The following is a 72,089-nucleotide window of genomic DNA, read 5'->3' on the forward strand; positions in this document are numbered from 1 at the left end:
AGCCGGGGTAAGTAAGAAAACGCATTGCGCCCAAAAGACTGCACCACAATGTGCTGCTGGTTCCAGGTGGGATATGCAGCAGTTTTAAGTATTTTCGGCATCATGTGCATTTAACGTAATGGGTAACAGCAAAAATAGTGTGTGGGCACTGGCACGGTCCACACCATATGATCAGCACGCGCTTTGAAGGTGGCGCGTGAATCTCATTCAATTATACATTTGCTGCTGCAAACGAAAATTGGGCCCATTGCCAGACTAATTATCCAACCTGTTCACACCCGGGTATCCTACTGGGTATTGTGGCATTATCACATGCAAGTTCATCAGGGACCAGCTTTTCCTGAAGCGCTACACGTAGTGTCCTAGAATGTCATTAGCTGTTACACAATCTAAATAGCATTCAAGTGGCATATGGGAGATCTTCCAGCCAAGTCTTTTCTTACCCGAACCATTCCTTCTTCTAGTGGTGTGAGGTGATGCATGTGCCCTAGAAGAGCTATAAGCAGAATACAGGCAAAGTGCCAACCTCAGCATTAAGATGCGGGAAAAACTGGCAGTAAGGGCGCAAGCACACGACCGTAAAAATCAGCCGTAATTGCGGTCCACCATTACAGACCAATTGACTTGTATTGAGTATGGACACCCTCCTGTATATTTACGGGAAGGTGCCCGGTCTGTAGAAGTGTACCGCAGAAGATAGGACACATCCATTCTTTTGCTTTTTACGGCCTGTGCTCCCACTTTGTATGGGTGCACGGGCCGAAGAGGCAGACGGCTGTCCGCCGTGATTACAGCCAGGGCCATGTACATGTGGTCTAAGTGTTCATTTTCCCTGCAGCACCACCACAGGGGAAATTAAGTATTACACAGTGCATGTTCATATCAATGCGTTGACTGTAATACAGAGCAGGTCCTCCAGAATAAGACACTTTGTAGCCGCTCTCCGCTCTGGCCAAAAGATGAGGATCCTGAACAAGACCCGAACTAACAGTATAGGGGTCTACCATGCTGTAAGTACAGGCCAAAGCTTGCGCCGTAATATGGACACCAGAATGCAACCTTAAGCCTCATTCAGTTTTCGGTGCAGATTTCCCCCACATCTGATTGAGTGAGCATCAAGAAGCCCTAAATGTGCCTCCCATTGATTTCAATATTTGGTTTTCTAGACACTTTTTCTGATCAAGGGGGGGGGGGGCCTGCTCAATTTCAGGGGCAGAATCCACGCTTGTACCTGCCATTGAAGACAATTAGTGCGGCTCAACTCTTAATACTAGATCTTACAAATGAATAAGGTCCTCAACCACCAATACACTTCAAAACCTGGCTGTATTTTAAAAACCTCCAAAATGAAATTGAGGCGGCTTTTATTGTTTGAGGGGGGGGGGGGGACACAGAAAAAAAACAAAACACTATGGTGATACATAGGAGTCCTTATGGGCTAGTAATAGACGTTTGGAGGCTGTGTGTGCTGCCCTATATCAATTTCCAGCAACAAAAAAGCTATGATAGTTGAGAATATCTATTATATATCTTCAGCATCAGACTGAACAGGCCGCAATTTTATTTTTCGTGTGTAAAATCTTCATACGAGACAGTACAGGCACATAGCATTAGATTGGCGCCCTATAAACACAATACAGGGATTGAATGCTGTCAGCAATACAATATCGATGGTTCACTAAGGTGGAGAAGTGGCATGTGCCCTTACAATGGGTTGTTTTTTTTAATTATTTCTTGTTCACAACTTTTTGTGGTTCCCTAGCATCATATACAGCACATCTATCAGCCTACACCATTATGGTTGATGACAGAACATATACTCCATGGCAGTATACAGTATTATATACGGTCACTGTATTAATGTATTAGAACCGTATTTATTGAACCTGACTGGGGCTCATGTTTTGTGGGCAACAGGGCGTAACTAGGAAAGACTGGGCCCCATAGCAAACTTTTGACTGGGGCCCCCCCTCTGCTGGGTATCACACAACCGCCCCCCCCCTTGTAGATAGTGCCTCCCTATAGATTCCACCACACAGCGCCCCCCTATAGATAGCACCATACACAGCCCCTGCAGATAACGCCATACAGCCCCCCTGTAGATAACGCCATACAGACTCCCTCTGTAGATAACGCCATACAGCCCCCCTGTAGATAACGCCATACAGCCCCCCTGTAGATAACGCCATACAGCCCCCCCTGTAGATAACGCTATATAGCCCCCCCCCCCAAAAAAAAAACGTCCTATAGTTTGTCCTACAAAAGACATGCATCCCCTATCCACAGGATAGGGGATACATGTGTGATCACTGGCAGCGATAAGGAGAACGGGGGACCGAAAGTCCCCCGAAGTTCTCCATGACTAACCTCGGACTTCCGGCGTCTGCGCAGTTCAATAAAAATGAAAGGAGCGCTGGTCACGCATGCGCACAAGCGCGACCGGCGCTCCATTCATTTCTACGGAGCTGCCGACACAGACCCCGGAAGTCCGAGGTTTGTCATGGAGAACTTAGGGGGGACTTTCGGTCCCCCGTTCTCCTCATCGCTGCCAGCGATCACACATGTATCCCCTATCCTGTGGATAGGGGATACATGTCTTATGTAGGAACAACCCCTTCAGTGGCGTCGCGCTGTAGCAGCCATAGCGGCTGCTAGCGGAGCCTGCGGCCATGGGAGGGGGCCGTGCCGGCGGGTGGCACGGGCCCCCTCATGCTGCAGGCCCTGTAGAAGTCGCTACGGCTGCTATAGCGGTAGTTACGCCACTGCGTATAAGTTTGTACGGCGTAAAACTACAGCTCCCAGCATGGCCGGAACAATGGTAAGGATATGCTGGGAGATGCGGTTTCACAAAAAAAATCCTATCACCATCATCTCGCTGCAGATCATACAGTGACTACAATACTGATTAGAGGCAGAATAAACATTTACATTAAGTGACTCACCGGTGACGTCTCAGATTCTAGTTCTTTTCTTCTCCCTCCGGTTCAGACATCTATGATGGATTTCTCCCGGCCATGACCCATTTCTGCAGTTTTCCGTTTAGATGTCTTCAGCTTCTCACTTTTAAAACATTTCTGCACCTATAAAACGAAGTTAAAATTCTCAACACATCTAAATATAACTGTCACAAACACACAACATGTCCCCTGTAGATAGTGACCTACATAGAAGCCCCTGTAGATAGTGCCCACATATGGACTCCAGAGCTGCAAGGCAATAGTGCTAACCACTGAGCCACCGTGCTGCCCTACATATAGCTTCCCCTATAGTTAGTGCTCCACGTATAGCCCACCTCTGTATATAGTGTCTCACATATAGCTCCCCCTGTATATAGTGTCCCACATATAGCCCACCCCTGTAGACTGTGCACTACATATAGCCACCCTGTTGCTAGTGCCCCACAGGTAACCCACCCCTGTATATAGTGTCCCACATATAGACCCCCCTGTATATAGTGGCCCACATATAGACCCCCCTGTATATAGTGGCCCACATATGGACCCCCCCTGTATATAGTGGCCCACATATAGAGCCCCCTGTATATAATGGCCCACATATAGAGCCCCCTGTATATAGTGGCCCACACCCCCACATATAGACCCCCCTGTATATAATGGCCCACATATAGAGCCCCCTGTATATAATGGCCCACACCCCCACATATAGACCCCCCTGTAGCTACTGCCCCACATATAGACCCCCTATATATAATAGCCCACATAAAGATGACCCCCCCCCCCCCCATAGATAATGCCATTCACATTTTTATGAGGGGAAAAAAACCAAAATCTTGACATACTCACATTCTCCGGTTCCCACGCTGTTCACTGGCGATGCAGACATGCTCTCTTCTGAGCATGTCTGCAGGAGTTGAACGAGCGTCCTCCAATGACGCTGATTGGCGGGGCAGAATGACTTGCCCCGCCAATCAGCACCTTCCAAGCATGGAAGCGGCGCGATGATGTCATCGCGCCGCTAGCCAATCAGTGTCATTGTAAGGCACTGGATGGTCAGGCACGGAACATGCCCGGCCATTCATGTATTTGGCTGCCGCTAGCACTGGGGCCCCCTCCGGTGCTAGCGACACCTACAGGCATGAGATGGCCTGTGTAAGGCTCGGCGTCGCGGGCCCCACAGTAGCGACGCTACCGCTGTAGTAGCCATAACGGCTGCTAGCGGCGCCACCGGGCCCCCTCAAGCCCCGGGCCCCGTAGCAGCCGCTACTGCTGCTACCGCGGTAGTTACGCCACTGGTGGGCAACCCATAGGTAATTTATTCCTCTATGATAAAGCTCATCTACGAGCCCATCATCTTGTGCAAAACAGAGACACCCACCTTAAAGGGAATGTGTTGCTAGCAAAAAAAATTTTTTTTTTTTATTGAAACAAGTAAAACATTGTTTAAATTTTTTTTTTTTTTTCACGAGTCAGGAAATATTCTAAATTGGATTCAATTGGATTCTAATTTATAATATTTACCATATCTGGTCACTAGATGGAGCCATTCCCAAAATTGCAGCATTGCATGTGGTAAAGCAACCACATAGCTTTTCTGCTGCAAATTTTGTGAAAAGTGACTCGCTCTAGTGAGCTCACAGAATCCCCCCTCCCTTATCCTGGCAAGTGCCAGGAGAGGGAGGGGTTTCAATGTCTTCAAACCTCCTTACACTGTGTGCCGCCAATTTCAAAGCGACTACACAGTGGAAGGAGGATGTACTGCGAGCATACCTGCGAGGAGACGCTTTGAGGAGGACCAGCGAGGCGGACCAGGACCAGCGAGGCGGACCAGGACCAGCGAGGCGGACCAGGACCAGCGAGGCGGACCAGGACCAGCGAGGAGGACCAGGACCAGCGAGGAGACACTTCGAGGACGAGGAGGACCAGCGAGGCGGACAAGGAAGGACGAGGTGTACCAGTGAGTCGGACGTGGAAGGACGAGCGAGGCGACGGAGGAGGACCAGCGAGTCGGGCGAGGAGGACCAGCGAGTAGGACAAGGAAGGACAAGGTGTACCAGTGAGTCGGACGTGGAAGGACGAGCGAGGCGACGGAGGAGGACCAGCGAGGCGACGGAGGAGGACCAGCGAGGCGGTAAGTAACGCTGACATAGGCATCATGTGTGGCATCATATACGGGAGGCCTGTGTCGGCATATACGGGAGGCCTGTGTCGGCATATACGGGAGGCCTGTGGCATCATATACGGGAGGCCTGTGTCGGCATATACGGGAGGCCTGTGGCATCATATACGGGAGGCCTGTGGCATCATATACGGGAGGCCTGTGGCATCATATACGGGAGGCCTGGGGCATCATATACGGGAGGCCTGGGGCATCATATCATGGAGGCATATCAGGGAGGCCTGTGGCATCATATACGGGAGGCCTGTGGCATCATATACGGGAGGCCTGTGGCATCATATACGGGAGGCCTGTGGCATCATATACGGGAGGCCTGTGGCATCATATCAGGGAGGCCTGTGGCAGCATATCATGGAGGCCTGTGGCAGCAAATGCAGTGTGGCAGCATTTACAGTGTGGCAGCATTTACAGTGTGGCAGCATTTCCAGTGTGGCAGCATTTACAGTGTGGCAGCATTTACAGTGTGGCAGCATTTACAGTGTGGCAGCATTTCTAGTGTGGCAGCGTATCCGTTGTGGCAGCGTATCCGTTGTGGCTGCGTATCCGTTGTGGCTGCGTATCCGTTGTGGCAGCGTATCCGTTGTGGCAGCGTATCCGTTGTGGCAGCGTATCCGTTGTGGCAGCGTATACGGTGTGGCAGCGTATACGGTGTGGAATCATACCATTGGAGGCCGGTGTCATCATACCAGCGGAGGCCTGTGTCATCATACCAGCGTAGGCCTGTGGCATCATACCAAGGGAGGCCTGTGGCAGCATTTACAGTGTGGCTGCATTTACAGTGTGGCAGCATTTACAGTGTGGCAGCATTGACAGTGTGGCAGCATTGACAGTGTGGCAGCATTGACAGTGTGGCAGCATTTACGCTGTGGCAGCATTTACAGTGTGGCAGCATTTACAGTGTGGCAGCATTTACGTTGTGGCAGCATTTACAGTGTGGCAGCATTGACAGTGTGGCAGCATTGACAGTGTGGCAGCATTTACAGTGTAGCAGCATTTACAGTGTGGCAGCATTTACAGTGTGGCAGCATTTACGTTGTGGCAGCATATACGTTGTGGCAGCATATACGTTGTGGCAGCTTATACGTTGTGGCAGCATATACGTTGTGGCAGCATATACGTTGTGGCAGCTTATACGTTGTGGCAGCGTATACGTTGTGGCAGCGTATCCGTTGTGGCAGCGTATCCGGTGTGGCAGCGTATACGGGGTGGCATCATACCATTGGAGGCCTGTGGCATCATACCAACGGAGGCCTGTGACAGCATTTACAGTGTGGCAGCATTTACAGTGTGGCAGCATTTACAGTGTGGCAGCATTTACGGTGTGGCAGCATTTACAGTGTGGCAGCATTTACAGTGTGGCAGCATTTACAGTGTGGCAGCATTGACAGTGTGGCAGCATTTACAGTGTGGCAGCATTTACAGTGTGGCAGCATTTACGTTGTGGCAGCATTTACGTTGTGGCAGCATATACGTTGTGGCAGCTTATACGTTGTGGCAGCTTATACGTTGTGGCAGCTTATACGTTGTGGCAGCGTATCCGTTGTGGCAGCGTATCCGTTGTGGCAGCGTATCCGTTGTGGCAGCGTATACGGGGTGGCATCATACCAACGGAGGCCTGTGACAGCATTGACAGTGTGGCAGCATTGACAGTGTGGCAGCATTGACAGTGTGGCAGCATTGACAGTGTGGCAGCATTTACAGTGTGGCAGCATTTACAGTGTGGCAGCATATACGGTGTGGCATCATACCATTGGAGGCCTGTGTCATCATACCAGTGGAGGCCTGTGTCATCATACCAGCGTAGGCCTGTGGCATCATACCAAGGGAGGCCTGTGGCAGCATTTACAGTGTGGCAGCATTTACAGTGTGGCAGCATTTACAGTGTGGCAGCATTGACAGTGTGGCAGCATTTACAGTGTGGCAGCATTTACAGTGTGGCAGCATTTACGTTGTGGCAGCATTTACGTTGTGGCAGCATATACGTTGTGGCAGCTTATACGTTGTGGTAGCTTATACGTTGTGGCAGCGTATACGTTGTGGCAGCGTATACGTTGTGGCAGCGTATCCGTTGTGGCAGCGTATCCGTTGTGGCAGCGTATCCGTTGTGGCAGCGTATCCGCATTGACAGTGTGGCAGCATTTACAGTGTGGCAGCATTTACAGTGTGGCAGCATTTACAGTGTGGCAGCATTTACGTTGTGGCAGCATTTACGTTGTGGCAGCATTTACGTTGTGGCAGCATTTACGTTGTGGCAGCATATACGTTGTGGCAGCATATACGTTGTGGCAGCTTATACGTTGTGGCAGCGTATACGTTGTGGCAGCGTATACGTTGTGGCAGCTTATACGTTGTGGCAGCGTATACGTTGTGGCAGCGTATACGTTGTGGCAGCGTATCCGTTGTGGCAGCGTATACGTTGTGGCAGCGTATACGTTGTGGCAGCGTATCCGGTGTGGCAGCGTATCCGGTGTGGCAGCGTATACGGGGTGGCATCATACCATTGGAGGCCTGTGTCATCATACCAGCGGAGGCCTGTGTCATCATACCATTGGAGGCCTGTGGCATCATACCAAGGGAGGCCTGTGGCAGCATTTACAGTGTGGCTGCATTTACAGTGTGGCTGCATTTACAGTGTGGCAGCATTGACAGTGTGGCAGCATTGACAGTGTGGCAGCATTTACAGTGTGGCAGCATTTACAGTGTGGCAGCATATACGGTGTGGCATCATACCATTGGAGGTCTGTGTCATCATACCAGCGGAGGCCTGTGTCATCATACCAGCGTAGGCCTGTGGCATCATACCAAGGGAGGCCTGTGCCAGCATTTACAGTGTGGCTGCATTTACAGTGTGGCAGCATTTACAGTGTGGCAGCATTTACAGTGTGGCAGCATTTACGTTGTGGCAGCATTTACGTTGTGGCAGCATATACGTTGTGGCAGCTTATACGTTGTGGCAGCATATACGTTGTGGCAGCTTATACGTTGTGGCAGCGTATACGTTGTGGCAGCGTATCCATTGTGGCAGCGTATCCGTTGTGGCAGCGTATCCGGTGTGGCAGCGTATACGGGGTGGCATCATACCATTGGAGGCCTGTGGCATCATACCAACGGAGGCCTGTGACAGCATTTACAGTGTGGCAGCATTTACAGTGTGGCAGCATTTACGTTGTGGCAGCATTTACGTTGTGGTTTTTTTTTATTTATTTTTTTATTTTGCATAGTGCACTTTGTTTTTGATATGGCCATCTTGGCCAGGCAACAAATAAAGAGATCTTTTGTCAGAATTTCCAATTGGGAGGGACTCCGCATTTTTGTCCACTCAATATGTGTTTATAAACTATAGAGTTGTTTTTTGAGGTAGTCCACTTGCGGTGGGTAACTGTCCCGCAAGACATACTTTCAAATAAATTATCATTTTGCTCTTACCTTCCTCTAACTTGGCAGTCCGGGCGATACGTCCTTGGCTTCTACTGCGCCTGCGCGGTCGGTTTGATGCGGTCGATGATGACCCCTGGCTGTCAGCTGACGGCGGGGGGTCACATGGGCAGGTGTCACGAATCGAGAGGGTGTTGTGATTGGTCAGTTCATGTAGCGCCGCCAAATACGAGGGGTGGAGTTTTGGTGCTTATAGTAACCCAGCGCCTGCAATGAAGTATGCTGTTGACATCGATACGAGCATCTTCCCGTGACGCACAGCAGAATATCTGCTGTTGAATATTATTATCGCTGGTGACGAGGCCAGAGTGACCAAGATACGGACCCCTGAGGATGAGTATCTGAAACGCGTAGGGTCTTTCATTGTACATGGAATGTTTGCATAGGGGACAGTAGCATTGTGTTACACCCAGCGCTAGGAGATCCGGTGATTGTTCACGGACACTGGTGCTTTTTGGGGATTGTACTATTGCTGTGCCCAGGACAAATGCTGGTTCCAGTAAAATATTGTTATAAACACTGAGATATATTTATCACAATGACTCAGTGTTTCTTGTTTAATTCATTTTTTAATTTACACGGTGGGGCTTATTTCACAGTGGTGTGTTACCCCTGGTTTTAAAACGAGTTACTAATAAAAGGTATATTTTACTCAGTTGTCACTTCAGTGAACCTTCTAATTTTCTCATATTGTGGGAGCAATATACGTTGTGGCAGCTTATACGTTGTGGCAGCGTATCCGTTGTGGCAGCGTATCCGTTGTGGCAGCGTATCCGTTGTGGCAGCGTATCCGTTGTGGCTGCGTATCCGCATTGACAGTGTGGCAGCATTTACAGTGTGGCAGCATTTACAGTGTGGCAGCATTTACGTTGTGGCAGCATTTACGTTGTGGCAGCATTTACGTTGTGGCAGCTTATACGTTGTGGCAGCTTATACGTTGTGGCAGCTTATACGTTGTGGCAGCTTATACGTTGTGGCAGCGTATACGTTGTGGCAGCGTATACGTTGTGGCAGCGTATACGTTGTGGCAGCTTATACGTTGTGGCAGCTTATACGTTGTGGCAGCTTATACGTTGTGGCAGCGTATACGTTGTGGCAGCGTATCCGTTGTGGCAGCGTATCCGGTGTGGCAGCGTATACGGGGTGGCATCATACCATTGGAGGCCTGTGGCATCATACCAACGGAGGCCTGTGCCAGCATTTACAGTGTGGCAGCATTTACAGTGTGGCATCATATACAGGGATAGTCTGTGGCATCATCTCAAATGAGCTTGTGTGGCATCATATACAGGGATAGTGGGTGGCATCATCTCAAATGAGCTTGTGTGGCATCATATACAGGGATAGTCTGTGGCATCATATCAAATGAGCTTGTGTGGCATCATATACAGGGATAGTGGGTGGCATCATATACAGGGATATTGTGTGGCATCATCTCAAATGAGCTTGTGTGGCATCATATACAGGGATAGTCTGTGGCATCATCTCAAATGAGCTTGTGTGGCATCATATACAGGGATAGTGTGTGGCATCATATCAAATGATCTAGTGTGGCATCATATACAGGGATAGTCTGTGGCATCATATCAAATGAGCTTGTGTGGCATCATATACAGGGATAGTGTGTGGCATCATATCAAATGATCTAGTGTGGCATCATATACAGGGATAGTCTGTGGCATCATATCAAATGAGCTTGTGTGGCATCATATACAAGGATAGTGTGTGGCATCATATCAAATGATCTAGTGTGGCATCATATACAGGGATAGTCTGTGGCATCATCTCAAATGAGCTTGTGTGGCATCATATACAGTGATATTGTGTGGCATCATCTCAAATGAGCTTGTGTGGCATCATATACAGGGATAGTGTGTGGCATCATATCAAATGAGCTTGTGTGGCATCATATACAGGGATAGTGTGTGGCATCATATACAGGGATAGTGTGTGGCATCATCTCAAATGAGCTTGTGTGGCATCATATACAGGGATAGTGTGTGGCATCATATACAGGGATAGTGTGTGGCATCATCTCAAATGAGCTTTGTGGCATCATATACAGGGATAGTGTGTGTCACTTTTTGTACATCACTTTATCTAATCCCACCATGTGTGTGACTTTTTGTACAGCAGTTTACCAGGAGGAGAGGGAGCGCGCCAGTCAAAACACGACCGTGAGGAGTGTATTCGAGGAGCATAGATACTTTGAACAGGTGCGGCAGCAAGGGGACTACCCTAATGTTACAATAATTGCTAATTATGGTCTTTTATATATATTATTGTAATTATTTTATTAGGAGGGAAAGCAACGCGATCAGATACAGACGACGACAGTGGCGGCAGCAGCAACCAGAGCGGATTACCACCGTGGAGACGAACAGGCCATTCTGAGCAGCATAAGTAACGAATTATAGAAAGTAAGTAAGCCCGAACAAAGGGAGTTCATATAAACATACATGACACACAAGTTCACAAGATGAGCCAAACTATGCAGAGTGACCAGACAGGGATGTCATTCTTCCAAAGCGACCATGTTGCGCATAGTTCAACGCTTGAAGTTGATCAAACCATTGATAAATTTTTTATTTTATTCTTCTTTAGGAAATATAACTTTGACATGCCGCATGATTGGCAGAAATGTTCTGTAATACAATTTGAAGGTACGGTGGGATGATGTGACAAAGCAAGGTGTTTTCACCTGCTGCTAAAGGTCCGGTCGGATGATGAGATGAGAAAAAAAAAGGTGTTTTCATCTGCTGATGAAGGTCCAGTTGGATGATGTGATGAAGCAAGGTGTTTTCATCTGCTGATGAAGGTCCAGTTGGATGATGTGATGAAGCAAGGTGTTTTCATCTGCTGATGAAGGTCCAGTTGGATGATGTGATGAAGCAAGGTGTTTTCATCTGCTGATGAAGGTCCAGTTGGATGATGTGATGAAGCAAGGTGTTTTCATCTGCTGATGAAGGTCCAGTTGGATGATGTGATGAAGCAAGGTGTTTTCACCTGCTGATAACTTATTTGTGATTGTCGTTGACGTCTGTGTGTTTTCAATGTAAATGTCTTTTACTGTTTCGTCTTCCATTTTGTACTTTTATGTGTTTGTCCCTATCCGTCAGTTGACTTTTTACCTGAACTATTTTTTTGTGACTATGGAACTAAAACTTTTTTTGTTCTGCATGTAAATTTTATATTTGTGTTTATGATGGAACACTTTTTCTGTGTTACTTTGGAAGCCACTTATGGCTTCATCAATAAAAAAAAATTGGTTGATAAATGTTATTCTCTTTCATTCCCTGTCTCTATTACATAAAAAAAAAAAATTTGGGTTGGTCACACAAAAATGCTCTCCTCAAACATTGACATGGTGAAACTGTCTGGCACTGAGATCATTGACGGTTTTACAATGATCGTGTAAAACTACACACTACTATTTTGTGCCTTGGTCAACAGTCAATTACCAGTGCCAAACAGTTACCTATAAACAATGTAACATGTTGAATACTCACTTCTCCACATGACAATCTGCCACCCACCATAGGCCACATTTGTGTGATAACCAAGGGTGAGTTCACACGCGGTGACCAAAGAACTTACACAAATCGGATGTTATGTCTTCGAAAACACGCTGTGGATTTTATTATTTTCTACAAACTCACGACTTTTAATCTTGCACTTAGAAAAGACAAACTCACAGATCTAAATTGGAATTGTAAGTATCGTAGTACACAAATATACCTCATTAGGGGTAGCAACTCTCTTTATGTAATCCCTCGTTATTACCGTAATGATGTTTTCTCATGCCATAATATTTACATTTAATTTTTTGATAGAAATGCCGTCGTGCATTGTCTCTGGTTGTGACAGTCGGTCTAATCGAGCTACTTACTCTCAAGGAGTGATCCTGCATGTTTTTCCAGGCAACATTGACAAGATTAAAGTTTGGCTCCAACAGGCCAGACAATCGTTGGACAATCTAGATGCACTCTCACAAAGAATTTTGGATGGAAAAAAACAAGATTTATTTAGACTATGTTCGAAACACTTCGAACAAGACTGTTATGTTTATAAGTCTGAAAAGAAGTTACCATGGCTGAAGGAAAGTACAATTCCCACTATATTCCCTTATCAGGACACAGAGTCTCCACCATCTAAACGGAAACGGACAGAACAGGAACACACTTATTCTTGTGCAACACAATGCATGCAATTACCTTTGGCTACTACATACACCAACAGCATTACATACGTTTCTACCGGTACCTCAATGCTAAACGATCCACCAACGTCAATGTCCCCAGTGATGGGAGTGAAAAATGTCAAAATTGGTGTCAACAGAAAATTTTTTGAAAGGAATGCAGCAACAAACACCCCACAGAGGACATTGGCAACGAGAGCCACCAACACACCTTTCAAAAGCACAAGAGATGCAACCACTCAATCACACATCTTCACACTGGATACAGGATGCCAGTTTCCAGAGGAAGAACTTTCTTTGGAAAACCAATCAACAATGAAGTTGGATCATTTTTACCCATCAACGTTTTCAACCCCCCGCTTACAAAGACAAACATCAAGCAAAGTCATATTGGAGGATCCAGAGGAAAGCTTTGTTTCTTCTACTGGCAGAAATGATGCAAGAGATCTGGACTACGAACCACCAGATTCTAGTCTGTCATTTGACAATGTGACAACCAATTTGTTTTCAGAACGAGCAGATGAAGACCTAGTAAAAGAGCGGAAATTTTTGGTTTTTGAATCGGCTTTAGATGTACTGGTTGCTCAGTGCGCGTGTTTCTGTGGCCACAAAATAGAAAACCCAGTCAAATTCCAGCAAGGTACCTATCTTTCACTACAAGGCAAATGTTCCAATGGACATGATTATTTTTGGGAAAGTCAACCCAAGTGTAATCGTATCCCGGTTGGGAATGTTCTGATTGCAGCTTCCATTTTATTTAATGGTGGTAACTATGGCAAGATGTCCGACATTTGTAAATCTATTGGGATGCAATTTATTTCACATTCAACTTACTTTCGTCACCAAAGAAAATTATTATTTCCAGTGGTGGACATTCACTGGAAACAAGAAAAAATGGAACTTCATAAAGAAATCAAACAAACACCATTGTGTCTCCTTGGTGACGGACAATGTGATAGCCCTGGGCATAATGCAAAATATTGTGTGTACACATTGATGGATTATAAGAGCGACAAGATTGTTGACTTTGAAATCGTTCAGGTTACACAAACCACATCTTCTGTGGCTATGGAAAGTTTGGCCTTTCAAACCTGTCTTAACCGTGTTATTCAAGATGGGCTCAATGTGTATGTTCTTGCAACAGACCGTCATGTCTCCATACGTAAAAAAATACGTGAACAATACCCAGAGATTGCACATCAATTTGATATATGGCATTATGCAAAGTCCATTCTGAAGAAACTGAAGGCTGCAAGTAAAAAAAGGAGCTGTTCCCAAATTGGTGATTGGATCACGTCAATAACCAATCATTTTTGGTACTGCTGTAGTACTGCTTGCGGTAATGTGGATGTGCTGCGGGAAAAATGGCTCTCTGTACTTCAACATATTCGTAATGTACATGAATTCCCGGGGGACATTGACACACAATGTGATCACAGATGTTTAGACATTGATGACGATCGCAAACACAATTGGATGTCAACAACATCAGCAGCCTATGAGGAGCTTGAAAAGATCGTAAAAGATAAACAATTTTTGAAAGACTTGCACCACTTGTCATCTTTCTGTCATACTGGAAAAATCGAGGTATTCCACAGCTTTATTCTAAAATACCGACCAAAAAGAATACATTTTTCTTTAGACGGAATGGAAGCACGGACAAAACTTGCTGTTTTGGCCCATAATCATAATACAAAACGGGAACAATCTAGAGTCCACCGACAGACCACAAAGTCGGATCTGCTTGGTAGCATGAGGTATAATGTTGTTTTCTCCAAACTAAGCAAAAAATGGAATGCAAAGAAAGAGTACGTACCAATGTCTTTCTCACACCTCTTTCCTATGTTTGTAAATGTGATCAAATTGTCAAAACAAGAAATTGAACATAGTTGGCAAACACGGACATTGACCCTACCACCAAACATAGCCACAGAACCACGGCCGGATAAAGCAGCAGCTGTTCTAGCTCACAAATCCAGTTTTTAATGTACTAAACTATGTTGTGTTTGCCCTTCTCCAAAAATGCTTACAACTATTTCCCACTATTTATATTGCCTGTCACAGGAAGAATTTGTAAGCTAACTATCTGTGGATATTGGATGTTGATTCTGGGATTTATTCTGATTGCCATATTTGGAGTCTGGAAGGAATTTCCCCCACACACAACAAATGAAGAACAAAACGAAAATAACCTGGGGTTTTTTGCCTTCCTCTGAATCAACACTAGCACTTTATGGCTATGTTCACACAGAGTATTTTGGGGGAGGAATATCTGCCTCAAAGTTCCAAACGGAATTTTGAGGCAGATATTCCTCCCCCCAAATACTCCGTGTGAATAGCAATTTTCGCGCCGTTTTTCGCCCGCGGCCATTGAGCGCCGCGGGCATAAAACACGCTTTCTCCTGCCTCCCATTGAAGTCAATGGGAGGTCGGAGGCGGAAGCGCCCGAAGATAGGGCATGTCGCTTCTTTTTCCCGCGAGGCAGTTTTACTGCTCGCGGGAAAAAGACGCCGACGCCTCCCATTGAAATCAATGGGAGGCGTTCTCGGGCCGTTTCTGCCGAGTTTTGCGACGCGGTTTCCACGTCAAAAAACTCGGCAAAAGACTCCGTGTGAACATAGCCTATATCCTGTATATTATTTTCTGTTATGTACAATACTTATCCTGTGTTAATATATTATAATAAATAAACATCTAAAGTTTTGATTTTCTTAATTTTTTATTGAAAAATATAACATAGTAAAGTAATCAAACACATTTCAAAAATCTGCCATTTCAGAAGCATTATTGTCAGTGGCTAGCTTGAAACCAACATATACTTGATTTTCATCTGGAAACATTGCTCTGACTTTCTGAACTGCACACGCTGGAATAGTACGCCTGTTTTTTCGTCCAAGGTAACCGTGAACCCACACGGTGAACATTCGGTATGCAACCATCCGTAAGGACCTATACAGGATAAAAAACTATTGTTAGGCAATCATATTTGCACACTATACAGACGACAATCTTATACTGTCACCCCTGACATGGTAATATTATTTACAATATAATCTTAAACCATAACAGCTCACAAACGCTGGAGCGACACACATTGGTTGATTGCTGCGTGGAACAAGATCAAAATTTACTTCTAGTGTTACAGGGACCACATAAGAATTTGGTCAGACACATATTAGACACATGCATGCTGCTGAAAGTAAACATAATAATATTTATTTGAGGAATAAGGTTAGGATCACAATAGCATCATTCAAACTTGACTGGAACACAAAATAATTTCCTTACCTGTTATTTAGCGGTGCTTGACGTGTTGGACCCAAACATCTATAGCTTTCACATAGGGTCAGTTGTTCCTTGTCCAGACATGTGCCAATAAAAGTATGATGCTCTGTAATGCACGTCATCGGCTCATCTTCCTCCATTAGGTTTAGCACATTACGTATATCTTTGCAACAGACGCATTCCTCTTCAGTCGGCAAATTCATGCAGTTCCCACACTGACACCACGATTCCACCGGTTTTACGGACGCTGAAGGACTTTGTCTCACACTTTGCTCTTCCCGTTTTCTCATTGGCTGTTGTACAAGAATTATATTTGGATCCTGATATTTTGGACACCTTGCTCGTAGTTCCTGCTCTAATATCGCTCTCTAAAAAAATTAAAAAAAAATTGGCACTATAAAATGGAATGTAAGTGAACATTATGCCGATTGTGACGACAGTGCATAAATCAACAGCTGTATATTGCATTATTTCTCATTGATTTTGGAGTGGACATGTACATCTAGTAATTACATTTTTCATTATAAAAATGTGACACCAAACATAGGTATATTCAACAGTGTGCGCTCCACTTACGTCAATGGTGAAGGTGAGGGAAAAGACAACTAAAATATAGGAACCAATATTATGAATGGAATGGAGGACCAAAAGAGGTCACAGAAAAATTACACTTTCGTACCGGTTTGGTTTATATTCAAACAAGTATATGGTGGTGTGCTTGGCCCCCCACAAATGCAAGAGTCAGCGTGCTATCCCACAGCACAGTGAAGCATTTCACAGGCATCAACTGCACAAAGTCTTACCTCCTGGGCTCTTTTTTCTTTCTCCTCTGGGGTAAATGTTGGTGGTATTCGTTTTGGTATTGGTTGATTGTCATCAATGGATTTCAGACTTCTCTTGGGCGCCATAACTGACAATTACAAACAACAGTTGATACATATTTCTCCCAAGACGTCAAATAAAAAACAGTATACGCTGCCACATGCCTCCCTGCATATGCTGCCACACAACCTCCTTTGATATGATGCCACACAGCCTTACTTGGTATGATGCCACCCACTATCCCTGTATATGATGCCACCCAACCTCATTTGATATGATGCCACAATATCCCTGTATATGCCACACAAGCTCATTTGATCTGATGCCACACAATATCCCTGTATATGATGCCACACAAGCTCATTTGATCTGATGCCACACAATATCCCTGTATATGCCACACAAGCTCATTTGATATGATGCCACACAATATCCCTGTATATGATGCCACACAAGCTCATTTGATATGCCTGCCACACAATATCCCTGTATATGATTCCACACAATATCCCTGTATATGATGCCACCCACTATCCCTGTATATGATGCCACCCACTATCCCTGTATATGATGCCACCCACTATCACTGATATGATGGCACGGGCCTCCCTGATATGCTGCCACGGGCCTCCCTGATATGCTGCCTGATATATGAACGTATAAGCTGCCACACCGTATAAGCTGGCACAGGCCTCCGCTGGTATGCTGCCACACCGTATAAGCTGCCTCCGCTGGTATGCTGCCACACCGTATAAGCGGCCTCCGCTGGTATGCTGCCACACCGTATAAGCGGCCTCCGCTGGTATGCTGCCACACCGTATAAGCGGCCTCCGCTGGTATGCTGCCACACCGTATAAGCGGCCTCCGCTGGTATGCTGCCACACCGTATGCTGCCGCAGGCCTCCGCTGGTATGCTGCCGCAGGCCTCCGCTGGTATGCTGCCGCAGGCCTCCGCTGGTATGCTGCCGCAGGCCTCCGCTGGTATGCTGCCGCAGGCCTCCGCTGGTATGCTGCCGCAGGCCTCCGCTGGTATGCTGCCGCAGGCCTCCGCTGGTATGCTGCCGCAGGCCTCCGCTGGTATGCTGCCGCAGGCCTCCGCTGGTATGCTGCCGCAGGCCTCCGCTGGTATGCTGCCGCAGGCCTCCGCTGGTATGCTGCCAAAGGCTGCTCACACGAACGCACATGAACAGAACTTACCTGCTCCTGACGCGACCTCCGCTGTCAAACTTCTTCCTGACTGTTCTTCTTGCGCCTTCGCCTCGCTGCACTGAACACATGACCGGAAGCCGCGGCCGGAAGTAGTCATCTCACAGTCCGGCCGCGGTTTCCGGTCGACATGAACATGGCGCCGGATTTCGCTCTAGCAAAGACCTGACTTTTGGTCTGTGTGTGTGAGCGGCGAATGCGCCGCTCACACATAGACCGCGTACGCTATAGTGGATGGGACGGCTCCCGTTCTCATTCTCTATGGGGATGTGTGTGCCGTATTCCATCACTGTATGTGTCGTTAATCGACACACACAGTAATGGAAAAAAAATGGCAGCCCCCATAGAGAAGTAAATGAAGTAAAAACTTAAAAAGTACAACACATATTAATAAAATGTATTGATCTATCACACTAAAACACATAACATATTAAAAAAAAGTTGGTCGTGACACTGTTCCTTTAAAAAGGGACAGGTGGCCGCTGGCTTGATCATTTTCCTGCGTCTGTAGTATAGATTGCGAGTCAGTTACCCCAGTATATGTCATGTAACCTAGACCTCCAGGTGGTATAAAACGTGACATCACCATACAAATCACACCAATTACTTTATTTGTAGTGTTGATTGACAGGCAAAAATCTGACAGCAATATGTAGATTTAGAACAGACTAGGAATCAGATTAAGTGCCAACACACACCTTCGCCAAGCAAATTACAAAAATGTTTTACCACAAAAACTCCATCCTAGACGGAGTATAGAGGTGCTGACTGTATACCGTTGACAACCAGCGCCATGTGCCTCTGGCTTTGCTTGGCTAGTTTGGAGGTTACTACAAAATGCCCAGTATCAAAAAACATAAATTATTAATCTGAGGGAAAAGGCAAAAAAAAAATTACAAAAAAATACATGAGGGTGTGTGAAGACATAGACAGGGAAAAAGGCAGCATCCAAGTGAAAACCAGTAGTCCCTTTGTGTACACATTTAGTTTTATTGTAACAAAGCAACTTGTACACTTTAATGTTTAAAACTGAGCATTTGTCTTTTTCCAGAAGAGAAAAAAAAAAAAGTTTGTTAATGTCCGTTTCTAATGTTTTCCTGCAGGGTCCTTTAAGGGCGTCAGAGCCGAGAGCCACCAGATTTATTTTTGTTTTAAAACGGTCTTAATCTGCATGGATGTCTTCAAAAACATCACAAACATGCCAGAGAAAAAAAGCCATGTTTCCAAAATGCCCAACCTAGCCCTCCCACCCCTCCCTGTTGTCTGAAAATCCCCCATTGTCTAACCCTCCCCCAGTTTTATTATTTTTTTTTTGTACTTTTCATTATTTTTTAAACAAGAAAAAAAAAAATTGACTGATACATGTTGGTAAATGCTATCTGTCCATATTCACATGGAGACAGTGTAACCTCTGAGCCCAATATACACAGGAATGGAGGGGGGGAAATAAAATAAAAAAAGCTAGTACTGCTATGCACTACCACAAGGTCCTGGACACTCCTCAGCTGCCACCAGCAGAGGTGGACGCAGAGGGGCATTTGGGGCCCCATACACCATATGATGGTACAACATATATCATTTATTAAATTGAGAAGAATGACTTGGGAACAGAAACAGGTTTAGAGATTTCCACTGTATTTTTACTCAGTTCTTACCTCTCCCCAAAAATAAAGTTATGAAACATGGTATAAAGAGGAGAGGGGGAAAAAGGACCAAGAACAAGGCGACCGAGCACACACAAAAATAAAAATTTAAAAAAAGGGGGTGGGGATAAAAAAAAAAATCAAGGAAAAGAAATAAACACAACAGCATCTTGCTCCCAGGGACTGGATGAAAAAAAAAAGGAAAAAAGGGTGGAATCCAAACATTGCAATCTTAATCATCTTCACCTTCATCCTCCTGTAAAGAGAACAAAAAAGTCTCAATATACCATAAAGAATCTATAGCCCGTGCATACAGGCATCACAAGTATTAAAGTGGAGCTAAACATTTAACAAACTTCTAACATGTCATAGTGACAGGTCAGACGTTTGGATTGGTGGGGGGGGGGGTCTGAGCACTGAGACCCCCACCAATCGCTAGAACAGAGCAGCTGAAGGTCTCGCTTCGTGTCTGTTCAGCTTTTTCTGGAAATAAATGTATCAGTGTATGAACTCAATAGAAAGTCTATGAGCCCACACTCATACATCGGCATTCTGGGAAAAGACTGACACAAAGCAGCTGAGCACTCACACGAGCGCTTCAGTTGCTTCGTTCTAGTGATTGGTGGGGGTCTCAGTGCTCGGACCCCCACCAATCCAAACTTCTGACATGTCACTATTACATGTCAGAAGTTTGTCAAATATTTTGCTACACTAAGCCTAAATAAGTAGGATGCCAAAATTACTTATCAAGTATGTGAATAATGTAAAGTAGATTATAATAGGTCCTTATTGCGGACACCAATTACTTTTTGGGATGTGGAAGATCAGGCAGACCTGAAACCCTTAAAGGGGCTCTCCCATAGTCTATATAATCAGAAGTGATAAATATCTAATCGGTGGGGGGTCATGCCACTGGGACCCCCATTGATCGAAAGCTGGCTTTACTTTGCTGTTCCTGGGATCCCCAAAATATTAATGGTGTGGTAGTGCACACGCTCAGCCACCGCTTTATTCATTTCTATGGTGCTGCAGAGCACCATCTTTGAGCATGTGCACTACTGCTCCATTCCTATGGGTGTCCAAGAAACAGCAAGGTAAGCCAGTTTGTGATATGGGTGTCCCAGCAGTTGGACCCCCACACTGATCAGATACTTATCACATATCCTGTGGTTAGGTTTTCAATAAAAATGATGGGAATACCTTTTTAAAGAGGCTCTGTCACCAGATTATAAGTGCCCGATCTCCTACATAATGTGATCGGCGCTGTAATGTAGATAAGTGGTTTTTATTTTGAAAAACCATCATTTTTGACAAAGTTATAAACAATTTTGGATTTATGCCAATTAGTTTCTTAATAGACAACTGGGCGTGTTAATACTTTTTACCAACTGGGCGTTGTACAGAGGGGTGTATGACGCTGACCAATCAGCATCATACACTTCTCATTGTTCCAGTGTGATTGTGCAGTGAAAGAAGCTTAGCTGCCATTGTAAGTTACTTAGGAGAATTGATCTTAAAGTCAAAGCGCAAAACTTTTCACTAGATTTATTTATGAGCCCACAGTAATAGGACCCATCAAAAAGGGAAGCTCAACCTTTGGAGATCATTCCCTTATATGAAGGAACAGCATATACAGCAATTCTTTAATATTACTCGATCATTGTGATAGCCTACAGAGAATCTCAAAAATTCAGAGTCTGCAGTCATTGGAGTCTCCTGCCGGCTGATTTTAAGGTTTCCGTCCTGCAGAAGTAGCTCTAATAGCAAAACTCTGCTTATACTCTGTACATTGTTCCATAAAATGCACTTACTATGCATGCAAACAAGTTATAGCAACGCACAATAAGTGACAAGATTTTACGTACATACCTCTGCTTCTTCTCCCTCTTCGTCTTCATCATCATCCTCTTCTCCTTCAACCTCATCCCCTTCCTCATCAATGTCTTCTAATCCTTCTTCCTCTTCATCGTCATCATCATCTTCCTCGCCTTCACCTTCCTCGTCCTCCATATCAGGAACCTTGGAAAGGCAAAGTAAACAGATCAGCATCACCAAGTCTTAACCCGCTTGGAAAAAGTGTGCATTAAATACGTGTAAGTACTCACAAGGTAGTACTGTAATGGGTTGGGCCAGATGTCATCCTTTATGACTTCTCCTAACTCATCTGCCCCAGCATCTGAATGATCTGTGAACCAGGTGAAGAAGCTTTCAGGCTCTTCGTGCTGCCTCTTTCGGCTAGCTTTGTTCTGCGTTTGGCTGGAACGTTTTGTCAAATCCTAAAATAAAAAGCGGAAAAATTATCAGGTGAGCTATACAGTCAGAAGCGGAGCAGTAGCAGTGACAAGCTATTCCGCTATCATACATGGCAAGGAAATACACAGGAAGTTTCTGGAATAAGTCAGCTAACGGTGGCATTAATGGGCAGTACCCAAACCTTACAAGACAGGATATCTATCATTTACAGGCAACCACAGTTAAATCAGATATCTAACGATACACTATTCAGGTAATGAATTGTACGAGAAAAACAAAACAAAAACATGGCTGCCTCCTTCCCGAAACCATGCCACAATTTCCCATATAGGACACTTATAATAGGGCTGACCTGTAATACCACAATACAGCCCGTGTTTCTGGGAGGCAGCAGCCATGTTATAGCACACAACCCTTTTGAGACTTAAATATGGCAACACGTCTCATGAGATAGGTTTTTTTTAATTAAAAGTAGCCAATGTAGGTCATCCTTGATGATGCATTTTCTAGACAACTGCTAGTAAGCATGTACCGAAATAGCTAAAGCAATACAGAGACAATAACTCCATGTACAATACAACTGCGATCACGTGGCATCTATAGCACCATAACATTTTTCTTGACTTGTCAGTCATCCTCTGCCCAGCCTGAAGTAACAGGTAACAGTAGACTACATACAATGGGAAGTGACCCTTTAAAGATGGATCATAATATTCAGCCCCATGCAAGGTCTGTTCTACTATGAATACAAAAACTCAGTCTATATTCTTTATTAGACATTTTATATTGGTGCCGTTTGGACTAAGCAAAGCGGTCCACATACTATATGCTTACATGGGACAGCATTGTAAGACAGGTTTGTTTCAAAGGGAATCCGTCACCCATTTATATGGCCCTCAGGGCAATATAAGGTAGTGACAGATGCTGATTTGAGCGGCGAGTCTTATGTTTAGCTGTGGTGTCGTAGTTGTAAAACTTAAAATTTAAATTACACGGCATAGAGAAAAACGATCATAAATAGGACTCCCTCACAGCACGATGCAAAGATAAAAATGTTTTACTAAAAAACCACAGCTAGACATAACGCTACGCTGAAAACAGAGTCCCTACATTATGATGCCCTCAGGAGGCAGCATAAAGATTGTGACAAATTCCCTTTACCACCACAAACCAACAACACTGTACACACCAGACATTACCACAGTAGATAGAAGGCATACCTTTCCAGCTTTCCATTTAATCTCTGTTGACTTTGAGGAGGGGTCCCCGCTTTCATTTAAGTGGAACTCTTTAGACAGAACTTTGTTTTCGAAGTAAGGATTTTCATCAAAATTCTGCAGAATAGACAAAATAGACTATTATACTCACTGGAGACCAACATTTTTATTAAATAAATAAAAAAGTCCACTAACTGACTTACAAAATCTATTCTGTATCCGGATTTTATGTCTTCGAACTCTGTCACTTCCACCCTGGTCAGATAGTGAAGGGCTTCTTCGTCTTCTTCACCCAAGAGTGCAGAGACTGCAAACGAACACAACATACACATTAGGTATCCAGGAACAAGAGCTGCCCCAGTAAGAACCCAACTAGAACATATTCTATTCAAGGGAAATTGCATTGGAGAAAATATATTAAAGTCTATTAGATATCGAGACGGCGTGTGCTGCCCATAGTTGCACTTACTATATACAGTGCAATACATTGGCCAAAATACTCTATTTTAATAAGTCCATGGCTACAAAACAATCAAATGATATCATTTGAACACTAAAGAGGGAGTATTATCAAAACGGATGCAAGAGGAAAAGTGGAGCAGTTGCCCATAGCAACTAGAATACGCAACTATTCTAAAGCCCATTTGAAAATACAATGTATGGGTTGCTGTTGGCAATACAAACTTTCTTTGCACCAGTGTTGAGAGATCTTTCATTTACACACTTAATTTTATAACTTTGGATTAAAGTTTAGGTGAGGGGCATTTACTTTTGAAAGCTCGTTCATACAATCTGCTCTGTATGGACACAGATAATTCCTCGCAGTACATTACGCCATATCCCAGGAGAATTGTAAACATGTCTGATATAAAAGCATATACTGTCTATACATTCTTACCTTGTGGGTGGTTGACGAATGTCGTGACCCAAAAATTGGGGATTTTGGCGATCAATTCTGACCTCTTCTGAAAGAAAGGCTGACGGAGTTTGTTGTATTTCTGTTCTACTTTCAAGATTTCCTCACTGGCTTGTTCGTTCAGTCTACAGAAGGAAGAACATTGAAATTAACAAAAATTAAAATTTCCTTCCCGTGTTCCAAAAGCCACAACTCTTCATTTTCCGTTGACATAGCTGTACGAGAGCCTGTTTTTTACAGGACAAGTTGTAGTTTTTCATGGCACCATTTATTGTACCACGCAATGTACTTTGAAACAGAGATATTCTATGGGTTGATAAGATTACGGCAATATCAAGTTTGTTTTACAACACAATTTATTTATTTTTAACTATTTGCTAATTAAATTTTGTGTCGCCATAAGCCGAGATCGATAACTTATTTTTCCGTCAAATGAGCGATGTAAGGGCTTATTTTTTGCAGGGCGAGGTGTAATTTTTACTAGTACTACTCCAGGCTGCATGCACCTGATCACTTTTTATTCTATTTTTTGGGGGAGCTGAGGTGCCCCAAAAACAGCAATTTGGGTGGGTCACTTTTTTTACGTCGTTCACCGAGCGGGTTAAACAACGTAATAGTTCTGACTTTACGGATGCAGCGATACAGTTGTTAAAGAAAAAAAATTACTTTAGCGGAAAAACCAAGAACTTTAACAGTTTACTTTATTTATTAGGGGACTTGAACCAGCAATCGCTGGATTGCTTACATGATATACTACAATACCAATTTTTTTTTTAATCCCTGTATGTGTCAATTAACAACACAACCAGAGATGGAATACGGCACATACAACCCCATAGAGAAAGCGAACGGGACCCGTTCCATACTCAGAAACGTACGGCGTCTGTGTGGGAACGGCGCATGACCAAAACGAAGCACGTTCGCAGAGCGAAATCGGACAACATTTTCATGTGGACCGGAAGCCGCTGCCGGACAGTCAGGTAACGACTTCCGGCCATATGTTCAGGCGCAAGGAATAGGAGCGTAGACCAGCGGAGGCGGCAGGCACTGTCTGCTGAGCCCTGTATCTAATCCTCCTACACTGTGCAGTTGCTCAGAAAATGGCAGCAGTGTAGAATGTTTTAAGAATCAACCCCCTCCTTCTAGCCAGAAGACGGGAGGGGGGATTGTGTGAGGACACTAGAAAGCATGTGTCTACCCCAAATTTGCAGCATAAATCAATGAGGTTGCTTTACCACATTGACCATGCTGCAATTTTGGGAACTGCTCCCTCTAGAGCCCAGCACATGGAAATTTTATAAATTAAAATCTAAATTTATAATATTTCCTGACTTGTGAAAGGAAGAAAAAAAAAAAAAAAAAAAAAAAAAAAAAAAAAAATCACAAATAATAATTGTTTAACTTAAAAAAAAAATAATAATAATTCTAGCGACACATTCCCTTTAAGGACAAAAAACAAACAAACACAAGTACTAGAACCGTGACTAAACCCAGAACAACCAATGAGATTAACCCCTTAGTGACCAGCCCATTTTAGGCCTTAATGACCAAGCAATTTTATTCGTTTTTCTATAGTCGCATTCAAAGAGCTATAACGTTTTTATTTTTTCGTCTACATAGCTGTATGAGGACTTGTTTTTTGCGGGATTAGTTGTGCTTTTTAATGGCACCATTTTTGGGTACATATAATTTTTATATTAACTTTTATTAACCTTTTTGGGGGGGATTATAAAAAAAACTGAAATTCCGCCATTGTTCTATGCGTTTTTAAATTGACGCCGTTCACTATGCCACGTAATTAACATGTTACCTTTATTCTATGGGTCGGTACGATTACGGCGATACCACATATGTGGAGGTTTTTTTATGTTTTACGACTTTTGCACAATAAAAACACTTTTGAACTAAAATTATTTGTTTTTGCATCGTCGCTTTCCAAGAGCCGTAATTTTTTTATTTTTCCATCAATGTAGTGATTTTTTGGGCTTGTTTTCTGCGGGACAAGACGTAGTTTTGAGGTACATGGGACTTATTGATTCATTTTTATTATGACTTTTTTGGGGGGCAATGGAAAAAAATTGCAATTTCGCCATAGTTTTTGGCGTTTTTTTTTTACGGTGTTCACTTTGCGGTTTAAATGACATTAACTTTATTAATGGAGTCATTACGGTCGCGGCGATACCACATATGTGTACTTTTTTTTTTTTTTTACACTTTTACTAAATAAAACCACTTTTTATGGAAAAAAATGGATTTATTTTTTTACTGTACTTTTTATTAATAATCTTTATTTCACTTTGATGACTGATTTTATTAGTCCCACTAGGGGACTTTACTGTGCGATGTTCCGATCGCTGCTATAATGCTCTGGTATACTTCGTATACCAGAGCATTATTGCCTGTCAGTGTAAATCTGACAGGCAATCTGTTAGGACGTGCCTCCGGCGCGTCCTAACAGGCATATGTCCAGGGCAGACCTGGGGGCTTTTATCAGTCCCCCGGCTGCCATGACACCCCATCGGAGACCCGCGATTTCATTCGCGGGCCGCCGATGGGTGAGAGAGGGAGCGCACTCCCTCTGTAAACAAAGTTAAATGCCGCGGTCGCTATTGACGGCGGCATTTAACGGGTTAAACGGCCGCGATCGAAGTAAACTTCGATCGCGGGCGTTGGAGCAGGAGCTCAGCTGTCATCAGACAGCAGAGCCCCGGCTCCTGCCTGCACGGGAGACCCGTGCAGGACTTAGACTAGGCTGACGTGAAAAGGCGTCAGCCTAGCCTAAAGCCCAGTAGTAAATGACGTGAAAAGGCGTATTAGTGGTCACTAAGGGGTTAAAATTCTTAGAATTAAAGCTGAAGCTTGATAGGTTGCTATGGACAACTCCTTATTGACTTATTTAAAGTTATATTATACTTTAACAGTTTGTGATGGATCTCAAGAAAGTTACGTACCGGTCTATTTCATTCTGTACTTCGTCAATATGCTCAATAGCCTCCTGTTGCTCTTTTTCTGAAAAAAAAAAAAAGTATTATTTTAATGACTTTAAAGTGTGCGGTTTTACGAACAGTACACAGGACTCTAAAACATAGCCCGTAGAATAACTAGACCACGTTCAGACAAGCAACACGATATCTGTCATGCCAATACAATATATCAGAGCTACCGTCTCATCTACATCCCAATAGAACCAGTACCAGAGGTGGACAACAGACAGAGCCTATGGCCCAGTAGAGAAGTAAAGCACTCAGAGTTTAAAGGAGTTGTTTTGTACAGACCGCTCCTGTCCATAAGCCATATTAGGGTATATGATCACCACAGAGGAGGGCCACCCTTCTATGAGCCAGAACAGAGTGGACATAGTCCCTACATGTATTACATGGTTAGCCATTCTCTCAGCATGGGAGATGTAGGGCAAGCAACAGCTGCCCCCGGCAATAACATGATTGCTGGCTTAATGAGACAGCCCCTTTAAATTAAAAAAAAAAAGTCTAGATTTACTCATGTATATTATGGATTATAGGGAGCCATGACTGGTGGGAGGGGCACAGACCACTCAGTCCAACAAAGTAAATACACCCATTTCTAATGTCAGTGGTGAACTGGTTTTATGATTTATTGGGTGCCAACTATCACTCCTATTAGTTCCATAAATCCATGGTCAGGATACAACTCAGATTGTAAGCTCTTGAGAGCCAGGTCCTCACTCTGTTTTGAATTGTTTATTAGTATAGAGTGCTGCGGAGTATGTTGGTGCCAAATTATTATTATTTCTAACCATCAGAATTTACAGGTCCGACATAACTGATATTTCTAATAGAAATGACAAATATCACCAATATAAAAGGGAGTGTTCCTTGTATACTCCCATTGTAGCAATAAAGTTGGTTGACAATTACAATTTATAGGATTGTACCAAAAATAAAAGGGGGGGGCGGCTAATCTACAGTCACCTTTATAATAAAGCCATGAACAAAATCTAGAAAAACGAGTTCTAACACCCCCATCCGTTCTCCATGATCAGCGACACATGCCGGATATGGAGGGAAGGACACTAGTAAACTGCCCCCGCCCGCCGACCGTTCTCCATGATCAGCGACACATGCCGGATATGGCGGGCCAGGACACTAGTAAACACCGGTCACACACGTGGGATCACAGCGATGGCGCCGCTATACATTAAACTGGGGGACTAGAAACGGATCACATGGGAGGGGGGAGAGCGGAAGGGGCATGCTCAATACAGCGGGAAGGACAAAACCCAGAGGCCGCTGGGACCCACGTGGAGGCGGCGAGGCTAGGCCGCGGCCCACAGGCAAGAGCCCCGCCGGTAGCATTACCCCCACTCAAAAAACGCAAACACCTGTGTGTAACGGCCATGGGGCCCAATGCACCCCTCCTCCACCACCCACGGCCTGCGCCATGCGGATCTGGACGGAAGCATCATGGCGGAGGACAATGAAGCCGCGGGCTCCTTCCTGCGCAACGCGAGCTACAGAACCCAGGCCTGCTCGTAGTTTAGCGCCTACCGTGCAGCTCAACACTTACCACCGCCGAGAACCTCCACACAGAGATCCCCACTGCTTTCCCTGCTGAGCCCCGGAGAGCCCGCCTTCCGCCGCGGAAAATGGCCGACTACCCCCCCACCCCCAACACACACAGGCTGCATCTCTCTTACCTGAGGTCTCGTCTGCTCCGTCGTGGTTGGAGTTCACCTCCTTTTTACCAAGTTTGGCCACCGGCGCCGACATTTTGCAAGTGGGGAAAAGAGCGGCGATAAGAGCGAAGAAGGGTGAGGAGGGAGTGCAGGCTCAGGCCTGGCTGGCTAGGAGGAGGCGAGAGGAAGCTCCTCGGTGGTTAGGCGGTGCAGGGACCGCTCCTGAGAAGGGAGGGTGGGGGGACGGAACACCGCAGTAGTATCCCCTCTCCTTGTGGCACCTGTGCGGAGAAGAGCGACGACCTAGAGCGGGAGAGAGGGGAGCGCGATGGCCGCTGCTGTGTGAGGTAAATCTCGCTCCCGACCAATGTGTGTGTGTGAGAGAAAGGAGGGGGAGGGACGCACTGCGCTCGGCACCAACACTCGCTCCCGCTCTAGACGGTACCACCTCCCAGTAAAGGGGTGGTAGCTTACAGACGGGGCGGGGAATACAACTGCTCTGTACGCAGCAGCTCCGCCTACTTCCCCCTTCACTATCCTATGAGGGTGGGGCGACCCAACGACGTGGGTGTGTTTTGGGAGGCTTGTGGAACGTCAGGAACACTACTGATATTCTATTGGTTGGTAGCGACTGGGAGAGGCCCCGTCATTGGGTCACGTGGCACAGTGGGCGGGGAGGTGGAGAGAGTTTCAGGCCTGTGAATGCGCTTTCAGTTCCCGCCGCACGCTTTGGAGGGGGGAGAGGTGGGTGTGTAAGGACGCCGCGCCCACCCCGCACCCGTGGCCTGCAACCCATTCACTGCTGGGAGCCGTTGCCGTATTATATCATATCGGGCGTCAAGGTGGCGTTGTCGGTATCCATGGAAACTATTTGATGTAGTGATCCCATCATTTTGCCGTTTCTGAAGCTCTAGGTCTCAGCATTAACCTGCCAGGTCAGGTTGTAGCTTCATAACTACTTGAGCACATGCTCCAGCCACAAAAGCATAGAAAGCAGATGGCACTTAAAAACAGTTGAGAGGGGGAAACGTAGGACAAAATTACAGCCATTGTAAAAAAAAAAAAACGGAAAAGAAACATTCAGATGACCTTGGTTATGTGACTCTTCCATCGACTTTTATTTTGGTGCGATGGCGATGCCAATCACTTGAAAGTAGTGCATTGTGCATTCGAATGGCACATGGAAACCTCTGAGTTGTACGGGACCATAATACTGTGCCCATATAAGTGTAAGGGCCCTTACTATGGCCGGTTATTGATTACAAATCGTGGCATACTTTGGTAGATTGCTTTTAGGGGAGAATATCTATACATACGGCACCCAGTTTAGCCTGGACGGAAGCATGCCGTGCCCTGCAGCGGGCGTAGTGGCCGTATATGCCAATCTAATGTGTATGATGTAGCCTGAATGTCCCTGACGGCAGGCCTTCAATTTCTGCATTCCCAGCCCTGTTTTCCCCCAGAAAATAAATGATGCCAGGGATCTGCAATGGTGGACGGCGTGCATACAAATAGAGGAGTATGCGTGATTATGGGGGAGATTGGTGGACACCTTATGTGTCTGTTCGGCTTTTCCAGAAATAAATGTATCGTGTACGGACTCAATAGAAAGTCTATGAGCCCGTACTCCGATACATTGGCATTCCGGAAAAAGCCGAACAGACACGAAGCGGCTGAGCGATCACGCGAGAGCTTCAGCTGCTTCGTTCTAGCGATTGGTGGGGGTCTCAGTGCTCAGACCCCCACCAATCCAAACTTCTGACATGTCATTATGACATAACATAACGTTTAGCTACACTTTAAACTTATTGCTCGCACCCACAAAGCTCTCCCCAGTGCTGCACCACCATCTCTCGTGCTGCACCCGTCCTCTGGAATGCGCCACCCCGGACAATCAGATTAATTCCCAACATCCACAGTTTTAAGCGTGCCCTGAAAACACATCTTTTTAGACAGGCCTATAACATTCCCTAATCTGACTACTTATAGCATAGATTTAAAGGGGTATTCCAGCCTTGGTGGTATGACAACTGCGACACCCACCGATCGCCAGAATAGGGGACCCTAGTCCTCCGTTTCCCCCAGCCACAAGACATGGGCTTGGAGGAATTTGAATGGAGCAGAGGCGGGGTATGCGCTGAGCCGCTCCATTCAAACTCCTAGCTGCCGTCTTGCAGAACAGTGGGCCAGGATTAGTGAAAAAATGCTAAAGCCTAGAATACCCCTTTAAATGATCAAATTGAGGAATTTAGAGGATTACTGCATATTTTTTTATTATTGAGTTTAATGTATACATTGCAGTTATCTCTCTAGTGGAGGTTGCAGTATTTCACTTTTGGAGCTCTCAGTGTCCCTATGACAACTCTAAGGGGAAGGTTCACAAGGGTCAGATTTGTTGCAGAAAATCTGCCCTAGATTCCGCAGGGAATTCCGTCCAAAAGTCTGCACCAAATCGTGTTTGATTTTGGGCAGATTTTCGGAATGGATTTACCGCTGCAGAGAGCAGAGGTGATAAAAAAAAAAAGACCAAAATCTGCGGCACTTCTATGTGTGAACGTAGCCTAAACCACTTTAGTATGGGTTAAGACGTGCTGATACCTCTAGACAACCACTTCTCTAAATGTGGACACGCTGGTGATCAGCCGTTATCGTCAGGGAAGGCTGCGGGTATTACATGGTGCCCATACAAATGAATGGGTGACGTGTAATAAATGGTTTCGCTCTCCGCTATGGATAATAGAGAGGGATCCCGAGGTAATAGGGCATATGGACAGGGCTTCTCCTAATGGGTTAATCTATAACACCAGTCTATTGACTATAGGCATCAACAAATGATCTCATCGTGTCTGCATCCATAGTGTTATAGATTCACGTATATATTGTATATCTTCTAAATCTGCATTTTGTCGGACTCGTGAGCCACAGGGTTGGGGTGAAGGAGCTGCGTTAGGAAGTCCAGGGTGGTGAGGGCGCTGCATTGAGATGCACAAGGTCTCTTCATCGCTGAGGTTTTTTTGCATAATCTATTTGACAGCGCTAAAGACACTTGTGGCCTCTGAAAAGGCTTCACTCGTAAAAAAAAAATTCCTAAATTCTGTTCCCACCCCCCATTTCATGTCATTCAGCAGGGGCGGCAGTGAACCTATTGTTAAATGCCTCTTGGCAGCCTCAGCAAATGGGCCCCTTATTGCAGAGTCAGCAGGGGGCTATGCTATAGTTTACCGTCTACAGTGACATTCTCAGCCCAAACAACAACGTGAATTATTTTACAAGTGGAGTTAAATATATATATAAATTAAGAAAGTGAATAAACCTAATCTAGAAAAATTCCTTTAATCCAGCATCCAGTAATCCAGAAAATCTCATAATTCAACACCTGTTTCTAGCATTGAACTGAGATACAATGAGTATATTCATGGTGTGGACAAAATTGCTCCCAAAAAAGTAACCCAATTTGACCATGATGTGTGAATAGACAACGACTAACAACTGTAAATTGCTCTACGCTCTGGCTAATAGAGGGGGGTACCACGTGGATGAAATCTACATGCTCTAATAGGGCATATAAACAGGGCTTGCATCATTATTTTCCGCTTTTTTTTCTTAGGGTATGTTCACACGGCCTATTTTCAGCCGGTGTGAAAACGGCTGTAAAATACGGAGCTGTTTTCAAGGGAAAGCAGCCTCTGATTTACAGCCGTTTTCTAAGGGTATGTTCACACGTAGTCAACCAAAACGTCTGAAAATCCAGAGCTGTTTTCAAGGGAAAACGGACCCTGCTTTTCAGACGTTTTTTTACCAACTCACATTTTTCGCGGCGTTTTTTACGTCCGTTTTTGGAGCTGTTTTCATTGGAGTCTATGAGAAAACAGCTCCAAAAACGTCCAAAGAAGTGTCCTGCATATAATGTATAGAAGTGTCCTGCACTTCTTTTGACGAGGCTGTATTTTTACGCGTCGTCGTTTGACAGCTGTCAAACGACGACGCGTAAATAACAGGTCGTCTGCACAGTACGTCGGCAAACCCATTCAAATGAATGGGCAGATGTTTGCCGACGTATTGGAGCCGTATTTTCAGACGTAAAACGAGGCATAATACGCCTCGTATACGTCTGAAATTTGGCCGTGTGAACATACCCTAAGCATCAGGCGTTTTTTATGGCTGTTTTTGAAGCTGTTTTTCTATTGACCCAATGAAAAATGGCTCAAGAGGTGACATGCACTTCTTTTTTACAGGGCGTTTTTTTACACACCATTTCTAAAAACGGCTGCGTAAAAACGCCTCGTGGGAACGGAATGCCGTTTTTCCCATTGAAATCAATGGGCAGATGTTTGGAGGCGTTCTGCCCCCGTATTGTCAGCCGTTTTTTGGGGCGTTTATGGACGCGTGAACATACCCTAAAGGGTAACTAAACGTCATACAAACTTCTGACATGTTATAGTGACATATCAGAAGTTTTGATTGGTGGGGTCCGAGCACTGAGACCCCCACCAATCGCTAAAATGAGGCAACAGAAGTTCTCGTGTGAGCTCTCAGCCGCTTAGTTTCTGTCCGGCTTTTTCCGGAAAGCCGATGTAGCGGTGTACGGGCTCATTAACTTTTTATTGAGCCCGTACTCCGCTACATTGGTTTCCGGAAAAAGACGAACAGAAACTAAGCGGCTGAGCGCTCCCACGAGCACTTCTGTTGCTTCGTTTTAGCGATTGGTGGGGGTCTCGGTGCTCGGACCCCACCAATCAAAACTTCTGATATGTCACTGTGACATGTCAGAAGTTTGTCGAACATTTAGTTACCCTTTAAGGGTCTCCACCTTCCAATTTAGTTATAGATACTATGACCATCCAGTAACCCATAATACTCATACACCTGAGCCTTTTGTTGGAGGTATACTTTGGTGAATATTTCCGACATATACCTCTAACGAGGTGTGAACAGAGCCTAAGGGTCAATGCACACGATATGTATTACGTGCGGTTTGGCCGCGTGTATTTGCATGTGGCAAAACCGCAGCGTAATACAGTACCAGCATAGTCAATGAGATTTCAGGTAATCTCATGTCCACGCTGCAGTATTTTTCGGGACATAAATTGACCCGCGGTGCGGATATTTGAAACCGCATGGCAATTTGTCTCGTGATTCCGCTTGCGAATTCTATCCCTGTAGTTCTGCAGAAATTCGCAGCAAATCCCGCAGTGTAAAAATGCCGCGACTTACATAGCAAAGCGTAAAAAAAACAAACGCACTTTCAGGTGCGTTTTTTTTCCCTGCAAATTTCTTGCGCTTTTGCTGCATATTTTCCGCAGCAAAAGACGCAACATGTGCATGTATCCTAAAGGCTCTTTTACACCGGCCAATTATCGGGCAAACGAGCGTTCAAAGAACGAGCTGTCTCGTTGATCGGCGCTCGTTACAAAAATGGGCGGGTGTAAAAGTCGGGATCAGTTACTAGATAGATAGGAACAATGATACCATGTGTGGTGCCCGTTGTCCCCATCTGGCGGGACCTGAAAACCAATAAGGGCATGTTCAGACATACGTGGCGGAATTGCTGTTGAATTCCGCTGCGGACAGTCAGCAGTGGAAATCCGCAGCAGACTTTTTTCAGTGTGAATAGACTTCACACTGAGTTTGCAATGTACCTTGGAGGTATAGGTTGGGAGCAGTGCGGTCTATGACCCATATTCTCCCATGTTAAAAAAATGGATACTTTTTTTTGCGGGGTGACTCTCATTGGAACAGCGCTAAAGACTATACTATTCCACAAAGTTTAAAAAAAAAAAGTATAATGACGTATACCATCCTGACGGAGGGCTCTTTTGGCCTCTGTTGGGTGAATAGGGGCCTATTTAATAAATTTGACGTATGCGCCGGTCCAAGCGGACACTGCAAACGCAGAGTGAATTTAAGATTGTCAGCGCATCCTGTTGATATTGGCAGGATGTGCTGTATATAATGTGCTGGATTTGGCTCATTCGTCAACACAATTTTAAATCTGGAACATTTATCAGTACAGACATATGCGTCCCGGGGGCATCTGTGATGGGTGTGTGCCGTCTGCTCAGAATTCAGTTTCATTTTTACTTAAAATAAAAAAATTAAAAATAACCCCTTCAGAATGGGTTTAAATAGTAAAATAATAATAATGATCAAATAATGAAATTTCTAACCTTAAGAAAAAAATTTGTTCACACAAATACCGTATGGCATACAGATGTATTCGTCAGAGGTATACGTGTCCAACAGTAGCATAGCTAGCAGTGGGCAGGGGGGCGGTGGCGGTGGCCCCGGGGTCCACTGAGATGGTGGGGCCCAGGGCCCGTTCCCCAGCAGTGGTGTCCTCAGGACGCAGATAAAGTTGAATTCAATTCTGGAGCACGGCTCCAGCATTCACTTTGTAATACCAGCTCCAGCTGTGAGCGGCTCGACGTAGACATGCGCGATGCAGTGATGTCATCACACCTGTCCGCACAGAGCCACAGACTGCACAGAGCGGAGGGATCTCCTCCACTCGTCATGGGAACGGGCATAGATAAATAATTATTTTATTCGTTTTTTTATTAGGCACTATACTGTGTGGTTGAAGCTATGGGGGAATTATACTGTATGGGGGCAGCTATGGGGGCATTATACTGTATGAGGGCAGCTATGGGGGCATTATACTGTATGGGGCAGCTATGGGGGCATTATACTGTATGGGGCAGCTATGGGGGCATTATGCTGTATGTGGGCAGCTATGGGGGCATTATACTGTGTGGGGGCAGCTATGGGGCATTATACAGTGTGGGGGTAGCTATGGGGGAAGTTACACAGGGCTGATGTCAGCACCCGGCAAACCCGGGCAAGTGCCGGGGCCAACTCCACTTGGGGGGGGGGCACACTCGGCCGCCGGGTGCGGACGCTGCCATCGTTAAGGCATCACTGTCCATATTTGGACAGTGATGTAAGAAGGGGAGGAGTCACAGGCAGAGCGCTAGTGGCTCTACTCCGGGACTCCGTCTCTGGGAAAGCCCCTGACATCGCTGTCCATATATGGACAGTGAATATGGACAGTGATGCCAGGACCAGAGCAGTGTCCCAGCCTGACCACGCCGGTCCCGCCTCCAACTGAGCCTGTGTCCGCTCTCGTCGCTCGTTCATGAAAGGATATCTGCCTGTCTAATAGGACCCTTAGGTATAATGGAGATACAGGATTTATTTAATACTGCACTGCATAACTAGCATGATTTTCCACTATGGGTATATCTAAAAGTATCTACAGTATATACAGGCCACAAATCATATCCCCTGGTCACTATTTCCTGTCTGTACCTCAAAACTTAACTTCCTACTTTGCTCACAGCGTTTTCTGGTACTTTTGCTTCATGGTATAGAATGGTCAATTCATTTTGTATATCAATGGTCAATGGTATATGACGACTTTGACGGGGGACAGGAAAGTAAATCGATTCTAATCACATGGTCCGACTTTGATGTAAGTTGAGACAGACGACTTCTCCCACTTTAAGTGCTTGTTCACATATATTAATCAGATAGATGGGAACAATGATACCATGTGTGGTGCCAGTTGTCCCCATCTGGCAGGACATAAAAACCAATAAGGGCATGTTCAGGCGGACTTGCTGTGGAATTCCGCTGCAGACTTTTTTTCAAAATACTTTCTATGGCTTTTTATGTAATTTAGCGCAGACGTTGCAAAAAAAGCCGCGGCGGGAAAAACGTATTTCCTAATAAATTCGTCCTGGTCTTTGAAATTTTTCGATTCTATTGCAGTTCTGTGCCGGATTATCAGATTTTCTGGATTATTTGATACCAGATTTGAGGTTTTTTTAAAAAAAATAAAATTTAATACAGGTGCCTCTTTCAAGTAGTTCAAAAACTTAAACCTATATTGTTTTGGATCATCTGACCACCAGCATTAACACTTACCGGTCTAGGGAAGAGATCATGGGATGACGCACTATTATCACTTCTGCCCCAAGCAAAATGTCCGCTGCTACCTATTCCAAGAGTCAGGGACAGAAGGTAGGTCATATTAGATGTAAATTGTAAAAAAACAGTTGAGAAACAGCGCCACGCCTGCCCAGGGGCTGTGTCTGGTATTGCAGCTCAGCCACAAATCTAACTTTGTCAAAGTGTCATTGCAGTTATACTCTCCCATTCAAACTAACATCAGGCGTGTAGAGACGCTCCTGCATGCTGCGCGGTACTACTGCCGTGGCAACTGTATGACGGCCCGGAGAGTATCGTGCACGGGTCTAATAATTAATTGGACCCGTGCACAATGTTAGTTCGGGCAGGAGAGTACGACTGGACTGACACTTTAATGCATATAAGTCATATATTGCCTTACGTGTAGTAGGCAATAGCCATTCACATTAATGTTAGTCGCTTGCATAAAACTTACAGATGAATAGATTTAGAATTTGCATTAAAATGGACGCATTGGAGAGTTGTTTATAGTAATCACAAACGCGTGGCTCAAGTCCTGCTTATTATATACGGCACAACTATTGAGATCCATGTCCTACATACCTACAATCACAATGGAGAATCACCATGCGCATTGGTTTTGTGTCACGGACAAACCTTCTTGCACCACATGAGTCTAGGACAAAAGCACAAGGATATAAAAGAGAGCTGTAAAGTAAGGGTCCGTTCACATCAGCATTGCCCTTCCGTTAAGGGGTTCCGTCGGAGGTTTCCGTCAGGTTAACCCCTCAACGGAAAGGCAAACGGAAACCTTATCTTCCATTTCCCTCACCATTGATCTCAATGGTGACGGAAACGTTGTTAATGGTTTCCATTGGTCACTGCTGTGACAGGGTTCCGTTATTTTGATGGAACCAATAGCGCAGTCAACTGCGCTATTGATTCCATTAAAACAACGGAAACCATTAACGTTACCGTCACTATTGAGATCAATGGTGGGGGAAACGGGAGCTAAGGTTTCTGTTTGCCTTTCCGTTGAGGGTTTAACCTGACGGAAACCTCAGACGGAACCCCTCAACGGGAGGGCAATGCTGATGTGAACAGGCCCTCAAAGAAACCTGAACCACCTGTTATGCCGAAATAATATTTATATATAAAATTAGTTTTTCAAATATTGGCAACATTCATGAGAGAATAGAACCGGAAGTTTTTTTTCTTAGGGACATAGAAGCAGGGTAGGCAGAGGCTTCTGGCCTAAAACGAATGCGCTGATAAACTAGCAAATAAGCATGTCGCTATGTCTTCTGTTGTATTGGAAGCCTTAGCGGTATGCCAGATCTGTCTCCATCGACTTATAATGGGAGCCGTCTGTATAATATTCTGGCCACAGCCTTTTATTAAAGTTACCATAAAATATTGAATAATAAAAACCATTAACTTTATCATCCTGAATTATTAACCTGGCTTAGCCATAAGCTCAAGTCTACCACAAATAATAAATAAATGTCCACTCATACTTCTGAGCGACTTACCCCAACAGGCCAGAACGCCCTAAAGCATCTCTGGCCCAACCCCAACAAAAGCAATTTCAATCATTGCCTGGAGGTTCAAATTCAAAAAATCCAAACCGATCTCAGATAAATGTGCAGCATCTTTCCTATAAAGGCCGGGCACACCACCATATATCTGTTCACTCGTTTCCGTATCTTGTCGCAGTACTTTAAATCCCTAGACCGCAGCCATATTAGGCAAGTAATAATCTCAGAAAAAAATAATTTAGACTTAGGGAAAAGATGCCTAAGTGTCAATAAACTGTGTTTCAAGAGAAAAATGTAATTAACAGTACTGCCTTTACCTATGTCGTTACCCCCTAAATGTACAATAATTACATCAGGATCCGGGTACCAATTACTCATCAACATCATTTGCACAATCAAACGGTCACATTTCTTACCCTTAACACCCCATCAGTGAATTTGTATTATACCTGGATGCAAGGATAAATTTGTATTATAACATCTGTCCGCTTGTCTGCGTTCAGCCCAATAGAAGAAAGAATGGCCGCCGATCCAAGCAACTTGACCTGTGGAAACGAAAGAAACATAATTAAAATAAAGGTAACGATGGTCTAATAGAACGCTGAAAACAATTAGAATCCCATCTACCCATCCTTTTAATAACCCGAGTGCCTAAGCCAGTTCTATAGGCTTCTGTAGCTGCACCCGAAAAGAATGGGAAGAAAAATGATAGTTAAACAACCCAATTCCCTAAGACATTTCCGCAGAACTGACCGAAATTGAAACGGAGTAAGTTTACTACCATCCTGATGAACTAACAGCAACTCCAGACCTGCAGGTCTAATGGCTAAATCATTTTTAACCGGTTAAGGACTAGGCTGTTTTACAGCTAAATGACCAGAGCAAATTTCACAATTTTGCTATGCGCTTCTTTACATGACTATAACTCAGCAGGTGAATAAAGTTCATCTTTGAATTTTACACTCTTTTTAAAGGACAGATAGGGCTTTGTTTTAGTGGCATTTGTCAGTATATATCATTTTTTTTTTTTTCACTAAAGTGGGCAAAATTGGAAAAAAATGCAAGAATTTAACAATTGCGTCGGTTTATGCTAGCATTTTTCACACACGGTATGAACCACGGCCAAAATTAATCTCCTTTCACATTCTTCCACTTCTCCCGTGCATGGGGATACCAAATATGTGAGCCTTATTCACTGTGCGGGCATGTGCCAGGGCTTGGCATAAAAGGAGGCTTTTTGGCCTTTTCGGTCCAGGAATTTTGCATTTGATTTTATAGCCGCATACTGTTTTCTGGGGGGCCTAATGCTGCTGAAACATTAGAAACACCCCATAAATGACTTCATTCACACAAGTAGACCCCACAAGGTTTCCTTCAAGGGGTTTATCATATTTTTAGCAAGTCCAGTTTTCTTCTGAAAGTTTCTTGAATAAGATGGAACAAAATAAAATCAGCACTTTTTTAGCAAATGCGTCAGTTTAGGCTAGTATTTTTCACACACGGTATAGACCACGGACAAAATTCATCTCCTTTCACGTTCTTCCACTTCTCCCGTGCATGGGGATACCAAATATGTGTGCCTTATTCACTGTGCGGGCATGTGCCAGGGCTTGGCATAAAAGGAGGCTTTTTGGCCTTTTCGGTCCAGGAATTTTGCATTTGATTTTAGAGCCGCATACTGTTTTCTGGGGGGTGTAATGCTGCTGAAACATTAGAATCACCCCATAAATGACTTCATTCGCACAAGTAGACCCCACAAGGTTTCCTTCAAGGGGTTTATCATATTTTTAGCAAGTCCAGTTTTCTTCTGAAAGTTTCTTGAATAAGATGGAACAAAATAAAATCAGCACTTTTTTAGCAAATGCGTCAGTTTAGGCTAGTATTTTTCACACACGGTATAGACCACGGCCAAAATTCATCTCCTTTCACGTTCTTCCACTTCTCCCGTGCATGGGGATACCAAATATGTGTGCCTTATTCAATGGGGGGGCATGTGCCAGGGCTTGGCATAAAAGGAGGCTTTTTGGCCTTTTCGGTCTAGGAATTTTGCATTTGATTTTAGAGCCGCATACTGTTTTCTGGGGGGCCTAATGCTGCTGAAACATTAGAATCACCCCATAAATGACTTCATTCACACAAGTAGACCCCACAAGGTTTCCTTCAAGGGGTTTATCATATTTTTAGCAAGTCCAGTTTTCTTCTGAAAGTTTCTTGAATAAGATGGAACAAAATAAAATCAGCACTTTTTTAGCAAATGCGTCAGTTTAGGCTAGTATTTTTCACACACGGTATAGACCACGGCCAAAATTCATCTCCTTTCACGTTCTTCCACTTCTCCCGTGCATGGGGATACCAAATATGTGTGCCTTATTCACTGTGCGGGCATGTGCCAGGGCTTGGCATAAAAGGAGGCTTTTTGGCCTTTTCGGTCCAGGAATTTTGCATTTGATTTTAGAGCCGCATACTGTTTTCTGGGGGGTGTAATGCTGCTGAAACATTAGAATCACCCCATAAATGACTTCATTCGCACAAGTAGACCCCACAAGGTTTCCTTCAAGGGGTTTATCATATTTTTAGCAAGTCCAGTTTTCTTCTGAAAGTTTCTTGAATAAGATGGAACAAAATAAAATCAGCACTTTTTTAGCAAATGCGTCAGTTTAGGCTAGTATTTTTCACACACGGTATAGACCACGGCCAAAATTCATCTCCTTTCACGTTCTTCCACTTCTCCCGTGCATGGGGATACCAAATATGTGTGCCTTATTCACTGTGCGGGCATGTGCCAGGGCTTGGCATAAAAGGAGGCTTTTTGGCCTTTTCGGTCCAGGAATTTTGCATTTGATTTTAGAGCCGCATACTGTTTTCTGGGGGGTGTAATGCTGCTGAAACATTAGAATCACCCCATAAATGACTTCATTCGCACAAGTAGACCCCACAAGGTTTCCTTCAAGGGGTTTATCATATTTTTAGCAAGTCCAGTTTTCTTCTGAAAGTTTCTTGAATAAGATGGAACAAAATAAAATCAGCACTTTTTTAGCAAATGCGTCAGTTTAGGCTAGTATTTTTCACACACGGTATAGACCACGGCCAAAATTCATCTCCTTTCACGTTCTTCCACTTCTCCCGTGCATGGGGATACCAAATATGTGTGCCTTATTCGCTGTGCGGGCATGTGCCAGGGCTTGGCATAAAAGGAGGCTTTTTGGTCCAGGAATTTTGCATTTGATTTTATAGCAGCATACTGTTTTCTGGGGGGTGTAATGCTGCTGAAACATTAGAATCACCCCATAAATGACTTAATTCACACAAGTAGACCCCACAAGGTTTCCTTCAAGGGGTTTATCATATTTTTAGACAGTCCAGTTTTCTTCTGAAAGTTTCTTGAATAAGATGGAACAAAATAAAATTACCTTTTTTTTTTAACAATTGCGCCAGTTTATGCTAGCTTTTTCACACACAAAATGGACCACGGACAAAATTCATCGCATTTCACATTCTTCCACTTCTCCCGTGCATGGGGATACCAAATATGTGTGCTTTATTCACGGGCATGTGCCAGGGCTTGGCATAAAAGGAGGCTTTTTGGCCTTTTCGGTCCAGGAATTCTGCACTTGATTTTATAGCAGCATACTGTTTTCTGGGGGGCCTAATGCTGCTGAAACATTAGAAACACCCCATAAATGACTTCATTCACACAAGTAGACCCCACAAGGTTTCCTTCAAGGGGTTTATCATATTTTTAGACAGTCCCGTTTTCTTCTGAAAGTTTCTTGAATAAGATGGATCAAAATAAAATTAGCAATTTTTTAGCAAATGCGTCAGTTTATACCAGCATTTTTCACACACGGTATAGACCACGGTCAAAATTAATCTCCGTTCACATTCTGCCACTTCTCCCGTGCATGGGGATACCAAATATGTGGCCTTATTTATCACATAGAGATGTAGGAGGGCGGACGATAGAAGAAGATTATTTCACAAATCGCTTTTTTTCAAAGCTGGTTTTACAAAACTCAACAGAGTTTCTATAACACCCAAAATATCTGCTCTTGAAGCAGAAATCCCAAAATATTCATCTAGGGGTATAATGGGAATTTATTTTTTGGGGTTTTCTAAAATAAGAAATTTCAGGTTAATGCAAATGGAGCTCTCCAGCAGATGAACTTTAGAAAACATCAAACATGACATCCACCCCCCACCCATTCCCTCCCTCACCCTTGGAGTAAAATCAGGGGAAAAATAAAAACGTAATGTAGGGCAAATATATTTTCAACAAATTAACTAAAATCTAATAATTCAGAACAGTGTGGTATTTTTTAAAACATGGCTCAATGCACAGGCCTGGTTGCGAGGGACATGAGGGACAGAAATATCGGGAATCTTTGCGGTGCCCGTCTTTTCTGCAGACGCGGCACTTTTTCTGGGCGTTGCTTCTGGTTGCTGTTGGGGGAATCCGACTGACGAAGTGTCTTTCAGTCAGTCGCGTGACATCCTCAGACTGGGGGCATTCTCGGGTGTCCTGAACATCAAAAATGAGGCCTTCAATAATTTTCTCCTGGAAATCCAGGTATGTGTCTCTGCCTCTGTTTTTTTTATAGAGCACAAATGAGTTGTGGATGGCCACCTGTAACAAATAAATGGCCACCTTTTTGTACCAGGTTTTAGTTTTGCGTTTTACTAAATAGGGCTGTAAAACCTGGTCGCTTAAATCCACCCCCCCCATGTACTTGTTATATTCGGACACGCTCACTGGTTTGTGCTTGTCCGATGTTGCCCCTCTTTCCCTCACTGCCACTGTTCCTGCGGTATGAATCGTGCTTAGCACATACACATCTTTGCGATCCCTGAACTTGACCGCCAGCAATTCCTCAGATGCATAAGCACAGGAGTCCCCCTTTACCATGCGCTTCCCCACTAATTGCTGTGGAAAACCAATTCTGTTTTTGCGCATGGTACCACATGCCCCAGTCCTTGCAGCATGCAAATGCCTAAACAGGGGCACACTGGAATAAAAATTATCACAGTACAGGTGGTACCCCTTGTGAAGCAGAGGCTGCATGATCTCCCACACGATCTTACTGCTGGTGGAAAGATCAGGGGGGCATCCAGGAACATTTATTGAGCGGTCCCGCCCTTCATAAATCCTGAAGGCGGTGGTATATCCTGACCCGCTTTCACACAATTTGTAGAGCTTAACGCCATATCTTGCCCTTTTTGAAGGTAGATATTGGCGAAAGCTAAGTCTGCCATGGAAGTTGAGGAGGGATTCGTCCACACTTACATTCTGCTCAGGGGTGTAGAGTTGCAGAAATAAATTATTCAGGGAATTTATTAGCGGTCTTATTTTGAACAACCGATCCCGGTTTGCATCGGTACTTGGGGGGGCCTGTGCGTTGTCATTGAAGTGGAGGAACCTCATTATTGTCTCATAACGAGACCTGGGCATTACTGCAGAATATACTGGGGTGGCTTGGGCGGGTCTTGTTGACCAGTAAGACCTAATGGAGGGCTTTTTGACAATACCCATATTTAGGGTGAGCCCCAAAAAATTTTTTAATTCCTGCAAATTGGTGGGCGTCCAATCTCTGGCATGGGTGGATGAAGGTTTCTGCCTTATATATTGCGTGGCATATAAATTTGTTTCGTGGACAATCTGATTTAGGATGTCGTCCGTTATAAATAAATGGAAGTAATCCATTTGGACAAAATTTGTATTGTCCACGGTTATGCCAGGATTGGCCGTAAATCCGTGGATTCTAGGCCCAAAAGATGGGGCAGGTGCCCATACAAGAGCCTGGACTGGAGGGACCAGGCTGTCCCGTGCTACAGCGCTACTTGGCCCTGCACTTTCATGTTCTGCAGTTTCGACTGCATCAGGGACAACGTCCCCTGAAGATGAACCTGAAGTGACGCTGTCATCGTCACTACCTAAAACAGGTTCCATCTCGGACGCCATCTCTGATGCGGTCTCCGACTCAGACCACAGCATGGCGTATGCCTCCTCGGCGCTAAACAACTTCCTCGCCATAACGTAACTAACACTAACACTAACTAAACAAATTTTTTTTTTTTTTTTTTTTTTTTTATAAAACACACAAACTAACTGCTATATATATCTACACTACCGCTAACAAAAAAATAAACCGCTATTGCTATATATATTATATATATGTGGATATATATATAATTATATACTCCCTACCTGCCTATTCTAATAGAATAAAAGAAAGAAAGGTAGATAGATAGAAAAAAAGATAGATGGATAGATTGTATAGATAGATAGAAATCTATCTATACAGAGAATGTTTTAGTGTAACTGTATTTTTTTTCACTGTATTCTTCTGGCAGCAATTCTCCCGAGTCTCTTCTTCTCCTCAAACTGAAACAATGTTTGAGGAGAAGAAAAGAGGCAGGAGATTTACTGCCAGAAAAGTCAAAATAAAACAAATGTGGTCGCTGTGATAGGTTTTCACAGCGACCACATGATCAGGGACCATCAGATTGGTCCCTGATACTCTGCCCAGTGCCCAGAGCTGTTGGTAACAGCGAGGGCACAGGGCTGTGTGCACGCGATCGCGTGCACACTGTTTTCTATGCAGAAATGCATGTGATCGCTGTGATTGGTTGTCACAGCGATCACATGTTCAGGGGCCAAAAGATTGACCCCTGACATTCTGCCCAGTGCCCATGGCTGTTAGCAACAGCCAGGGCATAGAGCTGTGTGCACGCGATCGCGCGTGCACAGTCTCTGAAGTGCGGCCGTATATATACTATACGCCGGACTTTAGAGACCCTGGCCGCTGGCCGTATATTTACGGCCAGCGGTCGGGAACCTGTTAAACAAAAAGACTGGACATGCTTAGGATCCTTGCAGCCTATTCAAACGCAACCAAGCAGCTTTACCTTCTTGATCCATTTTTGCTGCATTTGTGGGGGGACGTAGCCCAGAGCCAAGGAGGCTTAGCACGGTCTGATGGCATGGGTGCTTTTGGGCCCCTGGGTTGCTCCCTTTTCAGGAGCGGTCCTGCGGTGGCGGTGGCCGCCATGCGGTCCTGCAACCGCTAGAGTAGGGACCCACTTTAAAAGAAGTCGCCGTGTAGTGGCAAGTTTGCTTATACAGTTTGATCAAAATGTTAACTAAGAACCTCATGTTCATGTTTAGAAATGATGCCTAGCGGCTCAGATCAACGTATACATTGTGGATTGTGCGGTCCATGTCTTTTTCCTCCTAATATTGCCATATATTTACCGGAACTTCTTGCAATATCTTCATGAAAAAGGAAACACAAGCTAGAAGTTTACACACACTGCTATAAGACAACTTTTCATCAAATAATTGAAGACAAAATATACGGGATGACTGCTCTGTACTACGATAAACTGGGAGATTATACAAAGCTAACACCTGACACCGTTTCTTCCAGGCTGCTCCATATCCTGACCATGTGGATTTCGCCACTGACTGCTCCAACAACTTAAGGCCCCATGCACACGAACAGGCTTTTGCGGCCGCAATTCCCCCGAAAATCCACGGGAGAATTGCGGCCCCATTCATTTCTATGGGGCCCATGCACACGACCGTAGTTTTTACGGTCCATGCATGGCCCGGGAGCCCGCACCGCAGAAAGAACAGACATGTCTTATTACGGCCGTCTTCTGCGGTCCGGGCTCATTGAAAATAATGGCCGCGGCCATGTGCATTGCCCGTGATTTGTGGGCAGCTCGCGGCTGACAGTTTGCTGCCGGCTGACCCGAAAATCACGGGCGTGCACATGGCTACGATCGTGTGCATGAGGCCTTAAAGTTACGTCCAAATATCAAGACTTCAACAAGTGCCGTTGGTCTTTCTTTTTTTGCAATGACCTTCACTCAGTATCCCCCTCCTCTGACCTCCGCACTTGACTCTCGGTGGTGCGGAGACAGGCAGTGTGCACGTCCGGCTGATAAATGTGAGTGTCTCTGGCTCTTATTTGGATAACCTTCCTTTGCCAGGCTGCCCAGCCGTAAGAAAAGTCAGCACTGTCAGGACTAGGTCGTGTTAGTTTGGCGCAGAAGGGAGATTGCAGCGCGCAAAGCGTCAGATGTTCGCACACTGCCGGTCTGCGTAGCCTCAAAAGTCAAGAGCAGAGGAGGATACTGACTGAGATACAGCGAATCATTGTCTGAATCAGGGTGTATTCAGATGATGCAGTTGAAGATAAACCGCATCCATTTTTTTTTTTTTTGGGGCGATTTGTGCAAAATTACTGGCATTTATATTTTTACCGGCACCGGCCTTCTGGTGTAAATATTGGCTGGGTCGGTGGCAACCCTAAATCTACATAAGAATTTTTTGTCCGTTTTTTATTAAACGCTTTAATAAAGTGCAACTGATAAATCTTTTATTCAATAAAAAGAGATTTCCATCGTCGGAAAGAACAATTTTACCACCAGAGACATATTGTGGGTGTGAGTTATAATTATTGTAATACTAATATTTGGGAGGATTTTGTCTTTATTTAATATTATTTTATTACATGTGGTTGATTGAGATTCACAGAAGACAATGTATCTGCTACAGCAACTAAACAGCCACGTGTTTAAAAAACAATAATGGAGGTTACAACACAATCAATGAACCCCTGTTGCTTGAAATTACCCATCATGCTCTATTGTCGACACATGGAAAAAAAATGTCTCAAGCGCCATGTTTGTTACTGGAAAGCACCTATCAGTTGCGTACCTAATCATCTACTTTTAATCATTTAATTTCTGTCAGAAACGTGTCAATTTATTTAATGACTTTTATATGAATGCTCAGAAATGTCCATCTCATTACAACTGCTCGGTTCTTTCAAGTCTGCCCATTCTAAAGATGGCGCCCGGTCATTCACTAGAAGTGATTTTCTTCACTGACGGATTTCCAGGGTTTAATTTCGCGCCTATCGGTGGTGCTGTTGTTAAATCGATCTTCTCTGACTTTCAGAGTCCTCCAGTTCTGGTTTGAAGGGCAAAATGTGAAGTAATCTTTTGTGGAAATTTTAGGCGCCACAAGTTGTCGCGCAGGTGACGTCATTAGCGGCGCCGTTCGTCGCAGCTTGTGGTTGCCGAGGTAACCCAGGCTATCAGGGAGCCTTGACTGCCGCTGACTTGTGTGGACCATGAGTTTTGTAGATGAGGTCGTTGATGTGGTGTCGGTGGAGTCTCTGTGGCGGAAATCGCAGGGGTCCCGCAGTGAATCAGTGAGTTGTTACTGCCATAGTAAAGCAGCGCTCGGCAGCCTGTGGAGGGAAACCACATCACCCAGTGAACCCCGGCAGCCATATTGCCTAGAAATGTTTTCAGGGAGACTGATATACAAACATAATCCCGGGCCTGTTCACACCTCCATGGTGACATCCTGAACACCCCCATAACGGTGACAGGTGGAGTGCCCCTAGTAAAGGTGTTAACCCCCTCAGCACAATTCTCCATAAATCCTATTAACACATTCGACTACTTTTGAGAAAAGACACAATGGTGACAATGGGGCTCATGCGCCTTGCGCAATTGTCTGACATGTCCCGCCCTGTAATATAGGTCACTCCCCCAAAAGACACATAAGTGCCAGCCGCAGCGCCCCTAATATCTGTGCCGGCCGCAGCCCCCCTTATATCTTTGCCAGCCTCAGCCCAGTGCCAGCCACAAGGCCCCTTACATCAGTGTTAGACACAGCGCCCCTTATATCACTACGAGCGACAGCGCTACCTATATCAGTGCCAGCCACAGGGCCCCCTTTATCAGTGCCAGGACATATTTTACCTGGGCTGCTGTCATGATGTCATCGGTGGTTTAGTGATGGCGGCAGTGACTGGCATTTGTCTCTGCTTTCTATACAGTAACACTGCAGAAACAAACGCCAGTCCCTGCTGCCATCCCTGTACCGCCAATATGTTTACTGGTAATCGTACAGGTGCCCCCCTTTTTTGGGCACTTCTGCGATAGTAGACATGTATGTCTATTAGGGCATATGAACATTACATAAAGGGGGTGAGGGTCCTTGCGCTCATGTCCCCACATGTCTTTCTCTGGAGTGCTCCGCGTGACCCTATAATACAGAATCACTTATTGATTTTATACTTGCCCACAGCTTCCTCTGATGGTAACAAGTTGGGGGTACTGCCATACTATGCTGGGTTGTCCATTAGTTCTTCTAGCTGGAGTGACCCAATTGAAACTCCTACCGGTGCCCCCATAAATAGTGGCAGGTGAGTGTCCGCATTGATAATGCCAGCCATCGTAAAAAATAAAAACACCTTGTGCAAAGGGGGGGGGGGGGCACAAGCTTTTACTTGTTATTTATGTCGCTGGTACTTCTCTGTAGAGTATTGTTCAGTCACTGACCGCCCCTGTTGGATACTCTCCTGGATTTGTGGGAGTCTTTCCTGCTCGGACCGGAGGGTTCGCAACGATACATTAAAAAGAAAACCCAGTCATATTGACCTTTTGATATAGACACATGTGAGAAGACATTTGTGAAGTCTGGAAGCGCCACAACAGATTTCTAGAATGAACGGTCTGTGGTTTGTGTACTTCATTCTAGAAATCCATGGTGGCGTGAGATCACAGACTTCACCAATGTTACCTTCTCACGTGCGTTTGTGGCAGGCGCGGATAATTCTTAGGCCGATCTAATTGGCCCGCAGCAGCGCCAGGTCTACACAACCCAGTTGAGGATCGCTTGATGGACATTAAAAAAAACAAAACCCCAGCAAATACACTGCAACTGGGGATCTGCCCAATCTTGCCCTACTTTTCACTTTAGGCGTTGCCCCCATTAGTCAGACTCACGCCTTTACAGTAGTCATAGAAAGCCCCCCCCATTCCACAAGTCATCAAAGCAGGGCCACCCCTCCTCCAGCAGGCAGTCACATGTGCCATGAATTTGCAACCGGGTTGAAGTGCCCAGCCGCCGAACGCAAGGGTAGGGAGCAATACTCAAGGGCCAATTGTGACAAGATCATTTTGACTGGATTTCCCCTTTAAAGATGATTCCTGTCTGACTTGTTTTGTACTCGTAGGCAAATATATGTTATTAGTGATGGAACTCACAGTGTGGACATGAAGACATAGAAAAAAATATAGTGACTTATATTTTTAATTAAAATTACGCGTCATATTCTCTAGTTTCGAGGGACTTTCTGCAAACTGCGTCCAAGACTCGTATACTCCATTAGCGGATATGTACTGGGGGTGGTCTCTATGTCTCTTTAAATATGCATGTCTTTGGATGTTGCATATGTACATTGATCTTTATAGACATATTGCACAACTGTATAAACCAATACTGCCCCCCCCCCCCCTGCAGCTGTCCCCATAGGTTGAATGTTCTAAAGTTATCTAGTGCTTAGTAGGAGTATATAGAGACCCCCACACAACGAGTAGCTGTGCCTGTGTAATTTATGGAGGAGATGTAGCGCTCACTATTAATACCGCTCACTACCGATATGCTTTTTTACGGTGGTCGTTTACAGGCCTTGTTCTAGAGTGCCATGTTTTTATCTCGCTGCCTGGGAAATCGTGCCTGGCTGTCCAATACAACAAGAGAAGGCAGACACGGGGGTTTTATTTGACCTCATTAAAAGAATTGTTTTCACTTTAAAAAAGGATATTTTTATTATTTTTGCTAAAAAAAAACCTGTTAAAAAAGATGCAATAATCACTTTAATAACCTAAATAATAAAAAAGTTATAGTTGTACTTGCAAAACAATCAGAAAAACTGTTCTGGTCATTAAGACCCAAAACAGCGTTAATAAACAGTAACCGTCATTTCATAAAACTTTTGACATGTCATAGTGTCGTACCGTCATAGTGTCGTACCGTCATAGTGTCGTACCGTCATAGTGGCGTACCGTCATAGTGACGTACCGTCATAGTGGCGTACCGTCATAGTGACGTACCGTCATAGTGACGTACCGTCATAGTGACGTACCGTCATAGTGACGTACCGTCATAGTGGCGTACCGTCATAGTGGCGTACCGTCATAGTGACGTACCGTCATAGTGACGTACCGCCATAGTGACGTACCGCCATAGTGTCGTACCGTCATAGTGGCGTACCGTCATAGTGGCATACCGTCATAGTGGCATACCGTCATAGTGGCATACCGTCATAGTAACATACCTCCATAGCGAGATACCGTCATAGCGAGATAGCGACATACCACCATACCGACATAGCGGCATAGCGTCAAACCGTCATAGCCGCATAGCGGCATACCGTCATAGCGACATACCAGAAGTTTTCATCAGCCGACCGCTGCGCCCTTTCAGCTGTAATGATATAACTTTGGGTCACCTTGAAGAGCCGGGGTTAGCTGAAAACGGGTTCAGGGAAGTCTATGATTCAGTGTTCAGCTAATTCCGTCTTTTCAAGAAAACCTCTACTGGTGGGGGTCTCGGAATTCAGACACCCCCCAAGCAAAACGTCTGACATGTCACTATGACATGTGAAAAGTTTTATGAAATGTCAATTACACTTTAATGGATAAATAGTCTTCCTACGGAACTTGTCCTAGTGTGTGGGTAGATTAGGCTAAAGGGGTTTTTACACTAGGGGATTATTGGGCAGACAAGCGTTCATAATTGTTTTGTGTAAACAGGCCAGCGATCAGCAGATGAACGGGCAAACGCTCGATCATGTGCTTATCGTATTCTTTTAAAAAAGTGAAATATTATCGTTGTCGGCAGCACATCTCCCTGTGTAAAGAGGGAGATGCGCTGCCGACATGATAATGATGTATGGGGACGAGCGATCGGAGTAACGACCGCTCCTCCCCAGCCATAGCTCCTTGTGAGAGGAGCAAACGAGCACCGATCAACGATATCTTGTTGATTGGCGCTCGCTGCACCGGCTGAAATCGGCCGGTGTAATAGGGCCTTAAGTCCGCCGCAGGGAGTGATTACATTCTGTGAACAGAGCTGCGGAATATGTTGGTGCTATTTCATTTATCTATTATTTATAGTGAGAATTTGTGTATTTAGATTTAATGTAGGTATATCATTTATTTCTGCAGAGAAGCTGTCAGACACGTCCTATCGCCAGTAAGGAGTCCTCTGTGCAGGTGTGTGGAGCCAGTGAGGTCAGCACACAGACTGAATGGAAACAAGACCAGAGGGTTCTGGATATCGACCTCGGTCCTCTACTAGATTACCCAGATGTAGGAAAGTTTCTAAAACGTGTGGAGGAGGACATGATCCGAGAACTCAAAAAGAACTGGAGAAGTCACGCTTTCGATGGCTTTGAAGTGACGTGGGAGGAGCAGAATCCACAGGTAATTGAATGAGTTTGTTTTATTCCGTAAAATCCATACTGTGTTATATAGAAAAAGTACAAATGACGTCAATAGTACTGGCCATGGAAGTCTGTTTGTTCCTTTATGCATCTGGCCTTGCACCGTATCTTGGCTGGTGATGTTAATTCATTGCTTTCTAAAAGCTAGAGAACAGAGGCAATGGTTTCCATGTCTTGAACTGATAAAGTCTGACAAGCTAACCTCAATTCTTAAAGGGGTTGTTCCAAGATTAAATGTTATCCCCATGGCGCAAGGAGGCAAATTGCGACTTTTGGGCCCTTTTGCTATATTTTTATTTATTTTTTTACACCAGAAGACAGGCGCAGAAAGGTTGATAAATGTCCCACTAAAAAAAAATTAAAAAAAATGCAATTTCCTATCCACAGGATAGGTTATAACATGCTAATTGGCGGGCGGCCGACCTCTGGGACCCCGACTAATCACCAGAACGGGAGTCCCGTTCCTCTGAATGGAGCAGAAGGGCGCATGCTTGACCTACCGCTCCATTCATTCGGAGGAACGGGACCCTCGTGATCGGTGGGGGTCCCAGCAGTCGTACCCCTACCGATCAGCACTGTATCACCTAGAGGTTAACGTTTAATCTTGGGTCAACCACTTTTAAGGTGGTCATTCACGTTTTGATGTATGTCGGCCAAACCTTCCAATTTCTAATGTGTAAGGGGGTGTCCCGACTCTCACCCGATGGCAGATGTCGGGCAAAAAAAGGATCAGGCATGTTCGATTTCAACATGTCCAATCCTTTGCTCTCACAGGAGATAAGCCACTGCCAGAGGTTGATGGCAGTGGCTTATTTCCCTCTACCCATGGAAAACACATTCACAAGAGTGTAAGGAGGGGGGGGGGGGCTGTATGTCCTTTACCCCTTAAGGACTGACCCTGTTTTGGCCTTGAAGGGGTTCCCCCACAAACGCATGTATCCCCTATCCTCAGGATACATGTGTGATCGCTGGGGGTCCATGTGCTGGAACCCCCAGCGATGAGGAGAACGGGGAATCGAAAATCCCCCGAAGTGCTCTACCGGAAAGGAGCGCTGGTGCGCATGCCCGACCAGCGCTCCATTCATTTCTATGGAGTTGCTGGAGACAGCGGTACCGGAAGCCTCATAGAAATGAATGGACCGCAGGTCGGGGGACTTTCGGTCGGACCCCCAGCGATCACACATGTATCCTCTATCCTGTGGATAGATCTGTTTTGTGGGAGAACCCCTTTAAGGACCAAGCCAGATTTTAAAAATCTGTTATGTGTAAACATTTTGGAAGATCACTCCGTAATGGTTTTGTGTATTCTAGTAATTCTGACATTGATTTTTTGTGACATATTGTACTATATTTATGTGGTAAAAGTAGGCCGATACGATTTGTGTTTTTTATTAAAAACATAAAAAAATTAAAGAAAAACGAATTTAGCTCCTTTTTTTAATATCTCACATATTTATGTGCATGCTGTACTAATCTGTTATAAAATATTGATTTCCATACGTCTGCTTTAATTTTGACAGCAATGTATTTAAAACATTTTACATTTTTAATCAAATTGCAAAGATTAAACATTTTTAGGAAATGTTGAAGATTTTGTAGTACAGTTTGTTTTCATGCACCAAGCAAGATTTGCAGAGGCAAATAAGCAACTCCCTAAAAAAAATTACCCCTTTTAAAAACTACACCCCTTAAGGTATTCAATGGGTGGTAATATTGAGTAGTTTGAGCTCATCATTTTTTTGCAAGAATTAATATAAAGTAGGTTTTAAAAATGAAAATATACATTTATTTTTAATTTTTATATGAAACTGAGGAAACGGACCCCATAGTTTATTGCTCAGTTTGTTCTGTGTTCAGAACGAACTGAAGTTAGGCCGTAATCTGCTGCCTGGCCACACAATGGGGCCCAAAAGCATAGGAGCACCCTGTGGGTTTTTAGGACATAATTTTTTTTTTTTAATCAGTTCAAGTTTATTCAACAAACTTCACATCAGTACAGGTCATTCATTATACATTCTCATACATTTGTGAAAACAGATTTCCAAGACCCAATCATTTATTTCCAACGAAACATTCCCTTCCCTCCAACTCCCCCCTGTATCCCCCAGCCGGCCCTCCCGTTCCAATCTTCTTTATCCTATCTCCTTCCCATTTCCACTCCCCTTCTCACTCCAACTCCCCGCATGTACACAACCGTCAGTAGTTCGATCCTGAATGTGTGACCTTGCCCTCCCTGCTCCCGTGTCCCCCGCACCCTTAGTGTTCCCTTGAACCCCAGGACCATTTAGAGTGAGACCAGCGCGCGTAGCGTCATTAGTTCCGAGGAAGCATACCCAGAGTGATCAATCCACCTAGCCCATTGTTTTTCAAACTTAGTCTTGGACCCCCTCTTGGAGTATATCCTATATTCCATCAGAACCTGAGAGTTAAGTGCCCCTATAATTTCTTGCTTCGAGGGTGGCTCCCCATCCAGCCAGTGTTTTGCTATTCCCTTCCTAACTTGGTATAATATTTTTGCAATTGCCAAACCTGACATCCTATCCCCAACATACCCCAGCAGCATTACCACAGGATCCAATGGAATCTGTACCTCAAACACTCGGCCCAGTAACTCTGACATTTCTGTCCATAAGGCCCCCAATCTCCCGCAGGACCAGAACATATGTAGGATGTCTGCCTTTTCTTCCGGACACCTGGCGTCTGCCCGTAATCCCATTTGTTTCAGAACCCAGGGGGTCCTATACACCCTATGTATCAGAAATAACTGTGATCTCCGTTGTGCTACATTGATGGACAAAGTACATGATGACGCCAAGACCGCCTCCCAGTAGGAATAGGACCCACATCTCTTTCCCATGCAGCTCTGACTGGTGCCATAGGATCTCCCAGATGTTTTCCGACAGCAACCTGCGGTAAACCAATGAAATGAATCCCTTTGACGTTACTGCTTTTGCAATATGTTCCAACACTCCGGTGGCATGGATCGCCATGTCTACACTGGCCGCTTGTGTCTGCACAGCATGCCGAATCTGCAGGTACTGATAGAACATGCGGGAATCCAACTGAAACCCCTCCCGTAACTGCTGAAAGGATTTGAGTATGCCTCCCTCGTACAACTGACTCAATCGTATTATGCCTCGCTGCTCCCACCCCTGCATCCCTTCCAATTTACCCAGTTCCCCCAGATACGCATTCCTCCAGAGTGGGGTATATTTAGTATACTCTCCTATCTTCAACAAGTGCTTACACTGCCACCACACCTTATGTATGAGAAGCAGGGTGGGTCGAGTACTCGTCAGTCTTCTATAGCTGTGTGCTTCCAGTCCTGCCAACGGATTCTCCCCCCCCAGATATGATAGGATGCGCGCACTGGACCCCCAGGTTTCCTCCTGCTCCCACCCCCAGAAATGCTGACATTGGGCAGCTAAATAATACACCCAAGCATTAGGCAAAGCCAGACCCCCCTCCTCCTTAGGCAATTGGAGTTTCTCCAGTTTAATCCTGGGTACCCCCTTCTTCCATACTAAGTTTCTGAAAAGGTTATGCAACCTCCTAAACCAATATTTGGGGATCTATACCGGGGAATTATGTAGGACGTACAGCACTTGAGGCATAAGGATCATTTTAATCAAATTCGTCCTACCCAGAGCCGATAGCGGTAACTTATGCCAAGCCTCCACTTTGGCCTTTATCTTTGTTGACAGTGGCATTACATTAAGGGACATATAATCCTGTGCTTTCGCCGTCACCCTGACCCCCAAATATTTAAACTCCGTGACCACCGGTCACCTCCTCCTCCCTAGTCTGGATAACCCCCGGATCCATGAACATAAGAGCCGATTTCGACCAATTAATGAGCAATCCCGAATATTCCCCAAAACGCTTAATCAGGGCCATAACTAACGGTAGTGTGCGCTCGGTATCCGCCATGAACAACAGCATATAATGCGATTCGTTCCTCCACCTCCCCGTATCTCAACCCCTGTATATGCTCATGTCTTACTGCACACGCCAATGGTTCTACCGCCAACACGAACAACAACGGAGACGAGGGACATCCCTGACGTTTTGCCAGCGCAAACCGATCAGAGAGGTCCCCATTCACCCTTATTTTTGCAGTCGGGGCTACGTATAACAACCTTACCCATTTTATGAAATTAGGGCCAAATCCCATTTTTCCCAGAACTGACCACAAATATCTCCATTCCACGCAATCAAACGCTTTAGCCGCATCTAAGGAAAGAATGGCTCTCCCCCCATGATTATCCGGAAGAACTTGCAAATTCAAGAACAGCCGTCTCAGGTTCACCGCCGTCGATTTGGATGGCATAAAGCTGGCCTGGTCTCCATGCACCACCCCAGCCACTACCCTAGCCAGTCGAAGCGCCAAAACCTTTGCTATGATTTTAATATCCGCCGTCAATAGTGAGACTGGTCTGTAGAAGCCCGGGAGCTGGGGATCTTTACCCTCTTTAGGCAGAACCACTATAGTTGCTTCATACATTGATTCTGGGAGCCGCCCCCTATCAAAACTATCCAGCAGAGTAGCCAGTAACTGAGGTATGAGTTCCTCCCCATATTCTTTAAAAACCTCCACCGGAAGACCATCCGGCCCCGGAGCCTTTTCACTGGCGAGTATCCCTATGGCTGCCTGGAGAGGACATAATTTTAGCTTGAATGACTTAGGCCTCACTCCATGCCTTCCAATTATTTAGGCTGGCAGAACGATGTGACACCCCCAGTAGTGACTTATTTTAAAAACTACACCCCCTACGGTATTCATCTAGGTGTATAGTGATTAGTTTAAGTAAGGGCTTGGCAATTAATCGAAATAAAACCCAAACCAAAATTCAGCGCAAATAACCGACGTCATCTTGCGCATTTCGTTTTTTTACGGTTCGGTTATGCCCCAGTTTGCGTCCTCAGGAGGCAAAAACAGTTAAATCCAATGGTCGAGCAGGGAGCAGCCAGCTATAGGGGCATTATCCTGTGTGGGGGGAGCTACAGGGGCATAGTACTGTGTGGGGGCAGCTATAGGGGCATAATACTGTGTGGGGGGGGGGCTATAGGGGTAGCATACTGTGTGTGTGTGTGGGTCACTATGAGGCAATATACTGTGTGTTAGGTTCTATAGGAGCATTATACTGTTTTGGCGGCACTATGGGGCAATATACTGTATGGGGAGGTACTATAGGAGCGTTATATTGTGTGGGGGCAGTTACATAGTTTGTACGGTTGAAAAAAGACACATGTCCATCAAATTTCTACACACAGGACCTAATATTTTTTTGTTCTAGGAAATGATCTATGCCTTTTTTTCGTTTCCATCGTTTTTATTGGTTTTTATAAGAAAACAAAATAACAGTATTGCATACAAACATTGCAATGTCATCAGAACAGTAAAACCATCTCTACACAGAGAGTAGGTGTTAAGACTGTCGCGGTTGGAGAGACGTCATGGTTACACAACAAGGATAAGGAAATAAACACAAAAGGAAACCTATATATCATCTATATCATCATAGCAGACTGTCATTCCCCATACCGGGGAGTAATAGTGACATCGAGACCGTAGTGAGCAAGCTTGTCACGTAGCATAATACACCCTAAGGGACCACGGATTCCATACTAGTGAGAATTTGTGAAACGAGGAGTTGCCCAAGGATATGATTTTTTCATATGCATAGGTCGTGTTAATTAGTGTAATGATTTCTCCTAGTAACGGAGCAGCGATCTCCTTCCAATGGCGGGTCACCACCAGTTTAGCCATGACCAGGATTTTACAAATTGAGCACCGTAATGGTACAGGAAATGAGCCCATGTCTAGAAACAGCAGGGCCAGTTGAGGGGACTGGGGGATATGACATTTGGAGATTGTGGACAAGAGGTCAAAAACCTGAGACCAATATGGGATAAGTATGGGACATGCCCATAACGTATGATAGAGAGTGCCAGTGTGGCCACAGCTTCTCCAACATAATGGGGACGACTCAGGGAACATTTTGTGCAGTCTATCTGGAGTGTAGTACCAACGCAGAGAAGTTTTAATCGCGGCCTCTATATGCTGAATACATGGTAAGGCTTTATAAATTAATTTAAATGCAGACACCCATGCTTCTTCAGAAAAGGAGCACCCCAAGTCTCTCTCCCAGGACCGCATGGGATGTGATTTAGAAAAAAGTGAGTGAGATTGAAGCATATTATACACAAGTCTCAAGTCCCTGCTACGTTTAGAGAAATATCCAAACACTTTAAGAAGACATACAGTACATCTATGCCTTTTTTTTAAAGCCATCTCCTGTCCCTGCTGTGACGGCTACTGCGGTGACTATTCCATAGATTCACACTTCTCACAGTAAAGAAGCCTTGTCGCCTCTGGAGATTGAAACTTTTTTTCTCCAGACGGAGGGAGTGCCCCCTTGTTTTTTGAGGGGGTTTTACATGGAACTGGATTTCACCATATTTTTTGTATGTGCCATTAATATATTTATATAAGTTAACCCCTTCCCGCTCCTTGACGTACTATTACGTCATGGCAGCTGTATAGTTCGCGCTCCATGCCGTAATAGTACGTCTCGGGAGTAACGGCCGTTTCGGCCGTCCTCCCGACACATACAGGAGCTGTGACGCTGCTGTCTCGTTCAGCAGCTGTCACAGCTCCTACAGCGGGGACCGATCGCTGTGTCCCCGCTGATTAACCCCTTAAAAGCCGCGTTCTATAGAGATCGCGGCTTTTTAGGGGTTAAGCTGCCATCGCCGGCCTGCTACGCGATAGCGGCCGGCGATGGTGACTATGGCAACCGGACACCAAACAATGGCGTCCGGCTATGCCATAGACGGAAGCCTAGTGGGTCCTGACAACGTCAGGACCCACTATGCTTGCTGTCAGTGAGTAGCTGACAGTTCTAATACACTGCACTACGCATGTAGTGCAGTGTATTAGAATAGCGATCAGAGCCTCCTGCCCTCATGTCCCCTAGTGGGACAAAGTAATAAAGTGAAAAAAAAGTTAAAAAAAGATGTGTAAAAATAAGAAAATAAAAGATTTAAAAGTAATAAAAGTAAAAATCCCCCCTTTTCCCTTATCAGTCCTTTATTATTAATAAAAATATATAAACAAACAAATAAACTATACATAATTGGTATCGCCGCGTCCGTAACGGCCTGAACTACAAAATTATTTCATTATTTATCCCGCACGGTGAACGCCGTAAAATAAAATAATAATAAACCGAACCACAATCACAATTCTTTGGTCACTTCACCTCCCAAAAAATGGAATAAAAAGAGATCAAAAAGTCGCATGTACCGAAAAATGGTACTGATCAAAACTCCAGTTCGTTACGCAAAAAATAAGTCCTCGCACGGCTTTATTGATAGAAAAATAAAAACGTTATGGCTCTTACAACATGGTAACACAAAAAGTGAATGATTGTTTACAAAACGTATTTTATTGTGCAAACGCCATAAGACATAAAAAAAAACTATAAACATCTGGTATCGCCGTGATCGTATCGCCCCGCAGAATAAAGTGAATATGTCATTTATAGCGCACGGTGAACGCTGTAAAAAAAAACGAAAAAAAAACAATAGTAGAATTGCTGTTTTTTAGTCACCACGCCACCTAAAAATGGAATAAAAACTGATCAAAAAGCCGCATGCACCCCAAGAAAACTACAATGGATTCCTCAAGGGGTCTAGTTTCCAAATTGGGGTCACTTTTGGGGGGTTCCCAATGTTTTGGCACCACAAGACCTCTTCAAACCGGACATGGTGCCTAATAAAAAAGAGGCCTCAAAATCCACTAGGTGCTCCTTTGCTTCGGAGGCCGATGCTTCCGTCCATTACCGCCCAAGGGCCACATGTGGGATATTTCTCTAAACTGCAGAATCTGGGCAATACGTATTAAGTTGCGTTTCTGTGATAAATCCTTTTGTGTTATAAAAAAAATGGTATAAAGAGGATTTTCTGACAAAAAAAAAATGTAAATTTCACCTCTACTTTGCTCTAAATTTTTGTGAAACACCTAAAGGGTTCATAAACTTTCTACATGCTGTTGTGAATACTTTGAGGGGTCTAGTTTCTAAAATGGGGTATTTGATAGGGGTTTCTAATATATGGGCCCCTCAAAGCAACTTCAGAACTGAACTGGAACCTAAAAAAATAAATAAATGAGGCAATACTTCGCTTCTTACATTATACTGATAATGAGCCGTGCCCACCCCGAGATTACCCCAGTTTTGACCGTTTGTCTAAACGGAGACCCTTATTAGACCGTTCCAGTGCCCGGTTTTCCCAAGCATACACCCCCGAGAAGTGTATTTCTATTGATGAGTCCCTGGTACATTTTAAAGGGAGGGTTCAATTCCGCGAGTACCTGCCGGGTAAGAGGGCAAGGTATGGCGTGAAGATGTATAAGCTGTGAGAGTGCATCAGGGTATACCTACAGGTTTAGGATATATGAAGGAAAGGCCACCCCCAAACCAGACTGCATCCTGGACTACAATAGGTACATGGGAGGGATGGACTTGTAAGATCAAGCCCTGAAGCCCTACAGCGCCATGCGGTGTGGTATAAGAAGCTGGCCGGGAACATCATATAGATGGCTTTGTACAATGCGTACGTGCTACGTCGATGTGCAGGCCAGACGGGAACTTTCCTGGAATTTCAAGAGGTGATTATCAAGAACCTAATCTTTAGGGACCAAGAAGGGGGGGCACCCAGTACTTCTGGAAGCGAGCCCACACGCATCGTACCAGGGCAACACTTTCCAGGGGAAGTTCCCCAAACTGGCAAGAAGGGAAAAAGTCAAAAGAGGTGCAAAGTCTGCTATAAGAGGGCGATAAGGGATGACACAATATATCAATGTGACACGTGTCCCGAATAACCAGAGCTCTGTTTGAGTGTTTTAAAATTTATCATACATCCCTTGGTTTATAATTTACCCCAATTTTACTTACCCTGATGCACTCCGCACAGCTTATCCCCCCTAGTCTTTCCCCTCTGGGCCCTGCTGTGTGTCCAGGCAGCTGATAACAGCCACATGTAGGGTATTGCCATACCCGGGAGAACCCACATTACAGTTTATGGGGTGTAGGTCTCCGGTCAAAATGGCCACTACACCTCTAGATGAATGCCTTAAGGGTGTAGTTTTTAAAACGGGGTCACTTCTTGCGGGTTTCAACTGTACTGGTACCTCAGGGGCTTCTGCATACATGACTTCGCACTAGAAAATCCCGAGTAGGCCAAATGGTGGTCCTTTCCTTCTGAGCCCTCCCATGGGCCCAAACGGCAGTTTATCACAACAAATGGGGTATTGCGGCACTCAGAACAAATTGCGCAACAGAATGGGGTATTTTGTTTCTTGTGAAAATAAGAAATTTTCAGCCAAAACTACATATTATTTGACAAAAATAATTTTGTTTTCATTCCCAGACCAATTCAAATAAGTTCTGTGAAGAAACTATGGGGTCTAAATGGTCACATTACCCATAAATGAATTCCTTGAGGGGTGTCGTTTCCAAAATGGGGTCACTTCTGGTGGGTTTCCATTGCTTTGATACCTCTGGGGCTCTGCAAATGTGACATGGCACACGAAAACCAATCCAACAAAATCTGTACTCCAAAGAACACACAGCGCTCCTTTCCTTCTGAGCCCTCCCATGGGCCCAAACGGCAGATTATCACCACAAATGGGGTATTGCCGCACTCAGGACAAATTGGGCAACAAAATTGAGTATTTTATTTCTTGTGAAAATAAGAATTTTTGAGCTAAAATGACATATTATTGGAAAAAATATATATTTTTTAAATTCCCAGCCCAATTCAAATAAGTTCTGTGAAGAAACTATGGGGTCTAAATGGTCACATTACCCATAAATGAATTCCTTGAGGGGTGTAGTTTCCAAAATGGGGTCACTTCTGGTGGGTTTCCATTGCTTTGATACCTCTGGGGCTCTGCAAATGCGACATGGCACACGAAAACCAAACCAGCAAAATCTGTACTCCAAAGAACACACAGCGCTCCTTCCCTTCTGAGGCCTCCCATGGGCCCAAACGGCAGTTTATTGCCACAAATGGGGTATTGATGCACTCAGGAGAAATTGGGCAACAAAATTGAGTATTTTGTTCCCTGTGAAAATAAGAAATTTTGGTAAAAAATTACATCTTATTGGAAAAAATGTCATTTTTTTAATGTCACAGCCCAATTGAAATAGGTGCTGTGAAAAAACTGTGTGGTCAAAATGCTAACAACAACCATAAATGAATTCCTTGAGGGGTGTAGTTTCCAAAATGGGGTCACTTTTGGTGGGTTTCCATTGCTTTGATACCTCTGAGGCTCTGCAAATGCGACATGGCACCCGAAAACCAATCCAACAAAATCTGGACTCCAACAAACATATAGCGCTCCTTTCCTTCTGAGCCCTCCCATGGGCCCAAACGGCAGTTTATCACCACAAATGGGGTACTGCCACACTAAGGACAAATTGGGCAACAAAATGGGGTATTTTGTTCCCTGTGAAAATAAGAAATTTTGATCACAAATGACATTTTATTGGAAAAAATGACATTTTTTTCATTTCAGAGCCCAATTCAAATACGTGCTGTGAAAAAAATGTGCGGTCAAAATTGTAACAACAACCCTAAATGAATTCCTTGAGGGGTGTAGTTTACAAAATGGGGTCACTATTGGGGGATTCCTACTGTTTTGACACCTCAACACCTCTTCAAACCTGGCATGCTGCCTAAAATATATTCTAATAAAAAAGAGGACTCAAAATGCACTAGGTGCTTCTTTCCTTCTAGGGCTTGTCTTTTAGTCCACGAGCGCAGTAGGGCCACATGTGGGACATTTCTAAAAACGGCAGAATCTGGACAATACATATATAGTAGTGTTTCTCTGGTAAAACCTTCTTTGTTACAGAAAAAAAAATGAATAAAATTGAAATTCAGCAAGAAAAATGAAATTTGCAAATTTCACCTCCACTTTGCTTTAATTCCTGTGAAATGCCTGAAGGGTTAAAAAACTTTCTAACTGCTGTTTTGAATACTTTGAGGGGTCTAGTTTTTAAAATGGGGTGTTTTATCAGGGTTTCTAATACATAGGCCCCACAAAGCCACTTCAGAACTCAAGAGGTACCTTAAAAAAAAGGCTTTTGAAATTTTCTTAAAAATATGAGAAATTGCTGTTTATGTTCTAAGCCTTGTAACGTCCAAGAAAAATAAAAGAATGTTCAAAAAACGATGCCAATCTAAGGTAGACATATGGGAAATGTGAACTAGTAACTATTTGGGGTGGTATAACCGTCTGTTTTACAAGCAGATGCATTTAAATTCTGAAAAATGCAATTTTTTCAAAATTTTCTCTAAATTTTGCAATTTTTCACCAATAAACACTGAATATATTGACCAAATTTTACCACGAACATGAAGCCCAATGTGTCACGAGAAAACAATCTCAGAATCGCTTGGGTAGGTTTAAGCATTCCGACGTTATTACCACATAAAGTGAAATATGTCAGATTTGAAAAATGGGCTCTGAGCCTTAAGGCCAAAACTAGGCTGCGTCCTTAAGGGGTTAATCATGTCCCCCCTTAGTCGTCTTTTTTCAAGGCTAAATCGGTTTAGTTCTTTTAATCTTTCCTCATAACTTAGATTCTCCATGCCCTTAATTAGCTTCGTTGCTCTTCTTTGTATTTTTTCCAACTCCAGGGCATCCTTTCTATGAACTGGAGCCCAGAACTGAACTGCATATTCTAGATGAGGCCTCACTAATGCTTTGTAAAGTGGCATTATTACATCCCTGTCCCGCGAGTCCATGCCTCTTTTAATACACGACAATATCCTGCTGGCCTTTGAAGCAGCTGATTGACACTGCATGCTGTTATTGAGTTTATGATTTACAAGTGCACCCAGATCCTTCTCAACAAGTGACTCCCCCAGTGTAGCTCCCCCTAGGACATATGATGCATGCAGGTTGTTGGTACCCAGATGCATAACTTTACATTTATCTACATTCAACTTCATTTGCCAAGTAGATGCCCAAACACTCAGTTTGTTTAAATCCGCTTGCAATTCACGAACATCTTCCATAGACTGAACTATATTACATAGCTTGGTGTCATCTGCAAAAATAGAAATAGTGCTATTAATCCCATCTTGTATATCATTAATAAATAAGTTGAATAATAGTGGTCCCAGCACTGAACCCTGGGGTACACCACTAGTTATGGGGACATTATACTGTGTGGGCCACTGTGGGGGAATAATACTGTGTGGGGGGCAGTGTCAGGGGGTATATTATATACAGCAGGCTCAGGGGGATGTATATTCAATGGCATGCATATAGAGGATGGGACACGTAAAAAGGGGGCATGGCCTAAATAATTGTTCATTAATTGTAATGGAGGTTACATCTTTAATTAATCATGGTTTTGATTCAGGTCATCGCTCAGCCCTAGTTTGAGCCAACAACTTGTTGCCAGAATTATTGCAAAGCCGGTGTAAAAAATTAAAAATGTCATTATTTTTTCTCAAATGCGTCATTTATAGGACATATTTTTCGTACATAGTAGATGAAACTGAGGATACGCACCCCAACGTTTATTGCCCTGTTTCTCCTGTCTTGAGAAATACCCCCAATTGGGCCGTAATTTTCATAGCAGGAAATAATGGTATTTCGGTGATATTTTTTATCAAATCTCTATTTTTGGGCACACTGTAGTTGACTTATATTGCACATGAACATGTAGAAGGGCGCTTTAAAATGTATTACACTGTTAATCCTATTTTCAGAATTATGCTGCTCGCTTGTGGTGCCAAACAAATAAATGTGGGTCAAACTAAGGGTCTGTTCACATCACCCTCAGGTTCTGTTTGACGGAATGGATGAACGGAAACCCCAGAGCAACAGATGAACGGAAAGCCGAACTAGAACCATAGCTTCCGTTTGCATTACCATTGTTTTCAATAGCAAAGCTTCCGTTTCCGTTTGTTTCGGTTTTGGAAAGTTTTTGTTTTTTTTTCACGAAAACAATCGCGCAGTTGATTAAACCAAACAGAACCCGACGGTGATGTGAACAGGGCCTAAAGAGGATCAACTGTTTCAACTCATAAATTTAGACTTGTACTTAACATTGCACTTGTCGGTACGTATGACTTTGTCGTGCAGCAGACCAACAAATGCGTCAGTCCGTAGGTGTTAAAAACAGCAACTCACTCGGGTATATAGTAAATCAGAGCAGGATAATAATAAAAAAAACTTGAAGTGAAGAGCAATGTATTTAAAAAATGGAGGACAAAAGTAGGCAAGTAGTGATGGACGATTAGTATAAAAAAAAATCACAATTAGTTGAATATGTAACCATGATTGCAATTATTTTTTGCATACCACTCCCCCTATTTGCACACCACACCATTGAATTAATATATAACCCCCTGAGCTTGCTGCATACTACTGTATATAATATACCCCATGACACTGCCCCCCCACACAGAATAATGCCACATACTGCCACCCACACAGAATAATGCCCCATACTGCCACCCACACAGAATAATGCCCCATAGTGCCCCCACACAGAATAATGCCCCATAGTGCCTCCACACAGAATAATGCCACATATTGCCACCCACACAGAATAATGCCCCATACTGCCACCCACACAGAATAATGCCCCATACTGCCACCCACACAGAATAATGCCCCATACTGCCACCCACACAGAATAATGCCCCATAGTGCCACCCACACAGAATAATGCCCCATATTGCCACCCACACAGAATAATGCCCCATACTGCCACCCACACAGAATAATGCCCCATAGTGCCCCCACACAGAATAATGCCCCATAGTGCCCCCACACAGAATAATGCCCCATACTGCCACCCACACAGAATAATGCCCCATAGTGCCCCCCACACAGAATAATGCCCCATACTGCCACCCACACAGAATAATACCCCATAGTGCCCCCCACACAGAATAATGCCCCATATTGCCACCCACACAGAATAATGCCCCATATTGCCACCCACACAGAATAATGCCCCATACTGCCACCCACACAGAATAATGCCCCATAGTGCCCCCACACAGAATAATGCCCCATATTGCCACCCACACAGAATAATGCCCCATACTGCCACCCACACAGAATAATGCCCCATACTGCCACCCACACAGAATAATGCCCCATACTGCCACCCACACAGAATAATGCCCATAGTGCCTCCACACAGAATAATGCCACATAGTGCCACTCACACAGAATAATGCCCCATAGTGCCCCCCACACAGAATAATGCCCCATATTGCCACCCACACAGAATAATGCCCCATAGTGCCACCCACACAGAATAATGCCCCATAGTGCCCCCCACACAGAATAATGCCCCATATTGCCACCCACACAGAATAATGCCCCATACTGCCCCCCACACAGAATAATGCCCCATACTGCCACCCACACAGAATAATGCCCCATAGTGCCCCCCACACAGAATAATGCCCCATAGTGCCCCCCACACAGAATAATGCCCCATAGTGCCCCCCACACAGAATAATGCCCCATAGTGCCCCCCACACAGAATAATGCCCCATAGTGCCCCCCACACAGAATAATGCCCCATATTGCCACCCACACAGAATAATGCCCCATACTGCCACCCACACAGAATAATTCCCCATACTGCCACCCACACAGAATAATGCCCATAGTGCCTCCACACAGAATAATGCCCATAGTGCCCCCACACAGAATAATGCCCATAGTGCCCCCACACAGTATAATGCCCCATAGTGCACCCCAAAACAGTATAATGCCCCATCCTGCCCCCCACACAGTACAATACCCCATAGTGCCCCCCACACAGAATAGTGCCCCCCACAGAGTATACTGCCCCCCTCACAGTATAATGCCCCATAGTGCCCCCCACTCAGTATAATACCGAATAGTGCCCCCACACAATATAATGCCCCATACTGCCCCGCCACGCAGTATAGTGCCCATATTGCCTAATAAAAATAATAAAATACTTACCTAACCCCATTACCACGACGACTGGAGGAGATCCCTCGGGAGGTCTGTGCAGTGTGTGGCTCGGCACAGACAGGCGCGATAACATCACTGCATCAGGCCGCTCACGCCTGGCATTACATAGTGGAGAGTGGAGCATTTACCATTGGATTTAACTGTTTCTGGGTCCTGAGGAACCGAACAAAACTAAATGCGCAAGATGACTCCGGTTATTTGTGCTTAATTTTGGTTTCAGTTTTATTTAGATTAATTGCCCAGCTCGAGCTGCAGGGATATCTAATGTCATGTTATATTTTTCAAAGGGACTGGTCGTACAACGTCTCCTTAACCTCATCAATTCCTATATAAGGGCCGAACGTGCCAAATGATGCCGGCACACCATAACAGGTCCCTGCCCAGCAAGGTAGGAACGTAAATGTGCTCAAAGCAACCAATCACCTACAGAATATAAAAAGTCCTATACAATCTATAGAGATAGTAAAGAACCACTAATCCCCCAAAATAATGTCAGCTTTGTTAGAAGTATTGTCGGGTGTAAGAGGTCCAACATCTCAAATAAAACCATAATGTAGGTCATAGTGTATTGATAAGGAAAAGCAGGCCCATATCACCAAACCGTAATAGGAACTGATAAAACCGCTTTATATGGCAGGACATAGTTACAACAGAAAACATAAGAGAGTTTAGATGGGAAGATGCGGCACAAGGCTTTTTGTGGCCTAATTTTTACTCTGATTATTTTGAGGAGCCGCTTTGCAATACCTACACCAGACAAGGTATTCATCTAGGGGTGTAATGAGAATTTTACTAGATTGCCTATTGGAATGTTGGCATAGCTCCCAACTGTCCCAGATTCCGGGCAGTGTCTCGCTGTCCTGGGCAGCCGGTGGCATGTCCCGGTTTCAACTGTATTTGCTTCCTCAAGATGCAGATACAGTTGAATCCAATGATGGAGCAAGGAGCCGTCGGCTTCCTCCTCCACCATTCACTATGTTAAGCCAGCAGGGAGCAGCTTGGTGAAGACTGGCTTGATGCAGTGATGTCATCGCCCCTTCCTGTGCCAAGCCACACATAGCAGAGCCCGGAGGAGACCTGCTGAGGGATCTCCTCCACTCGTCGTGGGAATGGGGGCATTATACTGTGTGGGGGCAGCTATGGGGACATTATACTGTGTGGGGGCAGCTATAGGGGCATTATACTGCGTGGGGGCAGCTATGGGGGCATTATACTGCGTGCGGGCAGCTATGGGGGCATTATACTGTGTATGGGCAGCTATGGGGGCATTATACTGTGTGGGGGCAGCTATAGGGGCATTATACTGCGTGGGGGCATTATACTGCGTGCGGGCAGCTATGGGGGCATTATACTGTGTTAGTAGTTTTTCGGGTTTATACTATTTGGGGGCATTTTACTGTGTGTGGGGGCTTTATACTGTGGGGAGGCACTATGGGGGCTTTATACTGTGTGTGGTAGAAACTTTGGGGACATTATACTGTGTGGGGGCAGCTGTGGGGAGTTATACTTTATGGGGACATTATACTGCGTGGGGACAGCTATGAGGGCATTATTCTATATGAGGGCATTATACTGTGGAGGGCAGCTATGGAGTCTTTATACTGTGTGGGGGCAGCTATAGGGGCATTATGCTTTGTGGAGGGCAGCTATAGGGGCAGGTGTAGGCCATTATACTTTGGAGGGCAGTTATACGGCCATTATGCTGTGTGGAGGGAAGTTATAGGGGCATTATAATGTGTGGAGGGCAGCTATAGGTGCATTATACTGTGTGGGGGTAGCTATAGGGGCATTATGCTATGTCGAGGGCAGCTATAGGGCATTTTACTGTGGAGGGCAGTTATATGGGCATTATATTGTGTGGAGGGCAGTTATAGGGGCATTATACTGTGGAGGGCAGCTATAGGGGCATTATACTGTGGAGGGCAGTTATATGGGATTTATACTGTGGAGGGCAGCTATGGGGGCATTATACTGTGTGGAGGGCAGCTATAAGGGCAGTATACTGTGTGGCGCAGCTATAGGGCATGATGCTGTGTGGAGGGCAGCTATAGTGGCATTATACTATGTGCAGGGCAGCTATGGGGGCAATATACTGTGTGGAGGGCAGTAATAGGGGCATTATACTGTGTGGAGGGCAGCTATAGCAGCATTATACTGTGGAGGGCATTTATAGTGGCATTATACTATGTGGAGGGCAGCTATGGGGGCATTATACTTTGTGGAGGGCTGCTATTGGGGAATTAAACTGTATGGGGGGCAGCTAGGGGCGCATTATGCTGTATGGGGGGCAATTATGGGGGCATTATGCTGTGTGGAGGGCAGTTATAGGGGCATTATATACTGTGTGGGGGGCAGCTATGGGGGCATTATTCTGTGTTGAGGGCAGCTATGGGGGCATTATACTTGGTGGAGGACAGCTATAGGGGCATTATACTATGTGGGGGGCAGCTAGGGGGCATTATGCTGTGTGGAGGGCATCTATGGGGGCATTATACTGTGGAGGGCAGTTATAGGGGCATTATACTGTGTGGAGGGCAGCTATGGGGTCTTTATACTGTGTGGAGGGCAGTTATTGAAGCTTTATACTGTGGTGGCGGCTATGGGGTCATTATGATGTGTGGGGGCAGCTATGGGGCATTATACCGTGGGTGGAGCACTATGGGGGCAATATACTGTGTGGGGGCAGTTTCAGGGTATATTATATACAGTAGTATACAGCAGGCTCAGGGAATAAATATTAATTCAGTGGCGTAACATACAAATAGGTGGCGTGGTATGCAAAAGGGGTGTGGTCTAAATCGGTCAATAATTGTAATCGAGGTTACATGTTCAATTAATCGTGATTTTGATTTAGGTCATAATAACCCATCCCTGCTATATGGGCATTATACTGTAGAGGGCAGTCATAGGGGCATTATACTGTGTAGAGGGCAGCTGTAGGGGCATTATACTGTGGAGAGCAGCTATAAGGACATTATACTGTGTGGAGGGCAGCTATAGGGGCATTATATTTAGGAAAGTTAAAGTCAACTGAGGTGTGATAAATTCTAAAACCGTTTTTTATGCAAAGAGCGGGGTTTGAGGGGCAGGTCTCACAATGTGTAGTGTCCCTCCTAATTCTATTCTTGGAGCAGACCCGACACCATTTTTGTGGCCTCCTCCTCGTGTCTGTTGGGGAACTTCTCCAGGGAATTGCTGCCCTGGAATTATCCTGCCCTCGCTTCCTGCGGCCCTGCTCCCCTCTCCTTCCCGAGGCCCTGCTCCCCTCTCCTTCCCGAGGCCCTGCTCCCCTCTCCTTCCCGAGGCCCTGCTCCCCTCTCCTTCCCGAGGCCCTGCTCCCCTCTCCTTCCCGAGGCCCTGCTCCCCTCTCCTTCCCGAGGCCCTGCTTCCCTCTCCTTCCCGAGGCCCTGCTCCCCTCGCCTTCCCGAGGCCCTGCTCCCTTCTCCTTCCTGTTCCCCAAATATAAAGGCCTTTATTATTTTTTTCCTGAAATTGCAGGAATTTAGCAGAATTATAAAGGGCCATTGGGTCAGGTGCAGTGCCAGTTTTAATACCACACCTTAATCTTGCGATGGGCGCTGTATGGCTGCAGTAACGCGTCTGACAGATCAAGCCCTTCCATATACTTATTATAGTCCTGGATACACACAGGTTTGGGGAACGGCTCTGTTTCCATGGACTGGGGCTGGATCTGTCAGAATGTATGGTTGTCAGTACAAAGACTTCACGCTTGACCTCGTACTTGACAAGCATCATGTTGTTGGTGCACACCGACTACTTTCCCCTGCCCATCTTTTACCCTATAAAGCTTTTAGGCAGATCTTTTTGGCCTTGCCTTTATTTTGGGCTTTTTTTTCTATTCCCATAAACCCCAAAAATTCTTCATCTCCACTGAGTTAGTGGCAGCCCACTGACGGGCCGTGCATAATATGAGTTGGGGGCTAAGAACTGCTGGCCATAAATATTAGTTTGCTCCACTATCATCTCTATTGTTCTGGGTAAAAAAAAAGTGGAAGAAATCCTTTTCCTTGTACCCCCTGCAGTGTTGACACAAATGCCTCCAGTGACATGTCAGAAATTTTGATTGGTGGGGGTCCGACCACTGAGACTCCCACCAATCGCTAAAAGGGAGCGGCAGAATTGCTCGTTTGAGCTGCTTCGTTTCTGATCGTCTTTTTCAGGAAATCGATATAGCAGTGTACGGACTCAATAGAAAGTCTATGAGCCCCTACTCCGATACATCAGATTTCCTTAAAAAGCCGAACAGAAACAAAGCGGCTCACACGAGCACTGCTGCCGCTTCGATTTAGCGATTGGTGGGGGGTCTCAGTGCTCGGACCCTCACCGATCAAAACTTATGACACGTCAGAAGTTTGTTGAACGTTTAGTTACCATTTAATGTGATTCCCTACCTTCTAACACCATGCCGTTTTTAGGTGAAACATTCTGTGCTGATTTATTTATTAATATATCTTTATAGTGGTCGGAGCTCCACTTTTCTTTTACGGAGCTCTGAATCCCCCACAAAGACATAGAGGTCAATGATACAATTCTGGGTGACGCTTACTGCATACTGTTTTATTACTGATTTTAATGTATAGTATGCGGTAAGTTCCTCGCAGGGATAGGCCATCATCTTGAGATGGGAAAAGCCCTTTAATTCTGTCTGGATTTGGAGACTATATCAGAAAAGTAGAATCTGAGATCTATTTAGATGGAAAAAAAATACAAAAATGGCTTGAGGGTGGACATTTAGGAAAAGTTATAGAATCTGTTCAGCCTATAAATGACATCACTGTAATTCTTACTCTGTTTTTCCCTATTGGGTCTTGTGTTTCTAGGTTTCTTGCTTGCACAGTCTTCAGTATCCGGATGCGGTGGCGGAGCAGTTTCAAGTCACCTGCGTTACTTGGAACTCCACGGGATCTGTCATTGGTTGTTCCTACGGCAGGTGAGGTAGTGATCCCAGGTGACAATGTAAAAGACAGTTTGTCATTATGGAATTTGGGGACTTATTAAAGTACAATGCATATCACAACCCAGGTTGTCACATAGTGTCATAGAAGCGATAATGGGCGAATCCAACCACAGACCTATTCTGTGACATAATTTGTATTTAGGATGGTAGGCGTTAGTCCACTACAACCATTGTGTAATGGATGAGGGGGGTAGTTGGTATCAGCTTACAGAAGAGGCACAGAGTCGTATAGAGTCAGCTTGTCCAGTGGTATTCCTCTAGTGAGATTTAGGAATGGAAGTGATGACCGGAAAGGGGTAATCGGGGGACAGATCCTCACTATATGCTCGAAGTTGTCACCTGTATGCGAAAGGCTGAGCCTCACAAGAGATTTGTATTTAACACATTCTTAGTCCATGACACTGGCCATAAAGGTGTCCATGGAATATCTGACCCCCAGGAGCCGGGTACTTTTCATTTACCACTAAAGATGGGGAATAACATTTTGCAGCAGTTTGCTTTCTGGTCTTTC

General features: G+C 44.7%; 5 protein-coding genes across 8 annotated transcripts in view; 2 read left to right on the forward strand and 3 right to left on the reverse strand.

Annotated features, from left to right (window-relative positions):
• PKN3 (protein kinase N3) overlaps positions 1–507 on the reverse strand; it is a 32,085-nt gene extending 31,578 nt beyond the window's left edge. Inside the window, exon 1 of one of the 2 annotated variants that reach the window (XM_075835106.1) lies at positions 444–507. In XM_075835106.1, coding sequence (XP_075691221.1) covers positions 444–482 — 39 coding nt within the window. In that variant the 5' untranslated portion in view covers positions 483–507. The remainder of the gene's footprint in view (positions 1–443) is intronic. The other variant, XM_075835105.1, reaches the window with a different exon arrangement.
• Positions 508–4,623: 4,116 nt separating this feature from the next.
• LOC142659217 (uncharacterized) lies at positions 4,624–11,355 on the forward strand. 2 transcript variants are annotated; one of them, XM_075835108.1, is made up of 4 exons: positions 4,624–5,088; positions 10,705–10,787; positions 10,872–10,991; positions 11,176–11,355. In XM_075835108.1, exons 1-3 carry the CDS (start codon positions 4,647–4,649, stop codon positions 10,986–10,988), a joined length of 642 nt encoding a protein of 213 aa, XP_075691223.1. In that variant the 5' UTR covers positions 4,624–4,646; the 3' UTR covers positions 10,989–10,991; positions 11,176–11,355. The 2 variants fall into 2 exon arrangements, with proteins under 2 accessions (XP_075691223.1, XP_075691224.1); XM_075835109.1 differs by having other exon boundaries at positions 10,708–10,787.
• Positions 11,356–15,510: 4,155 nt separating this feature from the next.
• Positions 15,511–17,682, reverse strand: LOC142658587 (P2X purinoceptor 7-like). The gene is made up of 3 exons (XM_075834165.1): positions 16,858–17,682; positions 16,058–16,422; positions 15,511–15,718 (listed from the first exon to the last, which is right to left on the reverse strand). Exons 1-3 carry the CDS (start codon positions 16,960–16,962, stop codon positions 15,529–15,531), a joined length of 660 nt encoding a protein of 219 aa, XP_075690280.1. The 5' UTR covers positions 16,963–17,682; the 3' UTR covers positions 15,511–15,528.
• A 1,370-nt stretch (positions 17,683–19,052) lies between these two features.
• SET (SET nuclear proto-oncogene) lies at positions 19,053–29,205 on the reverse strand. 2 transcript variants are annotated; one of them, XM_075835112.1, is made up of 8 exons: positions 28,787–29,205; positions 27,063–27,120; positions 24,094–24,236; positions 23,399–23,502; positions 23,199–23,312; positions 21,831–22,001; positions 21,591–21,744; positions 19,053–19,981 (listed from the first exon to the last, which is right to left on the reverse strand). In XM_075835112.1, coding segments are annotated over exons 1-8 (819 nt in total). In that variant the 5' UTR covers positions 28,860–29,205; the 3' UTR covers positions 19,053–19,979. The 2 variants fall into 2 exon arrangements, with proteins under 2 accessions (XP_075691227.1, XP_075691226.1); XM_075835111.1 differs by having other exon boundaries at positions 21,595–21,744; positions 28,787–29,202.
• A 17,921-nt stretch (positions 29,206–47,126) lies between these two features.
• The window catches only part of DYNC2I2 (dynein 2 intermediate chain 2), a 42,985-nt gene continuing 18,022 nt past the window's right edge, over positions 47,127–72,089 (forward strand). The window contains exons 1-3 of the mRNA XM_075834167.1: positions 47,127–47,453; positions 51,268–51,525; positions 71,442–71,551. Coding sequence (XP_075690282.1) covers positions 47,373–47,453; positions 51,268–51,525; positions 71,442–71,551 — 449 coding nt within the window. The 5' untranslated portion in view covers positions 47,127–47,372. The remainder of the gene's footprint in view (positions 47,454–51,267; positions 51,526–71,441; positions 71,552–72,089) is intronic.

This window comes from Rhinoderma darwinii, chromosome 8 (assembly GCF_050947455.1).
Source record: "Rhinoderma darwinii isolate aRhiDar2 chromosome 8, aRhiDar2.hap1, whole genome shotgun sequence".
Lineage (NCBI taxonomy): Eukaryota > Metazoa > Chordata > Amphibia > Anura > Rhinodermatidae > Rhinoderma > Rhinoderma darwinii.

Bases quoted from the DNA above. Each gene is read 5' to 3' on its own strand.
- LOC142659217 (XM_075835108.1), top strand. From the start codon at position 4,647: ATGTCTTCAAACCTCCTTACACTGTGTGCCGCCAATTTCAAAGCGACT. The intron at 5,089-10,704 runs GTAAGTAACGCT...CTTTTTGTACAG, and splicing joins GGAGGAGGACCAGCGAGGCG to CAGTTTACCAGGAGGAGAGG. The intron at 10,788-10,871 runs GTGCGGCAGCAA...TTATTTTATTAG, and splicing joins AGCATAGATACTTTGAACAG to GAGGGAAAGCAACGCGATCA.
- SET (XM_075835111.1), bottom strand. From the start codon at position 28,859: ATGTCGGCGCCGGTGGCCAAACTTGGTAAAAAGGAGGTGAACTCCAAC. The intron at 23,503-24,093 runs GTAAGAATGTAT...GTTCGTTTGCAG, and splicing joins ATTCGTCAACCACCCACAAG to TCTCTGCACTCTTGGGTGAA. The intron at 21,745-21,830 runs GTGAGTACTTAC...TGCCTTTCCAAG, and splicing joins ACCCATTACAGTACTACCTT to GTTCCTGATATGGAGGACGA.
- LOC142658587 (XM_075834165.1), bottom strand. From the start codon at position 16,962: ATGGCGCCCAAGAGAAGTCTGAAATCCATTGATGACAATCAACCAATA. The intron at 16,423-16,857 runs GTAAGACTTTGT...TAATTTTTTTAG, and splicing joins AAGAAAAAAGAGCCCAGGAG to AGAGCGATATTAGAGCAGGA. The intron at 15,719-16,057 runs GTAAGGAAATTA...TATCCTGTATAG, and splicing joins CAAGCACCGCTAAATAACAG to GTCCTTACGGATGGTTGCAT.